Source organism: Lissotriton helveticus, chromosome 5_1 (assembly GCF_964261635.1).
Source record: "Lissotriton helveticus chromosome 5_1, aLisHel1.1, whole genome shotgun sequence".
In the NCBI taxonomy this organism is placed as follows: domain Eukaryota; kingdom Metazoa; phylum Chordata; class Amphibia; order Caudata; family Salamandridae; genus Lissotriton; species Lissotriton helveticus.
In genome coordinates, this window is record NC_136065.1 from 1506218128 (window position 1) to 1506290216 (window position 72089).

A 72089-nucleotide genomic window follows, 5' to 3' on the forward strand; every position below is an offset into this window, starting at 1 on the left:
GATACAATGAACCTCTTCAGACTCTAATATAACCTTAGATACACTCAGTGTAAACAGACACTCACAGACTGTCACTCATCCATGGAGTTACTCACACACCTAGTCAGTCTTGCAAAGAATCAATCACACCTCGATTTCCTCAACTATATAGTTATACACACCTTACTTATTGGAACATATAATAACACATATTTACTCTGTTATACAATCCCTGATACAAGTTCACAATAATCCATACAGCCACTCACACATTCACTGGCTCTTATGCACAGTTATTTATATATGTCAACTATCACATGTACTGTGTTTTACATATGTACTTACTTTGACATGTAGCACTGAGATATCCATTCACTCACCAATACACTCATGCACACAGTCAACCGCCCATACAGATGTTTCCACATGCACTTTTGAACCCATACATCTAGTGAATCAACTGCTCACACATCTATGCACAGAGTCATACACCTCCCAGACACCCACACACACACTCAGTCTCCCATAAAAATACTTGGGCAACTAATCAATAACCCATATAGTTAGTCATATAGCTAATGATCAACACATGCATCAGATTACAAAACAACAGACACAATGATGCACAATTTAAAACAGTTTAGTCACTAACCCATGCACTCAGTGAGACACATTTAATCACTCACTTATACAGTCAGTCATGCACCTACTAAATCCTTCATCCAGACACTTATACATCCACTCATTCTTCAATATGTAAGACATATTTTAACTTTACAGAAGCATACAGTCACTGGATGTTGTCATCAGTGATGTCATCAGTGATGTCATTTGAGATGTCATCAGTGATGTCATCAGTGATGTCACTGACCATGTCATGAATGATGTAATATGTGACATCATCAGCAGTGGATTGCAGGTGCGCGATATATAGTTAGTGCAACTAACTATATATGGAATTTCAATGGTTTTGTGTGAGTAAAATAAGGTTTTCTAAATGCTATTTCCTAACTATATATGGTCTATAACCTATGGTTTTTTCAGTGAATTTTCAAGGTTTTGTAAATGCTAATTCCTAACTATATATGGTCTATAACCTATGGTTTTTTCTGTGAATTTCATTGGTTTTTTAACAGCTAATATCTGTAGCTGTAAAATGTATTCTTCTTTAAATCCAAAAATATATTTTATATGTTTATGAATATTTTTTTTTTTAAAATATTTTTTTTTCTTCGTTCCCGCTTCGCGAATCAGGAAGCTTCCCGTTAGCTGACCTTGATGCCGCGAAATAGACCGCGAGCCGGTAAACGTTTCTTTACCGCAAGTGCCGCGTTAGAAAACAACATCGTGACGCCTCCCGTCCGCATGACGTTCCACGTTGTCGCTTGATACGTCATATGACGTGCTACGTTAGCGAACTGGTACGCGAAGCGAGTGCCAAAGCGCAGGTTTCTGGAAGCAAACAGGGAGGCCCTGCAAAGCGCTTAACGTAAACACAGCAAGTCATGTGACTTGGTAATAACACTTTTCATTGGTTCATTTCACTTTTGGTTTCCTAATGATGTAAGACTAGGTCATATAATCTAAAATGAACACTTTTGATTGGTTGAGAACTCTTGTTTTTCCCAAATGATGAAAATCCCTCCTTCTTTCCTCACTCTGACTTTCATCATTGTGAGAGAAAGACCCTTTGTGATCACTGAGCAATGGCTTCTTTAGTAGCTTCAGCTGGTGCTTCCCCACCACCTCCACCACATCCAAGGAAGAGTGGACCACCTGCTCAAGTTGTAATTCAACAAGAAGAAGAAGAAGAGGAACAGGAGGACGAGCACGAAGAGAGGCAGTTTTTGCCTGAGCAGCCCAAGACGTCTCACCGGAAAGAAAACTTCATTTGGCAATTTTTTAAAATTCCCAAAGGTCAGAAAAAAGTAAATGCAAGATACGTAACTTGCCTTATATGTCAAGATAGACTGTCCAGAGGGACCGACAAAAAATACAGTTTCGGAAACTACACAATGCATCGCCATATGACTAGGTGGCATCCTAACAACTACAGTGCTGCACAGTTTCGGAACGACCTAGATAATCTCCCTATTATGGCCAGAAGATCTGTTGTACCGGAAGTAACGGGACCAGAGGGCAGGGAGATGGTGCCAAATATACAAATGAGATTTGGTGAAGTAAAACACACCTGCGTATTTTGCGATGGATTCATTTCCTACGGAGAAAGAAGCATCACTCTGATCAACAGAGCTATTGACTATCATATGCAAGTTTGTCCGAAACGTCCAAAATAATAAATACTTCTTTTTTTTGTTTTGTTGCTCCTGTTGAGCCCTTTACAATGAATCGTTTTCATTGCCCCCTCCAAGAAAAACCCAAAAAATATAAAACTGTTCAGAAAAATTCAAAAACAGTAAAAAAATGTTCAGAAAAATAAAAAAAAAAGTTCTTTTCAGAACTACCTCCCCGTTATTAAAAAATTGGTACAATATTTGGAACTGTGCCAACCTCTATTTCTCTTAGTTCGCTTCCTAGTTCGCTCGCTGGTACGCGAACTGGAAGCGAACCAAAAACAGTAAGTATAAGGGAAGGAAACACACACTTATGTTAAAAGAAAGACAGCTATAGGGGAGTAAACTAGAGATACTATTACCCATAATCCACTACTGATGATGTCACATATTACATCATTCATGACATGCTCAGTGACATCATCAGCAGAGGATTGCGGGTTTTTTGGCAACATGCCTTATCCACGGTTTAATAACGCTGCCTTTTGCTTTATATAAGTTTTCAAATTGTATGAAATATATACCAATAGGTCTTTATGAACCTTTAGGTAGTGCTTTTGTTCATGAGGTCTGGTCGCTTCCATACACATACAGATGTTTCAAAGATGATCAAGAAGTTTATCTGAATGGAGAGGAATGCACTGAGACGCCAGATCATTCACTAATGTGTAGGCACATACAGTTACACGATTCATGCAACAAACACCGACCAAATATGGCTTGCGTGTTGCAAGGCACGCCAGTTCCTGCTATCATCCCCACGTTCAAGTTGTTGGAAAATGGTAGTTATTTGATGCTCAATAATGAAGATTGTTCTGAGTTAATTAAAAGTATTCCTTTTATCGTAACAGTAAGTGAACGGGTTATTTGCTGCAGAAATGTTCTATTTCCTCCCACACATGAACATAGGGAGTTTTCAATCTGGCCACAAATACCAACCTTGGGACACGTTTCAACGGCATGACAAGAATAAGAGCTCTTTTGTCTCAGAGAGAGGTGGCCTTGAGTTCGGCCCGTGAAACTTTCGTACTTCACATAGCGAACACCCGTACACAGGTTTGCCTTTCAATTTCAGCAACATGTTTCCGACTATCTTTAACGCATCCTCCACAAAATCCCTGGCACACTTTTTCAAAGTTGTTACCAGTGGTCTCGTGACTTCATTTGAGAAAATCTTTGGAGTCATCCCTGCTCCCTTTCATTCCATTTTCTCCACTCTGGTTCGTGGATTGCATTTTTACTTGCATTACCAGCGGACGCTCTTGTGCTTTTTTACATTTTTAAATATGGATGTCCCTCCTATGCAACCTCCGACCCTGCAGCTGCTGACACTGTTCCGCAATCGCATGCTAGAATATTATGGCACAATGCCGTTGGCGATATTAAGCACGGCATATGGATTATCTTTTCGGTTCTCCTACTTCACCTGTGTCCAGCCTGTATTTCACTGCCTGACCTGTGATTTCGATTGGGCCATTGATTTGTGTCTCTGCGGACCGGTTTCTCCTGACGTCGACTTTAATCAGCTGATGACTCCTATCATTACTCACGAGTTGATTTGTCCTGGCGAAAGGATTATGGCTGTGGCATTGATGCATGGACTACTTGGTCCCTGGAATTTACTGGCGGCAGCACAGTCTTTCTTGGAACACAGCTTTCTTGAAAACCCACCGAGCTGTCCTCTGATGGTGATAGAGGATCCGGTGCTGGGAGAGCACGTATGTTCTTTTCCGCTTTTAAATTGGATGGCTGAACTGTTTTCGGATGAAGACGGTGACTTCCTATTGGAGGCTGTTGCAGCTTATTTTGCATACACAGTTATGTCATAGACCTTTTTCATGTTTCATATGCTGAGTACTAGCATTTCATTGACAATTCATTGACTTATTTGTCAAGTTTTTATTATTTACCTTGCCTATTGGCTTAAGACTCGATAAAGTACTTGGCTGTTTTATTTTTCTTTAGCATTGAATTTTCCTAGTTTTTAATGCTTTACCTTGCGGACCGTCCACATATAAACTTGCAATCTGCTCTCATGAGATGGCACTTCTATTATCTTATTCAGTTCGTTTCCGGATCATGAGGAGGTGTCATCTAGGTCCTGGATATCTTTACACCGTGTTAAGTTAGCATGGGCTCATTACCGGTTTAAACGCCATTTTTCCTTTTTTGCAACTTCTGCACACGACACTTAGTTGTTGCTTTAGCTTTCCACCTAGTAGTTCATCGTGGTTTACATGAGAATAATATGTTATTGGTCTACTATCTGCTTTACTTGTTAAACTATATCTGTACAGCGAGTGCTAAAGTTTCAAGAACAACACGATACAGAATTGTTATGAGGTCTGATCTCCACGACTTCATACTCATAACATAAGTGCAACTTCTGCCAATTCTGGGCATGAGGCGGGTTTTATATTGCTTTGCCGAACACACATACACAACAGTTGATGCGGTTCACATGAAGAGAGAGCTGGTGTATGCTGATGTGATTCCTTCAAATCTAAGACACTAAAGTATGGGCACGCCCTAAACCAACACAAAGAGACCTTCTTAGCAAATAATATAATATGTGTATTAGGGAGGGTGAGATATAAGCAGCCGCGGGCCGTGGAGGGAGTTACGGTGAGGCAGGGAGGCGGGGAGGGGGAGAAGCAGGGTGGAGCCCTCTCTACCTTGCCCCTCCCCCTCCCCGCCTCCCTGCCCCACCGTAACTCCCTCCACGGCCCGCGGCTGCTTATAAGTGTTGCTAACTCTTATTCATTTACAGCATGTTAACATACTGTCACCATTCGCTTTTTATGTACTAGTAACTATGCTGGTAATTTTGCTACTGATAATATGTGTACTTGTATTCTCCACCCTGCTTCTCCCCCTCCCCGCCTCCCTGCCTCACCGTAACTCCCTCCACGGCCCGCGGCTGCTTATAAGTGTTGCTAACTCTTATTCATTTACAGCATGTTAACATACTATCACCATTCACTTTTTATGTACTAGTAACTATGCTGGTAATTTTGCTACTGATAATATGTGTACTTTTATTATCTAAGGTACTACGCCTGAGAAGACGGCATTAGTAAATAAACATTTCAAATACACATGTGTTCTTCTTAACTCCATGTTCTGGTTTCTAAGAAATATATAACGACCGACTGTTCATGAGTTCCACGTATCCTGAGGTACTATAAGTTCATATTCTGGATTGTCTAAACATTGAGAGTTTGTTATATCCAATGTGACACTGTACCTAGCTTGCTAAATAGTTTTTGATTACTAACGTGAGTTTTGGGACACCCTAATTCGCCGAGGTTCCAATCCTCTGTCCACAGTTCTGTGTGAGAACAGAAACCCTGCGACAGGGGCACCCCCGACCCTTGCTGGACCTTCATCACACTTGCGATACAACTCCAGCAATGCGCCACCTTTACGGCACAGATACATCACGCATCTGTGCTGTTTTTGCCCCATGATGCGCCGCATTGTAAATGCAGCACACCATAGGTGACGGAACAGCGGCACAGAATGACTAACACATCCCTGGTGATGCGCCAGTCATCATAAATCTATCCCTATGCTTCTTATCTTGTTAGAGATGAACCGCCATATGTATCATCAAAGTTATTTGCATTTCCTAAATAGCAAACTTTAAGGAATAAATAGCGATTCTTTACCATTCCTAGTTTGCGATGAGCTATTTGCTAATTAGCCGAATGTAGCCCAATGAAGCCCAATGTAGCCCAATGTAGCCCAAAGATGACCGCCAGACACACAAAAAAACAAATGTAGCCCAAATATCAGCCAGATGTAGCCCAACTATAGCCCAGTGACAGAATGACCAATCAGCTTCGCAAACCTCCGTTACGCGAAGCGGAGCGCTGTTACAGATATATATCTTTTTTTGAACGTTAATTTCTCAAAATCCACTGGAGCACATATATTGAGACCTAGCAAAGGCACATCGGGCTACCAGTCCCTAATATTTTGCCAAGTTTCGTGCAAATCCATTCAGCCGTTCAATTATTATTTTTATTATTTTTTTTTGCCCCGCGGGGCCCTTTTAAAACCTCCACATCAAACCTAGGGGGTCAGCGAGGATCTACTATGCCCCCTTATAGTTATTTCCCCCTTTGTTTTGACCTCCTCTTGTCTCTCGATCCTACCGAGAGACAAGATGGCGGCCGCTACGGACTGTTTGGAATGTTGACAGACGCCGGAGAACCAATCAGCTTCGCTTCACAAAGCTCCGTTGCGCGAAAAGTCCGCGAACCAGAGCGCTAACCGGTCCGCTGTTACAGATATATATCTTTTTTTAAACGTTAATTTCTCAAAATCCACTGGAGCACATATATTGAGACCTACAAAAGGCACATCGGGCTACCAGTCCCTACAATTTTGCCAAGTTTCGTGCAAATCCATTCAGCCGTTCGGGCTAAAAGTGAGGCCAACCGCCCTATGGAAAACTCAATGTTAAAAACACGTTTTGGGACCCCCCTTTTTTCTCGGCCCCCACTGGACGAACCCCCCCCAAATTTTCAAGGGCTGCTCAGAAACAAAATGTGCCATTTTCCTGAAAATTTCAGCCAATTCCGTTCACAAACGCCAAAGTTATTAGACATAGAATTTTCAAAAAACCCATAGAGAAAAAATCCTAACTATATATACCTACTGGCGACCGCCAGTAGGTAATATATATATATATATATCTGCAATACTTCGCAGATCAACCTCGCATGCATGCGAAATCACGAGCGTGGACCCGATTGTTTGTGCATTATTTTATTTCCTTTTTTGCAAAGGTCAAGACGCATTTCGGCCGTCCAAGCGGCCTTGATCACATAACCCACGCAGTCTGACAAGCCCCTTATAAAGTGCACATGCATGAAATTTTTGTCATAGACATAGAAAAAATACTATCATGTCTAAATACATATGTATTAAAAAGATGCTTTTGCATATATTATCTTTTGTATATAACCGTTTAAATACGTTACAACAAAAAAGAAGAATTGTGATAACCGCATAAATGCTTGGTATTTCATAACTGCAAACACAACAATGATGGACAGAATGTGGCTCAATGTCACACATTCACCCCAGTCCAAAGATCTGGGCCCAAATCCATCGTTTTTCCACTCCACACCACCCTGGGTTAGACAATGGCGATATGCAAATCAGCGCTGACCCTGTGCCCCATGGGAACAGTCCAGTCCGAACTACAAAAGCCATGTCCTTCCCAGAACGGAAACAAGCATCCGAGGACCGGCCCGGTTTCGAGGTAACACCTCTCTTCAGCCCGGCTAGCTTGATTCCAGTGGTGTGGAGTGCCTGGGACTCACGTCTGAGCATCCCCAGTACACTTAGAGCGGTAACTGCAAACACAACAATGATGGACAGAATGTGGATCAATGTCACACATTCACCCCAGTCCAAAGATCTGGGCCCAAATCCATCGTTTTTCCACTCCACACCACCCTGGGTTAGACAATGGCGATATGCAAATCAGCGCTGACCCTGTGCCCCATGGGAACAGTCTAGTCCGAACTACAAAAGCCATGTACTTCCCAGAACGGAAACAAGCATCTGAGGACCGGCCCGGTTTCAAGGTATCACCTCTCTTCAGCCCGGCTAGCTTGATTCCAGTGGTGTGGAGTGCCTGGGACTCACATCTGAGCATCCCCAGTACACTTAGAGCGGTAACTGCAAACACAACAATGATGGACAGAATGTGGATCAATGTCACACATTCACCCCAGTCCAATGATCTGGGCCCAAATCCATCGTTTTTCCACTCCACACCACCCTGGGTTAGACAATGGCGATATGCAAATCAGCGCTGACCCTGTGCCCCATGGGAACAGTCCAGTCCGAACTACAAAAGCCATGTCCTTCCCAGAACGGAAACAAGCATCCGAGGACCGGCCCGGTTTCGAGGTAACACCTCTCTTCAGCCCGGCTAGCTTGATTCCAGTGGTGTGGAGTGCCTGGGACTCACGTCTGAGCATCCCCAGTACACTTAGAGCGGTAACTGCAAACACAACAATGATGGACAGAATGTGGATCAATGTCACACATTCACCCCAGTCCAAAGATCTGGGCCCAAATCCATCGTTTTTCCACTCCACACCACCCTGGGTTAGACAATGGCGATATGCAAATCAGCGCTGACCCTGTGCCCCATGGGAACAGTCCAGTCCGAACTACAAAAGCCATGTCCTTCCCAGAACGGATACAAGCATCCGAGGACCGGCCCGGTTTCGAGGTAACACCTCTCTTCAGCCCGGCTAGCTTGATTCCAGTGGTGTGGAGTGCCTGGGACTCACGTCTGAGCATCCCCAGTACACTTAGAGCGGTAACTGCAAACACAATGATGGACAGAATGTGGATCAATGTCACACATTCACCCCAGTCCAAAGATCTGGGCCCAAATCCATTGTTTTTCCACTCCACACCACCCTGGGTTAGACAATGGCGATATGCAAATCAGCGCTGACCCTGTGCCCCATGGGAACAGTCCAGTCCGAACTACAAAAGCCATGTCCTTCCCAGAACGGAAACAAGCATCCGAGGACCGGCCCGGTTTCAAGGTAACACCTCTCTTCAGCCCGGCTAGCTTGATTCCAGTGGTGTGGAGTGCCAGGGACTCACGTCTGAGCATCCCCAGTACACTTAGAGCGGTAACTGCAAACACAACAATGATGGACAGAATGTGGATCAATGTCACACATTCACCCCAGTCCAAAGATCTGGGCCCAAATCCATCGTTTTTCCACTCCACACCACCATGGGTTAGACAATGGCGATATGCAAATCAGCGCTGACCCTGTGCCCCATGGGAACAGTCCAGTCCGAACTACAAAAGCCATGTCCTTCCCAGAACGGAAACAAGCATCCGAGGACCGGCCCGGTTTTGAGGTAACACCTCTCTTCAGCCCGGCTAGCTTGATTCCAGTGGTGTGGAGTGCCTGGGACTCACGTCTGAGCATCCCCAGTACACTTAGAGCGGTAACTGCAAACACAACAATGATGGACAGAATGTGGATCAATGTCACACATTCACCCCAGTCCAAAGATCTGGGCCCAAATCCATCGTTTTTCCACTCCACACCACCCTGGGTTAGACACTGGCGATATGCAAAACAGCGCTGACCCTGTGCCCCATGGGAACAGTCCAGTCCGAACTACAAAAGCCATGTCCTTCCCAGAACGGAAACAAGCATCCGAGGACCGGCCCGGTTTCGAGGTAACACCTCTCTTCAGCCCGGCTAGCTTGATTCCAGTGGTGTGGAGTGCCTGGGACTCACGTCTGAGCATCCCCAGTACACTTAGAGCGGTAACTGCAAACACAACAATGATGGACAGAATGTGGATCAATGTCACACATTCACCCCAGTCCAAAGATCTGGGCCCAAATCCATCGTTTTTCCACTCCACACCACCCTGGGTTAGACAATGGCGATATGCAAATCAGCGCTGACCCTGTGCCCCATGGGAACAGTCCAGTCCGAACTACAAAAGCCATGTCCTTCCCAGAACGGAAACAAGCATCCGAGGACCAGCCCGGTTTCGAGGTAACACCTCTCTTCAGCCCGGCTAGCTTGATTCCAGTGGTGTGGAGTGCCTGGGACTCACGTCTGAGCATCCCCAGTACACTTAGAGCGGTAATTGCAAACACAACAATGATGGACAGAATGTGGATCAATGTCACACATTCACCCCAGTCCAAAGATCTGGGCCCAAATCCATAGTTTTTCCACTCCACACCACCCTGGGTTAGACAATGGCGATATGCAAATCAGCGCTGACCCTGTGCCCCATGGGAACAGTCCAGTCCGAACTACACAAGCCATGTCCTTCCCAGAACGGAAACAAGCATCCGAGGACCGGCCCGGTTTTGAGGTAACACCTCTCTTCAGCCCGGCTAGCTTGATTCCAGTGGTGTGGAGTGCCTGGGGCTCACATCTGAGCATCCCCAGTACACTTAGAGCGGTAACTGCAAACACAACAATAATGGACAGAATGCGGATCAATGTCACACATTCACCCCAGTCCAAAAATCTGGGCCCAAATCCATCGTTTTTCCACTCCACACCACCCTGGGTTAGACAATGGCGATATGCAAATCAGCACTGACCCTGTGCCCCATGGGAACAGTCCAGTCCGAACTACAAAAGCCATGTCCTTCCCAGAACGGAAACAAGCATCCGAGGACCGGCCCGGTTTCGAGGTAACACCTCTCTTCAGCCCGGCTAGCTTGATTCCAGTGGTGTGGAGTGCCTGGGACTCACGTCTGAGCATCCCCAGTACACTTAGAGCGGTAACTGCAAACACAACAATGATGGACAGAATGTGGATCAATGTCACACATTCACCCCAGTTCAAAGATCTGGGCCCAAATCCATCGTTTTTCCACTCCACACCACCCTGGGTTAGACAATGGCTATATGCAAATCAGCGCTGACCCTGTGCCCCATGGGAACAGTCCAGTCCGAACTACAAAAGCCATGTCCTTCCCAGAACGGAAACAAGCATCCGAGGACCGGCCCGGTTTCGAGGTAACACCTCTCTTCAGCCCAGCTAGCTTGATTCCAGTGGTGTGGAGTGCCTGGGACTCACGTCTGAGCATCCCCAGTACACTTAGAGCGGTAACTGCAAACACAACAATGATGGACAGAATGTGGATCAATGTCACACATTCACCCAAGTCCAAAGATCTGGGCCCAAATCCATCGTTTTTCCACTCCACACCACCCTGGGTTAGACAATGGCGATATGCAAATCAGCGCTGACCCTGTGCCCCATGGGAACAGTCCAGTCCGAACTACAAAAGCCATGTCCTTCCCAGAACGGAAACAAGCATCCGAGGACCGGCCCGGTTTCGAGGTAACACCTCTCTTCAGCCCGGCTAGCTTGATTCCAGTGGTGTGGAGTGCCTGGGACTCACGTCTGAGCATCCCCAGTACACTTAGAGCGGTAACTGCAAACACAACAATGATGGACAGAATGTGGATCAATGTCACACATTCACCCCAGTCCAAAGATCTGGGCCCAAATCCATCGTTTTTCCACTCCACACCACCCTGGGTTAGACAATGGCGATATGCAAATCAGCGCTGACCCTGTGCCCCATGGGAACAGTCCAGTCCGAACTACAAAAGCCATGTCCTTCCCAGAACGGAAACAAGCATCCAAGGACCGGCCCGGTTTCGAGGTAACACCTCTCTTCAGCCCGGCTAGCTTGATTCCAGTGGTGTGGAGTGCCTGGGACTCACGTCTGAGCATCCCCAGTACACTTAGAGCGGTAACTGCAAACACAACAATGATGGACAGAATGTGGATCAATGTCACACATTCACCCCAGTCCGAAGATCTGGGCCCAAATCCATCGTTTTTCCACTCCACACCACCCTGGGTTAGACAATGGCGATATGCAAATCAGCGCTGACCCTGTGCCCCATGGGAACAGTCCAGTCCGAACTACAAAAGCCATGTCCTTCCCAGAACGGAAACAAGCATCCGAGGACCGGCCCGGTTTCGAGGTAACACCTCTCTTCAGCCCGGCTAGCTTGATTCCAGTGGTGTGGAGTGCCTGGGACTCACGTCTGAGCATCCCCAGTACACTTAGAGCGGTAACTGCAAACACAACAATGATGGACAGAATGTGGATCAATGTCACACATTCACCCCAGTCCAAAGATCTGGGCCCAAATCCATCGTTTTTCCACTCCACACCACCATGGGTTAGACAATGGCGATATGCAAATCAGCGCTGACCCTGTGCCCCATGGGAACAGTCCAGTCCGAACTACAAAAGCCATGTCCTTCCCAGAACGGAAACAAGCATCCGAGGACCAGCCCGGTTTCGAGGTAACACCTCTCTTCAGCCCGGCTAGCTTGATTCCAGTGGTGTGGAGTGCCTGGGACTCACGTCTGAGCATCCCCAGTACACTTAGAGCGGTAACTGCAAACACAACAATGATGGACAGAATGTGGATCAATGTCACACATTCACCCCAGTTCAAAGATCTGGGCCCAAATCCATCGTTTTTCCACTCCACACCACCCTGGGTTAGACAATGGCTATATGCAAATCAGCGCTGACCCTGTGCCCCATGGGAACAGTCCAGTCCGAACTACAAAAGCCATGTCCTTCCCAGAACGGAAACAAGCATCCGAGGACCGGCCCGGTTTCGAGGTAACACCTCTCTTCAGCCCAGCTAGCTTGATTCCAGTGGTGTGGAGTGCCTGGGACTCACGTCTGAGCATCCCCAGTACACTTAGAGCGGTAACTGCAAACACAACAATGATGGACAGAATGTGGATCAATGTCACACATTCACCCAAGTCCAAAGATCTGGGCCCAAATCCATCGTTTTTCCACTCCACACCACCCTGTGTTAGACAATGGCGATATGCAAATTAGCGCTGACCCTGTGCCCCATGGGAACAGTCCAGTCCGAACTACAAAAGCCATGTCCTTCCCAGAACGGAAACAAGCATCCGAGGACCGGCCCGGTTTCGAGGTAACACCTCTCTTCAGCCCGGCTAGCTTGATTCCAGTGGTGTGGAGTGCCTGGGACTCACGTCTGAGCATCCCCAGTACACTTAGAGCGGTAACTGCAAACACAACAATGATGGACAGAATGTGGATCAATGTCACACATTCACCCCAGTCCAAAGATCTGGGCCCAAATCCATCGTTTTTCCACTCCACACCACCCTGGGTTAGACAATGGCGATATGCAAATCAGCGCTGACCCTGTGCCCCATGGGAACAGTCCAGTCCGAACTACAAAAGCCATGTCCTTCCCAGAACGGAAACAAGCATCCGAGGACCGGCCCGGTTTCGAGGTAACACCTCTCTTCAGCCCGGCTAGCTTGATTCCAGTGGTGTGGAGTGCCTGGGACTCACGTCTGAGCATCCCCAGTACACTTAGAGCGGTAACTGCAAACACAACAATGATGGACAGAATGTGGATCAATGTCACACATTCACCCCAGTCCAAAGATCTGGGCCCAAATCCATCGTTTTTCCACTCCACACCACCCTGGGTTAGACAATGGCGATATGCAAATCAGCGCTGACCCTGTGCCCCATGGGAACAGTCCAGTCCGAACTACAAAAGCCATGTCCTTCCCAGAACGGAAACAAGCATCCGAGGACCGGACCGGTTTCGAGGTAACACCTCTCTTCAGCCCGGCTAGCTTGATTCCAGTGGTGTGGAGTGCCTGGGACTCACGTCTGAGCATCCCCAGTACACTTAGAGCGGTAACTGCAAACACAACAATGATGGACAGAATGTGGATCAATGTCACACATTCACCCCAGTCCAAAGATCTGGGCCCAAATCCATCGTTTTTCCACTCCACACCACCCTGGGTTAGACACTGGCGATATGCAAATCAGCGCTGACCCTGTGCCCCATGGGAACAGTCCAGTCCGAACTACAAAAGCCATGTCCTTCCCAGAACGGAAAAAAGCATCCGAGGACCGGCCCGGTTTCGAGGTAACACCTCTCTTCAGCCCGGCTAGCTTGATTCCAGTGGTGTGGAGTGCCTGGGACTCACGTCTGAGCATCCCCAGTACACTTAGAGCGGTAACTGCAAACACAACAATGATGGACAGAATGTGGATCAATGTCACACATTCACCCCAGTCCAAAGATCTGGGCCCAAATCCATCGTTTTTCCACTCCACACCACCCTGGGTTAGACAATGGCGATATGCAAATCAGCGCTGACCCTGTGCCCCATGGGAACAGTCCAGTCCGAACTACAAAAGCCATGTCCTTCCCAGAACGGAAACAAGCATCCGAGGACCGGCCCGGTTTCGAGGTAACACCTCTCTTCAGCCCGGCTAGCTTGATTCCAGTGGTGTGGAGTGCCTGGGACTCACGTCTGAGCATCCCCAGTACACTTAGAGCGGTAACTGCAAACACAACAATGATGGACAGAATGTGGATCAATGTCACACATTCACCCCAGTCCAAAGATCTGGGCCCAAATCCATCGTTTTTCCACTCCACACCACCCTGGGTTAGACAATGGCGATATGCAAATCAGCGCTGACCCTGTGCCCCATGGGAACAGTCCAGTCCGAACTACAAAAGCCATGTCCTTCCCAGAACGGAAACAAGCATCCGAGGACCGGCCCGGTTTCGAGGTAACACCTCTCTTCAGCCCGGCTAGCTTGATTCCAGTGGTGTGGAGTGCCTGGGACTCACGTCTGAGCATCCCCAGTACACTTAGAGCGGTAACTGCAAACACAACAATGATGGACAGAATGTGGATCAATGTCACACATTCACCCCAGTCCAAAGATCTGGGCCCAAATCCATCGTTTTTCCACTCCACACCACCCTGGGTTAGACAATGGCGATATGCAAATCAGCGCTGACCCTGTGCCCCATGGGAACAGTCCAGTCCGAACTACAAAAGCCATGTCCTTCCCAGAACGGAAACAAGCATCCGAGGACCAGCCCGGTTTCGAGGTAACACCTCTCTTCAGCCCGGCTAGCTTGATTCCAGTGGTGTGGAGTGCCTGGGACTCACGTCTGAGCATCCCCAGTACACTTAGAGCGGTAACTGCAAACACAACAATGATGGACAGAATGTGGATCAATGTCACACATTCACCCCAGTCCAAAGATCTGGGCCCAAATCCATCGTTTTTTCACTCCACACCACCCTGGGTTAGACAATGGCGATATGCAAATCAGCGCTGACCCTGTGCCCCATGGGAACAGTCCAGTCTGAACTACAAAAGCCATGTCCTTCCCAGAACGGAAACAAGCATCCGAGGACCGGCCCGGTTTCGAGGTAACACCTCTCTTCAGCCCGCCTAGCTTGATTCCAGTGGTGTGGAGTGCCTGGGACTCACATCTGAGCATCCCCAGTACACTTAGAGCGGTAACTGCAAATACAACAATGATGGACAGAATGCGGATCAATGTCACACATTCACCCCAGTCCAAAAATCTGGGCCCAAATCCATCGTTTTTCCACTCCACACCACCCTGGGTTAGACAATGGCGATATGCAAATCAGCACTGACCCTGTGCCCCATGGGAACAGTCCAGTCCGAACTACAAAAGCCATGTCCTTCCCAGAACGGAAACAAGCATCCGAGGACCGACCCGGTTTCGAGGTAACACCTCTCTTCAGCCCGGCTAGCTTGATTCCAGTGGTGTGGAGTGCCTGGGACTCACGTCTGAGCATCCCCAGTACACTTAGAGCGGTAACTGCAAACACAACAATGATGGACAGAATGTGGATCAATGTCACACATTTACCCCAGTTCAAAGATCTGGGCCCAAATCCATCGTTTTTCCACTCCACACCACCCTGGGTTAGACAATGGCTATATGCAAATCAGCGCTGACCCTGTGCCCCATGGGAACAGTCCAGTCCGAACTACAAAAGCCATGTCCTTCCCAGAACGGAAACAAGCATCCGAGGACCGGCCCGGTTTCGAGGTAACACCTCTCTTCAGCCCAGCTAGCTTGATTCCAGTGGTGTGGAGTGCCTGGGACTCACGTCTGAGCATCCCCAGTACACTTAGAGCGGTAACTGCAAACACAACAATGATGGACAGAATGTGGATCAATGTCACACATTCACCCAAGTCCAAAGATCTGGGCCCAAATCCATCGTTTTTCCACTCCACACCACCCTGGGTTAGACAATGGCGATATGCAAATCAGCGCTGACCCTGTGCCCCATGGGAACAGTCCAGTCCGAACTACAAAAGCCATGTCCTTCCCAGAACGGAAACAAGCATCCGAGGACCGGCCCGGTTTCGAGGTAACACCTCTCTTCAGCCCGGCTAGCTTGATTCCAGTGGTGTGGAGTGCCTGGGACTCACGTCTGAGCATCCCCAGTACACTTAGAGCGGTAACTGCAAACACAACAATGAAGGACAGAATGTGGATCAATGTCACACATTCACCCCAGTCCAAAGATCTGGGCCCAAATCCATCGTTTTTCCACTCCACACCACCCTGGGTTAGACAATGGCGATAGGCAAATCAGCGCTGACCCTGTGCCCCATGGGAACAGTCCAGTCCGAACTACAAAAGCCATGTCCTTCCCAGAACGGAAACAAGCATCCGAGGACCGGCCCGGTTTCGAGGTAACACCTCTCTTCAGCCCGGCTAGCTTGATTCCAGTGGTGTGGAGTGCCTGGGACTCACGTCTGAGCATCCCCAGCACACTTAGAGCGGTAACTGCAAACACAACAATGATGGACAGAATGTGGATCAATGTCACACATTCACCCCAGTCCAAAGATCTGGGCCCAAATCCATCGTTTTTCCACTCCACACCACCCTGGGTTAGACAATGGCGATATGCAAATCAGCGCTGACCCTGTGCCCCATGGGAACAGTCCAGTCCGAACTACAAAAGCCATGTCCTTCCCAGAACGGAAACAAGCATCCGAGGACCGGCCCGGTTTCGAGGTAACACCTCTCTTCAGCCCGGCTAGCTTGATTCCAGTGGTGTGGAGTGCCTGGGACTCACGTCTGAGCATCCCCAGTACACTTAGAGCGGTAACTGCAAACACAACAATGATGGACAGAATGTGGATCAATGTCACACATTCACCCCAGTCCAAAGATCTGGGCCCAAATCCATCGTTTTTCCACTCCACACCACCCTGGGTTAGACAATGGCGATATGCAAATCAGCGCTGACCCTGTGCCCCATGGGAACAGTCCAGTCCGAACTACAAAAGCCATGTCCTTCCCAGTACGGAAACAAGCATCCGAGGACCAGCCCGGTTTCGAGGTAACACCTCTCTTCAGCCCGGCTAGCTTGATTCCAGTGGTGTGGAGTGCCTGGGACTCACGTCTGAGCATCCCCAGTACACTTAGAGCGGTAACTGCAAACACAACAATGATGGACAGAATGTGGATCAATGTCACACATTCACCCCAGTCCAAAGATCTGGGCCCAAATCCATCGTTTTTCCACTCCACACCACCCTGGGTTAGACAATGGCGATATGCAAATCAGCGCTGACCCTGTGCCCCATGGGAACAGTCCAGTCCGAACTACAAAAGCCATGTCCTTCCCAGAACGGAAACAAGCATCCGAGGACCGGCCCGGTTTCGAGGTAACACCTCTCTTCAGCCCGGCTAGCTTGATTCCAGTTGTGTGGAGTGCCTGGGACTCACGTCTGAGCATCCCCAGTACACTTAGAGCGGTAACTGCAAACACAACAATGATGGACAGAATGTGGATCAATGTCACACATTCACCCCAGTCCAAAGATCTGGGCCCAAATCCATCGTTTTTCCACTCCACACCACCCTGGGTTAGACAATGGCGATATGCAAATCAGCGCTGACCCTGTGCCCCATGGGAACAGTCCAGTCCGAACTACAAAAGCCATGTCCTTCCCAGAACGGAAACAAGCATCCGAGGACCAGCCCGGTTTCGAGGTAACACCTCTCTTCAGCCCGGCTAGCTTGATTCCAGTGGTGTGGAGTGCCTGGGACTCACGTCTGAGCATCCCCAGTACACTTAGATCGGTAACTGCAAACACAACAATGATGGACAGAATGTGGATCAATGTCACACATTCACCCCAGTCCAAAGATCTGGGCCCAAATCCATCGTTTTTCCACTCCACACCACCCTGGGTTAGACAATGGCGATATGCAAATCAGCGCTGACCCTGTGCCCCATGGGAACAGTCCAGTCCGAACTACAAAAGCCATGTCCTTCCCAGAACGGAAACAAGCATCCGAGGACCGGCCCGGTTTCGAGGTAACACCTCTCTTCAGCCCGGCTAGCTTGATTCCAGTGGTGTGGAGTGCCTGGGACTCACATCTGAGCATCCCCAGTACACTTAGAGCGGTAACTGCAAACACAACAATGATGGACAGAATGCGGATCAATGTCACACATTCACCCCAGTCCAAAAATCTGGGCCCAAATCCATCGTTTTTCCACTCCACACCACCCTGGGTTAGACAATGGCAATATGCAAATCAGCACTGACCCTGTGCCCCATGGGAACAGTCCAGTCCGAACTACAAAAGCCATGTCCTTCCCAGAACGGAAACAAGCATCCGAGGACCGGCCCGGTTTCGAGGTAACACCTCTCTTCAGCCCGGCTAGCTTGATTCCAGTGGTGTGGAGTGCCTGGGACTCACGTCTGAGCATCCCCAGTACACTTAGAGCGGTAACTGCAAACACAACAATGATGGACAGAATGTGGATCAATGTCACACATTCACCCCAGTTCAAAGATCTGGGCCCAAATCCATCGTTTTTCCACTCCACACCACCCTGGGTTAGACAATGGCTATATGCAAATCAGCGCTGACCCTGTGCCCCATGGGAACAGTCCAGTCCGAACTACAAAAGCCATGTCCTTCCCAGAACGGAAACAAGCATCTGAGGACCGGCCCGGTTTCGAGGTAACACCTCTCTTCAGCCCAGCTAGCTTGATTCCAGTGGTGTGGAGTGCCTGGGACTCACGTCTGAGCATCCCCAGTACACTTAGAGCGGTAACTGCAAACACAACAATGATGGACAGAATGTGGATCAATGTCACACATTCACCCAAGTCCAAAGATCTGGGCCCAAATCCATCGTTTTTCCACTCCACACCACCCTGGGTTAGACAATGGCAATATGCAAATCAGCGCTGACCCTGTGCCCCTTGGGAACAGTCCAGTCCGAACTACAAAAGCCATGTCCTTCCCAGAACGGAAACAAGCATCCGAGGACCGGCCCGGTTTCGAGGTAACACCTCTCTTCAGCCCGGCTAGCTTGATTCCAGTGGTGTGGAGTGCCTGGGACTCACGTCTGAGCATCCCCAGTACACTTAGAGCGGTAACTGCAAACACAACAATGATGGACAGAATGTGGATCAATGTCACACATTCACCCCAGTCCAAAGATCTGGGCCCAAATCCATCGTTTTTCCACTCCACACCACCCTGGGTTAGACAATGGCGATATGCAAATCAGCGCTGACCCTGTGCCCCATGGGAACAGTCCAGTCCGAACTACAAAAGCCATGTCCTTCCCAGAACGGAAACAAGCATCCGAGGACCGGCCCGGTTTCGAGGTAACACCTCTCTTCAGCCCGGCTAGCTTGATTCCAGTGGTGTGGGGTGCCTGGGACTCACATCTGAGCATCCCCAGTACACTTAGAGCGGTAACTGCAAACACAACAATGATGGACAGAATGTGGATCAATGTCACACATTCACCCCAGTCCAAAGATCTGGGCCCAAATCCATCGTTTTTCCACTCCACACCACCCTGGGTTAGACAATGGCGATATGCAAATCAGCGCTGACCCTGTGCCCCATGGGAACAGTCCAGTCCGAACTACAAAAGCCATGTCCTTCCCAGAACGGAAACAAGCATCCGAGGACCGGCCCGGTTTCGAGGTAACACCTCTCTTCAGCCCGGCTAGCTTGATTCCAGTGGTGTGGAGTGCCTGGGACTCACGTCTGAGCATCCCCAGTACACTTAGAGCGGTAACTGCAAACACAACAATGATGGACAGAATGTGGATCAATGTCACACATTCACCCCAGTCCAAAGATCTGGGCCCAAATCCATCGTTTTTCCACTCCACACCACCCTGGGTTAGACAATGGCGATATGCAAATCAGCGCTGACCCTGTGCCCCATGGGAACAGTCCAGTCCGAACTACAAAAGCCATGTCCTTCCCAGAACGGAAACAAGCATCCGAGGACCAGCCCGGTTTCGAGGTAACACCTCTCTTCAGCCCGGCTAGCTTGATTCCAGTGGTGTGGAGTGCCTGGGACTCACGTCTGAGCATCCCCAGTACACTTAGAGCGGTAACTGCAAACACAACAATGATGGACAGAATGTGGATCAATGTCACACATTCACCCCAGTCCAAAGATCTGGGCCCAAATCCATCGTTTTTCCACTCCACACCACCCTGGGTTAGACAATGGCGATATGCAAATCAGCGCTGACCCTGTGCCCCATGGGAACAGTCCAGTCCGAACTACAAAAGCCATGTCCTTCCCAGAACGGAAACAAGCATCCGAGGACCGGCCCGGTTTCGAGGTAACACCTCTCTTCAGCCCGGCTAGCTTGATTCCAGTGGTGTGGAGTGCCTGGGACTCACATCTGAGCATCCCCAGTACACTTAGAGCGGTAACTGCAAACACAACAATGATGGACAGAATGTGGATCAATGTCACACATTCACCCCAGTCCAAAGATCTGGGCCCAAATCCATCATTTTTCCACTCCACACCACCCTGGGTTAGACAATGGCGATATGCAAATCAGCGCTGACCCTGTGCCCCATGGGAACAGTCCAGTCCGAACTACAAAAGCCATGTCCTTCCCAGAACGGAAACAAGCATCCGAGGACCGGCCCGGTTTCGAGGTAACACCTCTCTTCAGCCCGGCTAGCTTGATTCCAGTGGTGTGGAGTTCCTGGGACTCACGTCTGAGCATCCCCAGTACACTTAGAGCGGTAACTGCAAACACAACAATGATGGACAGAATGTGGATCAATGTCACACATTCACCCCAGTCCAAAGATCTGGGCCCAAATCCATTGTTTTTCCACTCCACACCACCCTGGGTTAGACAATGGCGATATGCAAATCAGCGCTGACCCTGTGCCCCATGGGAACAGTCCAGTCCGAACTACAAAAGCCATGTCCTTCCCAGAACGGAAACAAGCATCCGAGGACCGGCCCGGTTTCAAGGTAACACCTCTCTTCAGCCCGGCTAGCTTGATTCCAGTGGTTTGGAGTGCCTGGGACTCACGTCTGAGCATCCCCAGTACACTTAGAGCGGTAACTGCAAACACAACAATGATGGACAGAATGTGGATCAATGTCACACATTCACCCCAGTCCAAAGATCTGGGCCCAAATACATCGTTTTTCCACTCCACACCACCCTGGGTTAGACAATGGTGATATGCAAATCAGCGCTGACCCTGTGCCCCATGCGAACAGTCCAGTCCGAACTACAAAAGCCATGTCCTTCCCAGAACGGAAACAAGCATCCGAGGACCGGCCCGGTTTCGAGGTAACACCTCTCTTCAGCCCGGCTAGCTTGATTCCAGTGGTGTGGAGTGCCTGGGACTCACATCTGAGCATCCCCAGTACACTTAGAGCGGTAACTGCAAACACAACAATGATGGACAGAATGTGGATCAATGTCACACATTCACCCCAGTCCAAAGATCTGGGCCCAAATCCATCATTTTTCCACTCCACACCACCCTGGGTTAGACAATGGCGATATGCGATGTTTGCAGTTACCGCTCTAAGTGTACTGGGGATGCTCAGACATGAGTCCCAGGCACTCCACACCACTGGAATCAAGCTAGCCTGGCTGAAGAGAGGTGTTACCTCGAAACCGGGCCGGTCCTCGGATGCTTGTTTCCGTTCTGGGAAGGACATGGCTTTTGTAGTTCGGACTGGACTGTTCCCATGGGGCACAGGGTCAGCGCTGATTTGCATATCGCCATTGTCTAACCCAGGGTGGTGTGGAGTGGAAAAACGATGGATTTGGGCCCAGATCTTTGGACTGGGGTGAATGTGTGACATTGATCCACATTCTGTCCATCATTGTTGTGTTTGCAGTTACCGCTCTAAGTGTACTGGGGATGCTCAGATGTGAGTCCCAGGCACTCCACACCACTGGAATCAAGCTAGCCGGGCTGAAGAGAGGTGTTACCTCGAAACCGGGCCGGTCCTCGGATGCTTGTTTCCGTTCTGGGAAGGACATGGCTTTTGTAGTTCGGACTGGACTGTTCCCATGGGGCACAGGGTCAGCGCTGATTTGCATATCGCCATTGTCTAACCCAGGGTGGTGTGGAGTGGAAAAACGATGGATTTGGGCCCAGATCTTTGGACTGGGGTGAATGTGTGACATTGATCCACATTCTGTCCATCATTGTTGTGTTTGCTGGTATTTCATAACTAGCAAAAGCAAAAACACAACGGTGGTGGTTCTTGCATGTTACATATACTTTTTCTTGGTAACTGAAGTGCTATAGAACCTCAACAACCGTATAATCAAAGACCAATTTGATACACTTCTTAAATGTTTTCTCAAAATATAAGTGCTCACCACAAGGTGCAAGATTAAATTAATCTAGAGAATCACAGTTCTCAAAATAATAAACCAAAACTAAAATTCATCATATGTTAAAAAACATCCTTTTCATAAGCGAGGACATAATCATATTCACAATGTTGAATTGTCGATGCATATTGTTGTTTAACAGGTCTACCAATACTAATTCATCTAAAGTGACCTGTGCTTCAGTGCAACAACGCAAAAAGTGCTCTGAGTAAAGTGCAAAAGGAGTCAAGGTTACAGTTTTTTCGAGGGAATAGGGATGGATCTGGGGGGAAAGTGCAAAATGTCAGATGTGCAAAATTTCAGATGTGCAAAATACGCAATAGGTCATAACCAGCAGACATAATTTATAACTGTAAGACAAGTTTTAAAACAATTGATTTAAAAGACAAACAGATCAAACTACCCATTTTGCCTATAATCAATCATAAAAAATACTATATCACTATTCATGGAGGCTATACACATGTTTTTAACTGGGAACCCCACAGCTATTGCTAATTAATACCACATCTAGTCACATCTGATCTGGGAAATACTTCATAGGAATGTGTGCAAATCTTCTGTCGCATTCAGCCCACCTGGCCACTTGCAATCAAATTCTAGAATATATTGCGTCTCCAATCGCCTAAGGCTTCATTCTCTATCCCCTCCCCTCTTTGAAAATGGGATAGAGTCAACTGCATAGTATTTGAGGAATTTGGGGTTACTGTTGTGAACAGCCTCAAAGTGCCTGGCGACTGGATAATTCTTATCCTTGTTTGCAATGGCTCGCAGGTGTTGCAATATACGTTTATGCACCTGCAGTTTGGTGCTGCCTACATATTTGAGATGGCAGTCGCATTCCAGGACATAAACACAATACTCTGTCTTACAGGTCAGATGTTGTTTTATGGTTCTTTTAGCCCCTGAGAATGCTGTGGTATATTCCTTAGTGTTGATCCCAAACTGGCAGGCCTTGCATGTCAGACATCTAAAAAAGCCCCGTCTAGAGGGTACCCAAATATCCTTTTTAAAAGCTTCCTGACTGTTCCTGGATAGCATGTTACCCATACTTCTTCCTTTCCGAAAGGCTATCGATGGATTGGCTGGCATCTGATCCCCAATTATCGGATCAGACTGAATGAAATGCCAATTCGCCTTATAGAACTTTTCAACTCTTTCTCTTGTTTGGAGTAGGTGAGGATCACACGGACAGGGGTAGATTTAGATGCTCCCTCCTCTGGTATAGTCTTAGACTTGTACTGGAGGAGTTCCTGCCTTGGTTTCTGTTGGGATTTCCTCATGGCAGAAGCTACCACTTGGGGACTATAGCCTCTTTCCATGAATCTAGCGCAGCTCTCCAGCTGTTTTGGTTTGGCATCCTCCACATTGCTACATACGGTATGCTTTTAATTAAATGCGGAGGATGGGCACTAGTCGCATGGAGCAATGTATTGCCCGCAGTGGGTTTTCTAAAAAGGGTAGCGGTTAAGATATTCTCATTTATAAAAACCTGTACATCTAAAAAGGTTACTGAATGTCTGCTGATGTCTGAAGTAAATCCAAGATTAAGATTATTTACATTAATTTCATTTACAAATTTCCGCACACTCTCCTCTGACCCACGCCAAGCAATAAAAAGATCATCAATGTAACGCATCCAGGAAACTATGTTGTGATTGCATTCAAATTCATATTCGCGTTTGAGGACCAGTTCTTCCCACCAGCCCATAAATAAACAGGCATAACTGGGGGGAAAACTGGCCCCCATCGCTACACCCTGGATCTGTTGGTAAAATTAGCCATTAAAAAGAAAATAATTATTTTCTAAACAGAACAGCAGCATATCTAACAAAATTTTCGTGTGCTGAGTGAGTTCCAGTGGTTTAGTGCTCAAAAAATATTCACATGCACGTAGACAGTCCCTGTGTTTAATACACGTATATAGGGAACTCACATCTAATGTTACAAGTAGTAAGTCAGCGCTCCACACAATGTTTCCAATTTTGGAAAAAAAATCACTAGTGTCTTGTATATATGATACCTTATTTGGGCAGCTTATTTTGGTACGGGAGGTGCCTTTTACTTGCGGGATGCTTGCGGGGACATTGGCAATCCTTTTAATACTTTTTTGCATGTGAATGGCGGTGGCGACCCACTTGGGTTCTACTAAACCACCAGTACCAGAAAGCATTGCTTTAGGTGCTACACCTGCGTATAATTACTGGTGCTTGCCGCTTGCCGTCATGTCACATAATCTGCTACTGAAGAGGGCGTTGGCCCGAAACGCGTCTGGCAGGAAAAGGACTTTGTTCACAGCTCGCGACCTTGCGTTGGCATTAATTCCTACCTGTAAGCGCATCCCACCCAGGGGCAACTCTTTATATATATATATATATATATAAATATATATATATATATATATATTCACTGAAAAAACCATAGGTTATAGACCATATATAGTTAGGAATTAGCATTTAGAAAACCTTATTTTACTCACACAAAACCATTGAAATTCCATATATAGTTAGTTGCACTAACTATATATCGCGCACCCGCAATCCACTGCTGATGATGTCACATATTACATCATTCATGACATGGTCAGTGACATCACTGATGACAACACTGATGACATCTCAAATGACATCACTGATGACATCATCTAGTGTCTGTGTGTTTTTGTAAAGTTTAAATACGTTTTACATATTGAAGAATGAGTGGATGTATGGAAGACTGAGTGTGTGTGTGGCTGGCTTGGAGGTGTGTGACTCTGTGCATATCAATGTGTACTTGTATCAGTGATTGTATAAGAGAGTAAGTATGTGTTAGTATATGTGTGAAAAGTATGGTGTTCTGTGTTTAACTATAGATGAGGAAATCGAAGTGTGATTGATTCTTCACAGGACTGACTAGGTGTATGAGTGCATATGATAGTGTTGTAATAATGAGTGACTGTATGTATGAGTGATTGTATGGGTGAATGAGTGAATGTGTGTGTAGACGTAGGAATCAGTGAGTGCGTATGTAGTAACTGGTATTGGTGTGTCATGATGTCATCAGTGATGTCATTTGAGATGTCATCAGTGATGTCATTTGAGATGTCATCAGTGATGTCATCAGTGATGTCACTGAAGTATGGTGTTCTGTGTTTAACTGTATAGATGAGGAAATGGAAGTGTGATTGATTCTTTACAGGACTGACTTGGTGTGTGAGTAACTCCATGGATGAGTGGCAGTGTGTGACTGTCTGCATAGGGGTATGAGTGCATATGATAGTGTTGTAATAATGAGTGACTGTATGTATGAGTGATTGTATGGGTGAATGAGTGAATGTGTGTGTAGACGTAGGAATCAGTGAGTGCGTATGTAGTAACTGGTATTGGTGTGTCATGATGTCATCAGTGATGTCATTTGAGATGTCATCAGTGATGTCATCAGTGATGTCATTTGAGATGTCATCAGTGATGTCATCAGTGATGTCACTGACCATGTCATGAATGATGTAATATGTGACATCATCAGCAGTGGATTGCGGGTGCGCGATATATAGTTAGTGTAACTAACTATATATGGAATTTCAATGGTTTTGTGTGAGTAAAATAAGGTTTTCGAAATGCTAATTCCTAACTATATATGGTCTATAACCTATGGTTTTTTCAGTGAATTTTCAAGGTTTTGTAAATGCTAATTCCTAACTATATATGGTCTATAACCTATGGTTTTTTTCAGTGAATTTCATTGGTTTTTTAACAGCTAATATCTGTAGCTGTAAAATGTATTCTTCTTTAAATCCAAAAATATATTTTATATGTTTATTAATAATTTTTTTTTAAATATTTTTTTTTCTTCGTTCCCGCTTCGCGAATCGGGAAGCTTCTCGTTAGCTGGCCTTGATGCCGCGAAATAGACCGCGAGCCGGTAAACGTTCCTTTACCGCAACTGCCGCGTTAGAAAACAACATCGTGACGCCTCCCGTCCGCATGACGTTTCGCGTTGTCGCGTGATACGTCATATGACGTGCTACGTTAGCGAACTGGTACGCTTACCGAGGCGCAAAGCGCAGGTTTCAGGAAGCAAACCGGGAGGCGGTGCAAAGCGCGTAACGTAAACACAGCAGGTCATGGGACTTGGTAATAACACTTTTCATTGGTTCATTTCACTTTTGGTTTCCTAATGATGTAAGACTAGGTCATATAATCTAAAATGAACACTTTTCATTGGTTGAGAACTATTGTTTTTCCCAAATGATGAAAATCCCTCCTTCTTTCCTCACTCTGACTTTCATCATTGTGAGAGAAAGACCCTTTGTTACCAGTGAGCAATGGCTTCTTTAGTAGCTTCAGCTGGTGCTTCCCCACCACCTCCACCACATCCAAGGAAGAGTGGACCACCTGCTGAAGTTATAATTCAGCAAGAAGAGGAAGAAGAGGAACAGGAGGAAGAGCACGAAGAGAGGCAGTTTTTGCCTGAGGAGCCCAGGACGTCTCACCGGAAAGAAAACTTCATTTGGCAATTTTTTAAAATTCCCAAAGGTCAGAAAAAAGTAAATGCAAGATACGTAACTTGCCTTATATGTCAAGATAGACTGTCCAGAGGGACCGACAAAAAATACAGTTTCGGAAACTACACAATGCATCGCCATATGACTAGGTGGCATCCTAACAACTACAGTGCTGCACAGTTTCGTAACGACCTAGATAATCTCCCTATTATGGCCAGAAGATCTGTTGTACCGGAAGTAACGGGACCAGAGGGCAGGGAGATGGTGCCAAATATACAAATGAGATTTGGTGAAGTAAAACAAGTCTGCGTACATTGCAGTGGATTCATTTGCTACAGAGAAAGTAGCATCACTCTGATAAACAGAGCTATTGACAATCATATGCAAGTTTGTACGAAACGCCCCAAATAATACATTCTTTTTTTTTTTGTTGCTCCTGTTGAGCCCTTTACAATGAATCGTTTTCGTTGCCCCCTCCGAAAAAAAACCAAAAAAAATATAAAACTGTTCAGAAAAATTCAAAAAAAGTAAAAAAATGTTCAGAAAAATAATAAAAAAAATATAAAACAACAAAAACAATAAAAAAAAGTTCTTTTCAGAACTACCTCCCCGTTATTAAAAAATTGGTACAATATTTGGAACTGTGCCAACCTCTATTTCTCTTAGTTCGCTTCCCAGTTCGCTCGCCGGTACGCGAACCGGAAGCGAACCAAAACATTTTTTAAAAAAAAAGAACAGTAAGTATAAGGGAAGGAAACAGACAGTTATGTTAAAAGAAAGACAGCTATAGGGGAGTAAACTAGAGATACTATTACCCGTAATCCACTGCTGATGATGTCACATATTACATCATTCATGACATGCTCAGTGACATCATCAGCAGAGGATTGCGGGTAACAGTATCCCTAGTTTATTCCCTATAGCTGTCTTTCTTTTAACATAACTGTCTGTTTCCTTCCCTTATACTTACTGTTCTTTTTAAAAAAAAAATTTTAGATCAGTCAGAAACAGTGAAAGTAATGAAATATAAAAGACTACGTAGAATATGAGCACTGTATGCAACAACTTTGACACTTACAGAAGCCTCACCTTCTCCATGCCTCCTACACAGTTCTACATGTACATCATAAATGCAAACAGAACAGAATTAATTATACATGTTAAATGGTTTATTTTTGCTGTTCTCAGAATGTATCAAATTTCACTAAAACAGTGACTTGAAGGTATTCATCATATAACAGCGGGGAAAAAAAACCACAATCAAAATGATTGTGTTTAAAAAACCCATACAACATAACAAATCAGAATTCAGAACTCCTTAAAGTTAACTTACTTTCCATGACGGCCAAGGATGTCCTATGAACAGCTTACACTCTGTTGTGCTGTTATTACTTTCAACCCGCCACTTTCTGAAAGAAAACCTCCATCGTTTTCAAAAACATGTTACATACAATAAATGACTTCTCGCTCTCTACCACACGTTTCCACAAGGCCAAATCGTGTCTGAGCCATTTATAACTCTTAGAATTCTTTTAAGCCAATCCCGTCATGTTGTATTTCCGCAACTTTCACAATTAAAATGTTGAAGATCATTTTCACAATCCTGGACTAGTAATATCTTCCCCTTCTTGCTCAATCATGTTCTACATTTCCTATCACACTGATACTGCTTACTATGAAGCAGACTTACACTACCTTTATGACTAGTACAATTATTTAATTCTCTACATCACTTTTAATCACAAAGCAATGTAAAACAGTAGACAGCATTGCAGACTTACATTCCCTCTACTCCATGTTTTGATTGGCTGCTTCAATTAGCTTATAAAAAGAAACAGTTTTTCTGAACTCATTCAAAGTGCACGTATTTCTCCATGACGTCCAGTGTTATGGTAAGAAGTTATGTCTCTGTACTACACTTATCCTCAAGGTCAAATCGTGTAGGAGCCATTAGAACTTCTTGAAATTCCTCAGAGCACATCCCGAGATTCTTTCCCTAAAATTTTGGTTTTAAAAACACCAGGTAAGAGTTTTTAAGGTCATACGGCAATTTTTTTTTGAAAATTAAAACAGAATCATTGCAGAATGACCAGCCATTTCTACACTTTAAATAAGCTGTGTAATGTCCTGATGTTATTGAAGGACCATCATGATATATAATTGCTACAGTTACAAAAGTCCTTCCTGATATTGACAACTGTGAAGCCACAAAAATTGTAATTAAAGTTGTCAATTTTGTTCCATCAGGCCTACATCGTTGGAACATTAAAATGACATACTGGCCATATGTTCGTATAAATAATGTGGACATCATTTCAGATTTACATTGGCTACACTCCATGTTGTGATCAGCTGCTTTTACTAGCTTATTAAAAGAGACTGATTTACTGTCTGGCAAAGTTAAATATATAAATCTTTCTGAGTCTACACTAGTAGTACTTGATACCCTACAGTTCTCGCAGTCATGCTGCCATTGATAAGAAAGCCCAAACAGGTGATCTACATCTACACCTTCATCATGCAATACATCAAGCATATACATTAAAAACTCCTGACAATCTTGCTGACTATTTTGAGAGAATTGTGTTTGGCCTGAACATCTGTCTAACAGATTTCGAATTTCAGACACACTTTCTATGTTTGTTCTATCAGTGCTACATTTCTCTAACACAGAATTTAACAAACTGCAAAATCTTTGATCAGAATTGACCACAATCTCTTCTTTTACATTTTCTAGAGAAAACAAAACATTAACCACTACATTAGCATAGCAGTTGACACCAGAACTGTTTTCAAATTGAAAACCAACAACATCTTCAACAGAATCCTTTTTGTTTCTGCTTATAATTTCAGGTTCATCGACTTTTCGTCTTTTTGCTACAACCTCCCCAGTATTGGTCACATTTCTTCGTTTCCGGCCTACCACACGTTTCTCAAACAAAGGATACTGAGGCAAATGTGGCGCATACTCTCTTCTTAACCTATTGTATTCCTTAACACAATCTAGATCCGCACAAATGTTTGTGACATCACACTCAATCAAGTACAATCCCGATAAAGTTCTAACTCGTGACAATGCCACATATGCCATACCCTCCTTGAACACAGAACTGCCAATATTCACCAATGCACAGTCTACACTTAAACCTTGCGATTTATGGATTGTCACCGCATATGCCAAGCAAACAGGAAACTGCTTACGACGAACATATAAGTCTTTTACAAGCAAAAATCTAGCAGAACAACGACCAATTAGTTGTACTTCCTCAATGCCATCAAATTTAATTTTTAAAAATTCAATTCCATCTCTATTTCTGTATTTCACAAAATCAACAACATTACCCATTGATCCATTTACCAGACCTCTTTCAACATGTAAATTCCTTCTTAAAATTATACGGCAGTTCAAGCACACATTCAGAGTCTTTTCAAAACCTGCAGTTTTAGATATACTCTTCTCTAATGAATCCAATTTTGTTTTCAGATTCTCAGACAAAATAATTGTTGATCCCATATGCTCTACTCTGTCAATAGCTTCCAGTTTCACAATCTCTTGCTTTTCTAAATGCAACATTTTGTTGTTGAATTTGGCACATTCTGCAAGAGTTGGCATCAAACATATTCCAGATTTTTTCTCAGTAATTTTCTGAAAAATATTCTCAGGCACAACATCTTCGTCTGGATATAAATTTGTCAGTAATCGTGCATGTAAAGCTTCTTTCCCATGCTCGGTCACTTTTCCAATTCTAACATCTTGTAGAATAGTCTTGTAAACTTCATCCTTTGCCTGACGCATATTTTCATGCAGTTCAGCATAATTGAAGTTTAACCATATATTGACGTTGCCAATGCTCCCTAAGCACTTCCTGGTATCTTCATGCGTGAGCATTTTGAACACAGGTTGCCCTTTCACTGGTGTCAGCTGCAGAAGATCTCCGAAAACAATGATGTGTTTGCCTTCAAATAACACATCATACTCTGTTTTGAGAACTTCTTGCATTCTCAAATGCACAAAGGCAAGCATGACATTGGAAACCATGCTTACTTCGTCAATGATAAGAAGTTTCATTTTCCTCAAGACTCTTGAAACTTCAAAACAAGCATCTCCAGATAGCTTGTGATATTCTAATTTGTTGTCATGCTCCACTGGCAGCATCAGTAAACGATGTAAAGTAATCCCTTTAATGTTATGTGCTGCCAGTCCAGTTGGAGCGGTGACAACACAAGACAGCGATGACTCTGTCCTTTCCTGCAAATAACATGAAATTGCTTTAATAAGGAAACTTTTTCCAGTTCCCGCTTCTCCACTCACGTACAGTCGGACAGGCTTCAACGACGTACATGAGCACTTTTTCTTGTCATGACTTAATCCATGATCAATTTGCATGGTAAGTTCATCATATATTTTCCTCTGCTCAACGTTGAGTTGTCTTTCCAACTCTTCTAAGTTAACCGCATCCTCCTGAGCATGTGCCATGGCTCTTTCCACTTCATTCATAGCAGTGGCAGCTTCATTTTCGATAAGAGGTCCTCCTAGTGGATCCTGACTCAATGAAGCAGAACTCTGACTGTCCTGAGAACTGTCTCTGGCAATCTCGACTGCAATCGTTGCTTCCTGCTCAATTTCCACATTCAACATTTCTACATATTTGGGAAAAGCAGGACATTCTATGGTCTCCTTGGCAGCATTGAAAGAGTCTTCGTAACAAAGGAAATCTCCAAGCAGTTCCTCTTCTGCACGCCAAGGCTTAAAAAGTTGCAAAAGTGCTAAATAGAAAAACTCCTTTTTTTCAGGAGATTCGCCACTCAATTTTCGATGGTTTATCAAGTGGCATTTTCTTTGCTTGACCAGACATCCCTCACTTCCTATTACAGCATACACTCCTTTCTCAGTATCTTCTTTGATGTTCCTCTTGAATATGTAATTTTGCAGAACCTCATACAGACAAACATTCTCGAGGTGACTGCTTCGATTTGGATAATATGTATCCAACATGTTGGTCTTCAAAATGTCGGTACTGTTTGGCTCCTTTTCCGCCAAATACTCAATTTCCCGCACAGGTTTGAGAACTCGATTACGCGTTGCAGCAAGACCAACACTCGCCCAAACGATACTCCTGGACTTGGCATAGAGACTTGCTGAAGACAACCGGTCAGAACATTCGTAAGCTCCGATTTCTCGATGCGACAACATCTTCAGACTGAAACTGTACAACTTCTTGCTGAGGCTCTTTTCATGGGAAATGTCCTCCCACATATCCTTCAATTCTGTCTTCTCTTTTTTGGTGATGTAAGATGTCACATACCGAGCCACAGCCATACAGTTATCAGCCACAAACTGTATATCCATGTTAGCATTCCACATGGACAAAATCACCGGGTTGTAGTCGTTGATGTACTTAGACTCTTCGTTCCTCTTCAAATTGTATGTGTTTTTAGGTGATTTCTTCATCACATTATGTCGCAGCGAAGACATCAAACTGTTCACTCTTCCTTTAGAAATCACCGGTCGTGGAAAGCCGAAACGACATTTGGTGTAGAACTTGTCTTTGTTCCGGAATTTACGACGACAGTACTTTCCACATCGATGGCTTTGGAAACGTAGAACTTTTTCTCTTAGGCTTTTTTTCTCCTTTGCGTTTGGAACAGCACACGTAGAATACTGTTCTATGAAACTCATCACTGAGTCTTCTGCATCCGTTCCAAATTTAGGTGCATCCTTGATCCACAGCAACATATGTATATGAGGAGCACCTCTTGCTTGGTACTCCTTCCTCCAGAAGAAATCCAACACCTCTCCAAGAGGTGGATTCTTCTTATTCATGATGAAAGACATCATACCTTCAAATCTATGATTGAAGTACCTACATACATTGACTGGATCCAAAGAGCACAGTTCTCCGGGTGTCTTGAATTCGATGTTTTCTACGTTAGCATTTGCCTCTCGTAGAAATTCAAGTAAGTCTTCCCAGCCATACTCAGCACAGCTCAAAGTGAGGAACCATGTGGGAGTTCCTAAGTTTCTCAGCATACATTTTAAATCACCATGACGACGGTACCAGTACTCATTAGTACCACGCTGACACGCCATGAGATTAATCAGGTGAGAATCCAAAATACTGTCTTGGACATTGACTTTATCCATAAAGTCACTTGCCGAGATGTTTTGCATGTGTATACCACTTTTCAAGATGTGGTTCACTGGATATGACAGTCCAGACAGATCGCTTTCAAACAGGAGATGAAACAAATAAGGAATGCATTGTCGAAACCTAGGATCTCCTGCATACAATCGCAAAGTCCGGTATTCAGAAGCAGGAATTTGATGAGGTCGCTCATCATATCTTCCTCCCTGACATGTTGGAAAAAGCTGTGGGAAACACTGAGCTTCCAAACTTTCCTCCCAAACACTAATGGGACTCCCTTTCGCTTGTTTCATTTGAAACAACTCAATAGCATTCCCCATGACTTCCTTGGAATGCAAAGGATGAACACTATAATGTTCATATATTTCTTCACTAGTACAGGGTTCTACTTTCTCAATTTGACCAGCACACAAATCGCTATCCTCTTCCTCACTTACTTCCTCTTCTGCAACATATACATTTTTATAGTATTTATTATATTTTTTCAAATACAATGTTGCCCTTTTGACTTTCCTAACATCTACTAAATCTTGCCATATTTTCTTATTCTTTGTCGGAACCCCATTAACTAAGATAACAAGAGGTTCCTCTTCCACTTTTTCTACTCCAATTGTGTTAATGTTTTTCTTCAAATCTAGAGGCAAATAAACAACTCTTCCCTTTAATCCTCTCTGTAAATCTGATGGAGGCAATTTCCCTGTCTTTGGCTCCATTCTTACAATAGCCTGAAAGGGATGGATACTTTGAATCAAAATAGATTCATAAGTATTTAAATCCTTCAATTCAGAAGGAATCTCAACCAATTCCAGATTATTATGAACTGCTCTAGCAGGCATCTGGTTTTGATTTAATTTGTTACAACAATAAGTACACACACGTTGATCCAATCCCAAATCAAAACAATTTTCTACCATCAAGTATGTTGTAAAATCCTTCCATTCACTATTATTTTCCCTTTCACTTTTTCCATATAAATCCACTAACTTAGTCTGATTCTTATAATAAGTGCGTCGACAACACACACAAGTGAAATTTGGCCTCTCACTTGATTTCACCTCAAACATCGCAATTTCCCTCTGGAAATTATCTGTACTGGAAACCTGTACACTATCTTCCACATTACTCTCTTCTTCTTGGTCAATTTCAACATTCTCCTCTTTACTTCCAAAGTAACAAAACTCAATTTCTTCACATATATTCTTCACATCTATTTCAGAACCATGCAAAAGATCAGCGCATAATTGTTTAAGCATAATTGCTGGACTCTTAGCATAATACAACATTCTAACTAATTTCCTCACTTTATTATGATGCACTGCTAGCATCCTGAAATGATGAAAAACACTCTGGCATACTCTCCTGGAAAGACAAGCCAGTGAACGACCATGCAAACCTATCACTTCTCTCACTCTGCAAGGATCTAATTCTTGCAACAACTTCATTTTCTGCTTCAAACTTTTCTTATTAAATGACCGTATAAAATCACAAAGCAAATTGATGGAATCCTGTCGTACACTGCAAATACTACTACACTTCCAGGTGTACACAGGACCCTTAGGACGTCTCCCTAAAACCTCATTACCTAACACCTCTTCTATCTCTGTTGCCACAAGTTTTTCTTTTTCAACTGGACAACCATCTTTCACTTCATAAGCTCGACCACTGGTGTCAACTGCATGCACCAAATCATTATCCTGGAAATAACTCTCCTCATTAAAAAATGCCTCAGAGCTTGAACTATGCATCCATTCTCCAGAAAAAACTTCACAAAAATTACTACGATTAACTATTCTCTTCCATCTACTATTTCTTTTGAAATCATAAATTGCCTTGTTTAGCTTCCTAATTCTATTGATTGTCAAAATAAATAACTTACGTTTAATTTCAAATGCCTGATCAATAACTTTCTCAACTATTTTTTTTCTCTTATAAAAAAACACTTTCTGTTGACCTTTCTTAATATTTTTTAACAAATTGCCAATTATCCTGTTGCGGAACATTCGTTTACGAATGTCCCTAAACTGTTGTTTCCTTCTACTTTCATGCATAGAGTTATCTCTTACTCTAGCAGTAACATTTTTCATTGGCCTTTCCTTACCGTTTGAATTGCTTCTCCTTTTCTGGACTGAAACATTTTCTGTAGTAATATTTTTTTTACTACAGATATTTCTTATGAATGTTTTTGTACTCTTACCCGGTGCTTTCTTGGTGACTTGACAAATCTTTTTGTTAGAGGACTGCTGCTTTTTTTCATTCACCTGCTGTCTTTGACGTTTTGCAGCCTTTCTCACTCTTTCTTTGGTTGGCATGCTGAAATCTTGAAATGATCTGCAGTTGAATCTGTGGTAAAATATAATAAAAAATGTTATTAACCACTATTACCCAACAGTAAATTAATAACAGTCATCAAAAACTTAACACATTACTTAACATTTTTACATAGAACATTTTTTTGTACATGGCAAATTTAGAATACAGAAAAAGCAGAAAAGAAATGGAATTTATATTCATTTTACCTGTGCTGTTTTATATATGAATCTGATCTAATTTTATGACCATATTTTAATATTTTATTGAAGACACTACACATAACCTGTTTTTGAAGGTGTCTTTATTTTTAAATTAAACGGTTTAAATATTTACTTTTTATTTATTATAAATTTATAAAATAAATGTTTATAGTTCCATAGGCTCAAGCACGTCAGCTTCCCATCCTATGTCATACAATTCTGACAAATCTGCATCCTCATCACGTTCTTCTTCATCCTCAGGATTGAAATCATCCAAGGGATCAACATCCACTGATGTTTCAATTACGAGTTCAATGATGAGGTCGAAATCAACTGATTGCTGATTGTCGCTCATGTTGATGTTGTCTTTATCTTTAAAGAAAGATAACAACAATGAGATGTTGCAGAGTAAGAGACAAATCTCAGAGATTATAATAGTAAAATTGTTTAACAAGAGTAACATTTTGCAGCTATTATTTAACCATGTGCAACGATGCTGAGGAGGCAGCCGCGGGCCGTGGAGGGAGTTACGGTGGAGCAGGGAGGCGGGTAGGGGGAGGGGCAGGGTGGAGGGACCTAAAAACTGGCATATGAATAATTGCAGGTAAGTACACAATTTAATTATTCAAACGAATTTCGTAGCGCGCACAGCATTGCAAAATGCGATGCTGTGCGCGCTACGAATTTCGTTTAAATAATTAAATTGTGTACTTACCTGCAATTATCCATATGCCAGTTTTTAGGTCCCTCCACCCTGCCCCTCCCCCTCCCCGCCTCCCTGCCCCACCGTAACTCCCTCCACGGCCCGCAGCTGTGAGGAGGTGAAGCCTATCTCCAATTTTTCACTGAACAGGACTCATCTCTTCTTAACCTTGGATAAACCTCACCGACTCTGTGTCCCCTGCACATAATTAAATGTAAAGGGGCAGATTTATATTAACTAGCACATCCCCAGGGATGCACCAGTTAACGTGCACCGCTGCTCTGCCACCCACGGTGTGCCGCATTTACAATCAGATAGGACAAAGCTGCATCAAAACCCTGCGCCTGCTTGAAGCAGGCATAGATCTTGACGCAGGTAGGCTGAAAGCTAAAGCAACAAATAAGTGTCGTGTGCAGAAGTTGCAAAAAAGGAAAAATGGCGTTTAAACCAGTAATGAGCCCATGCTAACTTAACACAGTGTAAAGATATCCAGGATCTACATCAGTTTGGGGTTCACGAACCTGGCAGGTACAAGGCACTGAGGCTTTGCACCGTGCATGTCTCATCCCAAATCATATGTTGTTTGTGAATGAAACAATTTCCCAGACCAAATGCTTTGGATTGGCTACTTCTAAAAAATTAAACACCCCTACTATCCCGGAGTTAGAGGAATATGATGGTTGGAGTAATTTTACTTGGTTGTCCATTAAAGATTTACAGGCCCTACTCCGTAATTCTTCCTTTAACATTTCCAGTATAAATCCAAAAGGTTGGCTGCTTTGGCAACGTGCCTTATCCACGGTTTAATAACGCTGCCTTTTGCTTTATATAAGTTTTCAAATTGTATGAAATATATACCAATAGGTCGTTATGAACCTTTAGGTAGTGGTTTTCTTCATGAGGTCTGGTCGCTTCCATACACATACAGATGTTTCAAAGATGATCAAGAAGTTTATCTGAATGGAGAGGAATGCACTGAGACGCCAGATCATTCACTAATATGTAGGCACATACAGTTACACGGTTCATGCAACAAACACCGACCAAATATGGCTTGCGTGTTGCAAGGCACGCCAGTTCCTGCTATCATCCCCACGTTCAAGTTGTTGGAAAATGGTAGTTATTTGATGCTCAATAATGAAGATTGTTCTGGGTTAATTAAAAGTATTCCTTTTATCGTAACAGTAAGTGAACGGGTTATTTGCTGCAGAAATGTTCTATTTCCTCCCACACATGAACATAGGGAGTTTTCAATCTGGCCACAAATACCAACCTTGGGAGCAGATTTCAACGGCATGGCAAGAATAAGAGCTCTTTTGTCTCAGAGAGAGGTGGCCTTGAGTTCGGCCCGTGAAACTTTCGTGCTTCACATAGCGAACACCCGTACAGAGGTGCAGACCCTTTTAAATACTGATTCGCCTTTCCATTTCAGCAAGATGGTTCGGACTATCTTTAACGCGTCCTCCACAAAGGGCCTGGCGCACTTTTTTAAAGTTGTTACCAGTGGTCTCGTGACTTCATTTGAGAAAATCTTTGGAGTCATCTCTGCTTTCTTTCATTCTATTTTTTCCACTGTGCTTGGTGGATTCCCATTTTTAGTTGCATTAGCAGCGGACGCTCTTGTGCTTTTTTACATTTTTAAATATGGATGTCCCTCCTGTGCAAGCTCCCGCCCTGCAGCTGCTGACGCTGTTCCGCAATCGCATGCTTGAATATTATGGCACAATGCCGTTGGCGATATTAAGCACGGCATATGGATTATCTTTTCGATTCTCCTACTTCACCTGTGTCCAGCCTGTATTTCACTGCCTGACCTGTGATTTCGATTGGGCCATTGATTTGTGTCTCTGCGGACCGGTTTCTCCTGACGTCGACTTTAATCAGCTGATGAGTCCTATCATTACTCACGAGTTGGTTTGTCCTGGCGAAAGGATTATGGCTGTGGCATTGATGCATGGACTAATTGGTCCCTGGAATTTACTGGCGGCAACACAGTCTTTCTTGGAACAGAGCTTTCTTGAAAACCCACCGAGCTGTCCTCTGATGGTGATAGAGGATCCGGTGCTGGGAGAGCACGTATGTTCTTTTCCGCTTTTAAATTGGATGGCTGAACTCTTTTCGGATGAAGACGGTGACTTCCTATTGGAGGCTGTTGCAGCTTATTTTGCATACACAGTTATGTCATAGACCTTTTTCATGTTTGATATGCTGAGTACTAGCATTTCATTGACAATTCATTGACTTATTTGTCAAGTTTTTATTATTTAGCTTGCCTATTGGCTTAAGCCTCGATAAAGTAGTTGGCTGTTTTATTTTTCTTTAGCATTAAATTTTCCTAGTTTTTAATGTTTTACCTTGCGGACCGTCCACATATACAGTTGCAATCTGCTCTCATGAGATGGCACTTCTATTATCTTATTCAGTTCGTTTCCGGATCATGGGGAGGTGTCATCTAGATCCTGGATATCTTTACACCGTGTTAAGTTAGCATGGGCTCATTACCGGTTTAAAAACCATTTTTCCTTTTTTGCAACTTCTGCACACGACACTTAGTTGTTGCTTTAGCTTTCAACCTAGTAGTTCATCGTGGTTTACATGAGAATAATATGTTATTGCTCTACTATCTGCTTTGCTTGTTAAACTATATCTGTACAGCGAGTGCTGAAGTTTCAAGAACAACACGATACAGAATTGTTATGAGGTCTGATCTCCACGACTTCATACTCATAACATAAGTGCAGCTTCTGCCAATTCTGGGCATGAGGCGGGTTTTATATTGCTTTGCCGAACACACATACACAACACTTGATGCGGTTCACATGAAGAGAGAGCTGGTGTATGCTGATGTGATTCCTTCAAATCTAAGACACTAAAGTATGGGCACGCCCTAAACCAACACAAAGAGACCTTCTTAGCAAATAATATAATATGTGTATTAGGGAGGGTGAGATATAAGCAGCCGCGGGCCGTGGAGGGAGTTACGGTGGGGCAGGGAGGCGGGGAGGGGGAGGGGCAGGGTGGAGCCCTCTCCACCCTGCCCCTCCCCCTCCCCGCCTCCCTGCCCCACCGTAACTCCCTCCACGGCCCGCGGCTGCTTATAAGTGTTGCTAACTCTTATTCATTTACAGCATGTTAACATACTGTCACCATTCGCTTTTTATGTACTAGTAACTATGCTGGTAATTTTGCTACTGATAATATGTGTACTTGTATTATCTAAGATACTACGCCTGAGAAGACGGCATTAGTAAATAAACATTTCAAATACACATGTGTTCTTCTTAACTCCATGTTCTGGTTTCTAAGAAATATATAACGACCGAGTGTTCATGAGTTCCACGTATCCTGAGGTACTATAAGTTCATATTCTGGATTGTCTAAACATTGAGAGTTTGTTATATCCAATGTGACACTGTACCTAGCTTGCTAAGGGGTTTTTGATTACTAAGGTGAGTTTTGGGGCACCCTAATTCGCCAAGGTTCCAATCCTCTGTGCACAGTTCTGTGTGAGAACAGAAACCCTGCGACAGGGGCACCCCTGAGCCTTGCTGGAGCTTCATCACACTTGCGATACAACTCCAGCAATGCGCCACCTTTACGGCACAGATACGTCACGCATCTGTGCTGTTTTTGCCCCATGATGCGCCGCATTGTAAATGCAGCACACCATAGGTGGCGGAACAGCGGCACAGGATGACTAACACATCCCTGGTGATGCGCCAGTCATCATAAATCTATCCCTATGCTTCTTATCTTGTTAGAGATGAACCGCCATATGTATCATCAAAGTTTTTTGCATTTCCTAAATAGCGAACTTTAAGGAATAAATAGCGATTCTTTACCATTCCTAGTTTGCGATGAGCTATTTGCTAATTACAAATTACCCATTCATTTCCATGGAGCAGGAGGCCCATACGAATGAAGGTGCAATTTGCGATTAGCAATTACCTCATCGCAAATTACGAATTTTTCCGAGGGTGCAGGGGTGTCTCAAGAACATCCTGCTGCACCCCTGAAAAAGAAATTTGGGGGCATATGGCGCACATAAATTTTGAAAACATTCCTTTACCTCAAAAACGATTTTCAACTCATAATTTGAAAACACTGCCCACGGGGAAATGACTTAAAATGGCCTCAAGACACATGAAAGTCTTTTTTTAAAGCCTTTGCAACTTTTTTGGGTCACTTTTAACATGACTATGTAACTCAAACAGTCAAAATCTAAATTTACCATGCACAGGTGGGAGCATATTTACAAGGAATTTGCTCCACGGGGAAAGGTCTTTTAATTTAATATTGGAAAAATAACATCAGAGACACTGAAATGCCTTATAAAGAAGCATACACCATTATGTCCTTGTCATAAATTTTAAAAGCCTTCATTTTCCCCAAAAACGATTTTCAAGTCATAATTTAAAAACACTCCACATGGGGAAATGACTTAAAATGTCCTTAAGACACATGAATGCGTTTTTGATTGCCTTTGCAGCATGTTTCGGTCACCTTTAACATGTCTATGTAACGCAAACATTCAAAATCTAAATTTGCCATGCACAGGTGGGAGCATATTTACAAGCAATTTGCTCCACAGAGAAACTTCTTACATTGAAATGGGAAAAATAACATCAGAGACTCTCAATTACCTTATAAAGAAGCATACACCATTATGTCCTTGTCATACATATTAAAACCATTGCTTTTCCTCAAAAACAATTTACAAGTCATAATTTGAAAACACTCCACAGCTCCTATGCACATAAAAACCCTGTCAGTACTAATACTTCACATTTTCTCCAATTACAATTTCTCAAAGAAACAAAATCTATTTGTAAAACACTTCAGACAAACCAACATTTGAAAAACACTACTTTCTTCAAAATTTTCTCCTTAAAGCACACTATTTTCTATCTAAATTAAAGAAATCTTTTCTCACCTTAGCAAATACTTTGAGTTTCAAAACAGTCTCAGAAACACACCAATTTGTCTTCAGCAGAGCAAAAGGTATGCACTCCAGAGTCTGCAGCTATCAAAAGCACAGAAATGCTGTAATTCTTCACACATATCTCTCATGTCACCCAATCAAAACTCTTCCCTCACTTTTTTTCAAATCAAAACCCTTCCCCCCTCTGCCCCCTCTCTGCTTTTTCTGCATAGCAACCACCTCTTGCAAGACCTCTGGTGTTTCCAAGTTCACACAACAATGTTGCAATTGAACTCTGAACTCTCAGTGCACCTGCATATCCAGTGCATACTTTCATTTAATGATTTTTTCTTCGCCACTCAAAATACATCTTTCAACGAACTCATCCATGCACCCTAACTTTCTGTTTTCAGCAATCAAAATCCACCAATCACTCTTACTGCTTCATTAACACAGAAACTCCTCAGTTTTTTTCATTTTACACTCTCATTTTTTCAACTGCCATTTCATTGCCACACTTCATCTGACTGCAGGAGAACCTCCTCTCGCCATGTTTTCTGTCTGGATTGTTGGACATAGTTACATCTATTGGGCTCAGAGGTACGCTGAAAACAGGAATTTACCTAACCTCAATCTACAAGATGTGGAAATTAAGTGGTTTGGCCACAGAGGATTAAAATGTCACCAATTGATACCATTGGTGAAAACCTTTATGCATTTGCCAAAACCTGACCTGTTAATTGTGCACTGTGGAGGTAATGATTTGGGCACTTTGACTGGGGTAGGTCTGGAAATGCTTTTAAAGGACACCTTTGAGCAATTGATGGCACTTTTTCCTCAAACTGCCTTGGTATATTCAAATATATGCCAAAGACAGAAATGGAGGTGGTCGAACCAATTTTGTCCACAAATTGAGAAATCGAGGAAGCATGTAAACAAATCTGTTTCAGCTTACATGAGAGACCATGGAATGGGCTCCCTGTACAACAATAACTTGCGTTACTACATGCAAGATATCTACAGAGGAGATGGAGTTCACTTCTCAGATGAGGGCAACAGAATTTTCACTCTGAATTTAAGACTGTGCATTGGTACCTACTTATAAGTACCTAAATGTACCATAAACCCAAAAGCTCTTCTCAGAGCTACCCTACATCTGATCACTCACAATTATTATTTTAGTCTAACTTTTTTCACTAATTTTCAAGAAAGTACGCTCCCCACAACGCTTCCCGGTTCGCGAACCGGTCGCACTCCACGCAAAAAAACTTAAAAAACGATATTTTTTTTTTTTGCCCTGCGCGACCCTTTTAAAGCCTCCACATCAAACCTAGGGGGTCAGGGAGGATTTACTATGCCCCCTTATGGTCATTTTCCCCTTCGCTTTGGCCTCCTCTTGTCTCTCGATCCTACCGAGAGACAAGATGGCGGCCGCTACGGATTGTTTGGAATGTTTACAGACGCCGAAGAACCAATCAGCTTCGCAAAGCTCCGTAACGCGAAAAGTACGCGAAGCGGAGCGCTGTTACAGATATATATCTTTTTTTGAACATTAATTTCTCAAAATCCACTGGAGCACATATATTGAGACCTAGCAAAGGCACATCGGGCTACCAGTCCCTACAATTTTGCCAATTTCGTGCAAATCCATTCAGCCGTTCCATTATTATTATTTTTATTTTTTTTTGCCCCGCGGGGCCCTTTCAAAACCTCCACATCAAACCTAGAGGGTCAGGGAGGATCTACTATGCCCCCTTATGGTCATTTGCCCCTTCGCTTTGGCCTCCGCTTGTCTCTCGATCCTACCGAGAGACAAGATGGCGGCCGCTACGGACTGTTTAGAATGTTGACAGACGCCGGAGAACCAATCAGCTTCGCTTCACAAAGCTCCGTAACGCGAGAAGTACGCGAACTGGAGCGCTGCCCGGTCCGCTGTTACAAATATATATCTTTTTTTGAACGTTAATTTCTCAAAATCCACTGGAGCACATATATTGAGACCTACAAAAGGCACATCGGGCTACCAAATCCATTCATCCGTTCGGGCTAAAAGTGAGGCCAACCGCCCTATGGAAAACTCAATGTTAAAAACACGTTTTGGGACCCCCCTTTTTTCTCTGACCCCCCTTGACGAACCCCCCCAAATTTTCAGGGGCTGCTCAGAAACAAAATGTTCCATTTTCCTGAAAATTTCAGCCAATTCCGTCCACAAACGCCAAAGTTATTAGACATAGAATTTTCAAAAATCCCATAGAGAAAAAATCCTAACTATATATACCTACTGGCGACCGCCAGTAGGTAATATATATATATATATATATATATATATATATATATATATATATATATATATATATATATATATATATATATATATATATATATATATATATATATATATATATTCCTCACTTGGAATTTATTAGTACACACAGCAAACGCGTTTCAGTGGGTCGCCTTTCTCAATGTCAGTGGCCGCCGCATCCTTACTTCTTTTATGTCAGTTCTTCCTGCTTAGACATCAAAAACAGGCTTTTTCAACAACAATAATGTAGCGCCATATTGGAACATCGATCGCTCTCTTGTTATTTATAGATTTTGTTCTTAGTATTTCATACTATTTTTGCTAATATCAAAATCATAATAATCAAATCAAATTTTGTAGTATGAAATAACACATTTGTAAAAAATTAAGGATAGATATGGGAGACATCTTATTTGAAACATTTTCTATAGCACTACATTATTTCATTTCATGACCACATAATTATGCACTGGATGGGCCACATGGTAATTACTAATAAGTTCATCTCCACCATCCCCTCTAAACTATATATAAGACCTAGCATCTGATCCTTAACGTTCTTTTATCTGATCTTCCAATTAATTCCAATGCTCATTCTTGACGTATCCTGTCTGCAAGTGCACCCCTAACTCATCTCCACTATTGAGCCCTAATGGTGATTCCAATCTCCTTCATTTTTACTCCCTATCACCACCTCTAAAGTCTTGTGGTACATGATCCACGCAAAATAATTTTAACAAGTTCCTATTGCTTTGGTGGTGAGTTTCAAGCTGCTGTGCAATTGGATAGCTTGAATCTCTATTGCTGATACAATAGAAACTGGCACATTTTAAAGCACAATGAACATTTGAAAGATGTAATAAGTCAATATCCTGAGATCACTTATCAGAAGGCACTATCATTTGAAGATATGCTTTTAATAGGAGCCCGGGCTTTAGAAGATGTGCCACCTGTAAGGCCTGCAAATTTGGAATTAACTGTACTGAGTAGGAGTGCAGGATATGTAAGATCATTTAAGTGTTTGTGGTTGCTGAGCTTTGCTCTTACTACTCGTATTGGATGCTAGACATTTTTGCGTTTTTGCACACATTGCTGCTCTGTTAGATACTTTGTCTAACTTATATGATAACTTTAAATCATTGAGATACATTGTTTTTACAGATTTACCTTGTTGCTACCACTCCGCGTTCACATTTGCTACACTTTCCGTTCGGCCCTGGCGGTACCTGGATGTAAGGCGGCACCGCACTGCACCAGGGTTGACGCACTAGTTGTTGCTCTTCAGACACTATTTAAGGCACACTGGGGCATCCGCACACTGTGTAAGTGTTTGTGGTTTCTGAGCTTTCCTTTTACTACTCTTATTTGCTGCTAGACATCTTTGCGTTTTTGCACACATTGCTGCTCTGTTAGATACTTCGTCTAATTTATCTAATAAATTTAAATCATTGAGATAAATTGGTTTTAAAGATTTACCTTGTTGCTCCCACTCCATGTTTACATTTGCTACAATTCCCGCTCGGCCCTGGCGGTACCCGGATGTTAGGCGGGTCCGCACTGCACCAGGGTTGAAGCGCTAGTTGTTGCTCTTAAGGCACTATTTAAGGCACACTGGGGCATCCGCGCACTGTGTAAGTGTTTGTGATTGCTGAGATTTCCTCTTACTACTCGTATTTGCTGCTAGACATCTTTGTGTTTTTGCGCACATTGATGCACTTTTAGATACTTCGTGTATCTTATATGATGATTTTAAATCATTGAGATAAATTGGTTTTAAAGATTTACCTTGTTGCTCCCACTCCGCGATTACATTTGCTACACTTCCCGCTCGGCCTTAGTGGTACCCGGATGTTAGGCGGGTCCGCACTGCAAAAGGGTTGACGCGCTAGTTGATGATCTTCAGACACTATTTAAGGCACACTGGGGCATCCGCGCACTGTGTAAGTGTTTGTGGTTGCTGAGCATTCCTCTTACTATTCGTATTTGCTGATAGACATCTTTGCGTTTTTGCACACATTGCTGGTCTGTTAGATACTTCGTCTAACTTATATGATCATTTTAAATCATTGAGATGAATTGGTTTCAAAGATTTACCTTGTTGCTCCACTCCACGTTTACATTTGCTGCACTTCCCGCTCTGCCCTGGCGGTACCCGGATGTTATGCTGGTCCGCACTGCACCAGGGTTGACTCACTAGTTATTGCTTTTCAGACACTATTTAAGGCACACTGGGGCGTCCTCGCACTGTGTAAGTATTTGTGGTTGCTGAGCTTTCTTCTTACTACTCCCATTTGCTGCTAGACATGTTTGCATTTTTGCACACATAGCTGATCTGTTAGATACTTTGTCTAACTTATATGATCATTTGAAACCATTGAGATGAATTGTTTTTAAAGATTTACCTTGTTGCTCCCACTCCGCGTTTACATTTGCTACACTTGCCGCTCGTGCTAGCGGTACCCGGATGTTAAGCGGGTCCACACTGCAGCAGGGTTGACTCGCTAGTTGTTGCTCTTCAGACACTATTTAAGACACACTGGGGCGTCCTCGCACTGTGTAAGTATTTGTGGTTGCTGAGCTTTCCTCTTACTACTCTTATTTGCTGCTAGACATCTTTGTGTTTTTGCACACATTGCTGCTCTGTTAGATACATCGTCTAACTTATATGATAATTTTAAATCATTGAGATGAATTGTTTTTAAAGATTTACCTTGTTGCTACCACTCCACGTTTACATTTGCTACACTTCCCGCTCTGCCCTAGCGGTACACGGATGTTAGGCGGATCTGCACTGCACCAGTGTTGACGCGCTAGTTGATGCTCTTCAGATACTAGTTAAGGCACACTGGGGCACCCGCGTGCAGTTGGCGCGCCATTGGCGTGCCAAAGACAAGCCCGTCTGCGCCCTTCTACTCCCGGAGTGTGAGCAGCGCCAGAACCCCTGGCTGTTTAAAATCAGGAACATATAGCAGACAGCAGTTGTTGGACCTAGATTCAGGCTAATGCAGACTGCACGATATGGTTCCGCAAGACAAGAACAGATAATGCCTTGGGTCCAGTCTGGAATATAGTGCTACGGAAGGGCTATGCAGTCACCTCACAAGACAGGGAGGAAGGTATTGGAAGGGGCATAGCGATAATATACCGTGACCATTGAAAGTTGCGAGTAGAAGCCATCTCTGACTTACCCAGCGGAAGAGCTGTATTTTACCATAAACTTAAATAACCTCTTTAATTATCAGGGACTTCTGATTTATCACCCACCTGGACCTAGGGCCCCTTTTTCACAGGCACTAATGACCATCTGGAGTATTATACAGACTCCCATCCCTTTATATTTCTCGGAGATTTTAACTATCACCTGGAATTAATCAACAATTCAGACACAGGTAGACTACTAGATAATCTGGTGGCTTTTGGCCTTAGCCAGCTAGTTAAGGAACATACCCATCAGGTAGGCCACACTGTAGATGGTATCTTTTCTAATAACACAGATATTAATCTGACCAGAGTGACCGCCCTCCCATGGTCAGACCACAAAGCGGTCTATTTTAACATCAGGGTCATTCTGCCGAATTATCAAACTCAAACTAAAACAGTGAAGGTAAAAAACAAACTCTGGAACAAAGTTCAAGCAGACGATCTAGAAACGACCCTGGGCCAACTCCCCCTTTTGCTGGCTAAGGACAATAATGAGGCAGCGTCTGTGTTTAATGAATGGCTCTTGACTGCAGCTGACTGTGTGGCACCTGAAAAATCGGTGACAGTCAAGAGACTAAACCTTCGTCATCCTGGTACAGCTCTGAGCTGAAAGGTTTAAAAGTAATTTGCAGGAAAGCAGAGCGTCTTTGGAGACAAGATTATAATAAAGACAAGAAAACAATCTATAATCTTGCTCTCCAACAGTATAAGGATGCAATCATTGCCGCAAAAAGACTATTCTATACTACCAAGATTAAGGAAGATCTCAATTCCACTAAGGAACTTTTTAAAACGGTCACTCTGCTGTCTCAATCACAGCAGGCAAATGTGTTCCAACCAGACCAAGGTATGTGCAATAAACTGGACACATATTTTCAGAACAAGGTCCAAGTAATTTATGATGAACTCTTAAACACCCGAATGGGCCAAGACAAGCCATATCAACCACTGAGTGAGGCGGGAGCAACACACTCTAGGTTAGTAAGCTTCCCAGCAATCACAAACGAGGAGGTATGTAAACTTCTCGTCTCTACAAAATCGGGCTCACCCAAAGACCCTTGTCCCTTCACGATTATGCATCTGGCCGCAAGGAAAATTGGAGATGAACTGACTCCTTTAATCAATCAAGTGTTGGATTCAGGCAGCTACCCAGTCTGTTGGAAGAAAGCAATGATTAGGCCATTCCTGAAAAAACCCACCCTAGTTCCCTCGGAGCCCAAGAACTATCGCCCGATAGCTGGTCTGCCCATAGCAGCTAAAATCTTGGAGAAGTCGGTGAATAAGGTAATGACTGAGTACCTGGACACCAACAATCTGCTGGACTCGACTCACCATGGCTTTCGATCATACCACTCTACAGAATCTGCTGTGATTGTAGTAGCCGAGGAGATCCACAGAATAGTGGATAAATGGGGCAAAGCAGTCCTCGTACTATTAGATCTGTCACCAGCTTTCGACACTGAATCACACGGTGTTAGTGCAGCGGCTGCAAGAAGTAGGGATCGAGGGGTCAGCTTTGTCCCTCCTCTCATCGTTTTTGGAGGGGAGGGAGCAGAGCCTGTACTGGGAGGGCATGCAGTCAGACATCTTCCATCTTCCCTATGGGGTTCCACAGGGATCAGCCTTATCACCAACGATGTTTAACATCTATGTCACTCCCCTGGCCAGACTTATCAGGAAGCATGGTTTTGCCCTGGTATCATATGTTGATGATTCTCAACTTATAATCTCAGTAGCTAAACAGCCTGAAGACACAGCTGTCAAGTTTCATGTGTGCCTTACTGAGGTCATGACTTGATGAACCATAGCTTCCTGAAAATCAATACTGATAAGACGGAAGTTATTGAGTTTGGTCAGGGGCGGTCCCTGTGGAACGACTCCTGGTGGCCAGTGAGAGCTGGAGAATGCCCCAGCCCTGTGCCCAAGGTCAGAAACCTAGGAGTCATCTTTGATAGCCAGCTAAACTTCTCCGCTGAGGTAACTAGTCTTACCTCTTCCTGCATCTTCCTAATAAAATCATTGGGACAGATTTTCCCTTTCATTGCGCAGGAATTACAAAAGACAGTGGTGGTGGCTTTCCTACTATCTAAGCTTGATAATTGCAATGCTTTGCTGTTGGGGACTAACAACACCCAGATGAGTAGGCTGCAGTCATTGCAGAATGCTGCTGTGAGGCTGCTTCTAAATATACCTAGGGGCCAATTCACAAAACTAACTGAAGACAAAATCCTAAACTTACTACTTTTGGTATTCACAGAAAGCATTTAGTAGTAGTAAAGTTAGGATTTTGTCTTAAGTTTGACTTACCTCAGGTGCGGTGTTCATTGGCACCTCAGGTGAGATTAATTAGCTATGCCTTCTGGGTCATGCAGTCCATAACCCATGAGTGCCAGCCACAAGGGTTCTTTCTTTTTTCAAAATATTATGTGGCTACCACCCGGCCACGGCATAGCACCGCTGCAGTATCCAAGCAGAACCGCCCCTGCAACACATGGCAAGAGCGTGGTACGGGTGGCCTGGAGGCTGCCTTGTTGACGGTTGGTGCGGTATTCATTGGCTCCTTCTACAAAAGAACTTGTATCAAAGATTCTGCGGTAGACACCCCACTTGGGCTTTATCAATTGTTATGGACTGCATGACCCAGAATGCATAGCTAATTAATCTCACCTGAGGCACACTTCCTGTTAAAAATAAAAGGTGGACACTTTGTTGCAGCCCATTTTGTTTGCCGCGTTGTTACTTGAGCGATCCATGAGGAAGGGATAATTCCCGAAATGAGTCGAATCAGTGGCATCGAGGGGGCGTGTGTGCTGAGTGCCGCTTACCTGACAAGAGCCTTTATCCTTTCTGTCCACAAGTGCCAGCCAAATGGGTTCTCTCTTTTTTCAAAATAATATGTGGCTGCAACCCGGCCAGGGCATGGCACCGCTGCAGGATGCAAGCAGAACCGCCCCTGTAACACGTGGCAGGAGCCCGGTACGCTGGCCTGGAGGCTGCCTTGTTGACGGTTGGTGCGGTGTTCATTGGCTCCTTCTGCAAAAGAACTTGTATCAAAGACTCTGCGGTAGACACCTCACTTGGGTTTTATCAATTGTTATGGGCTGCATGACCCAGAATGCATAGCTAATTAATCTCACCTGAGGCACACTTCCTGTTAAAAATAAAAGGTGGCCACTTTACTGCAGTCCATTTTGTTTGCCGCATTGTTACTTGAGCGATCCATGAGGAATGCATAATTCCCGAAATGAGTCGGATCAGTGGCATCGAGGGGGCGTGTGTGTTGAGTTCCGCTTACCTGACAAAAGCCTTTATCCTTTCTGTCTGTGAGTGCCAGCCACGTGGGTTCTCTCTTTTTTTTCTCTCTCTCTCTCTCTCTCTCTCTCTATATATATATATATATATATATATATATATACATATATATTACCTACTGGCGGTCGCCAGTAGGTATATATAGTTAGGATTTTTTCTCTGTGGGATTTTTGAAAATTCTATGTCTAATAACTTTGGCGTTTGTGGACGGAATTGGCTGAAATTTTCAGGAAAATGGAACATTATGTTTCTGAGCAGCCACTGAAAATTTGGGGGGGGTTTGTCAAGGGGGGGCCGAGAAAAAAGGGGGGTCCCAAAACGCGTTTTTCCCATGTTAATTTCCATAGGGCGGTTGGCCTCACTTTTAGCCCAAACGGCTGAATGGATTTGCACGAAACTTGGCAAAATTGTAGGGACCGGTAGCCCGATGTGCCTTTGCTAGGTCTCAATATATGTGCTCCAGTGGATTTTGATAAATTAACCTTCAAACATATATATATATCTGTAAGCGCGCTCCGGGCAGTGCCCCGGTTCGCGTACCTGACGCGTAACGGAACTTCGCGAAGCGAAGCTGATTGGCTCTCTGGTGTCTGTCAACATTCTAAACAGTCCGGAGAGGCCGCCATCTTGTCTCTCGGTAGGATCGAGAGACAAGAGGAGGCCAAAACAAAGGGGGAAATGACCATAAGGGGGCATAGTAGATCCTCCCTGACCCCCTAGGTTTGATGTGGAGGCTTTAAAAGGGCGGTCCGGGGAGTGTACTATAAGGAAAAAAGAATGATAGACTATGATATTTTGAAATATTGTATGCTTATTGATTGTTCTTTTTGTTGTTTTTTTATTTTTGTTATTTAAGTAGCAGTATTAATGATTATTAAATATAAATGTATTTTTGGAATTGTGCACAGTATACTATAAGTCTGACTTTACATTATAATCAATTTGGTACTAGTTTATGAATTACATATAAAAATGATTAAAGACTCAAACAATTTTTTAATATTAAATATAATTTTATTTTTCTGATTATTTTTCAAAATTTAATAGAACGTCTAACATTTGACTGTCCGATATGTCCTCTTGTTGAGTGAACATAACTTCCCACATTTGACCGTCATCATAATGAAGTAAATAATCCACAGATTCTACACATTGTAGAAGTTCATGGTCTCGTGATTCATCCATGAATTCCAAGTCAATGGGTTCAATGATTTCCTCATTGTTCATGTCTAGGACAATTTCAAAGGAAACGTTCTGTTCTCCTTGCATTTTTGTGCTGAAATTTGAATAAAAAATAAATATATCAGTAGAGATAGGGCACTGTTGGGTTTAAGTTCTGACAGGTACTTTTGAGGCATGAAGTAGTACTATTAAAAAGTGCCTGTGAAAAAGCCTATGTAAATTCATAATTATACCACAGAAACCTAAATCAATCCATAATTATAATAAACAAGCCTTTCTCAATGTCTAACTCTTACAGAGGGATAGTATATAACTATCTGAAAATGTTTTCAAATTTATAAAATAACATCTTACCTTTTAAAAACAAGTTTAAGTTGTGAGTGAAAATGATTTTGCAATGTAGTTCAGGAAGTAGTACTCAAAATGGCTGTGTTTCTCTCTCTTTCTTTATATATATTCAGGTACATAACCAATCAAATGTCAGGTAAAAAAAGTAGAAAATGAAAGTAACATTTTAATTGGTTGTCAATTCCAACACTTCAGATGTGTTTTGTGAAGTAATTTACCTCAGGGTATTTAGAGAGGTCTACAGGCTAAATGGCTAAATGGAATTTCAATCAAATTTGTGAAAATGGTAGGGATTGGTATGTAGTATGAGCTAATCTATATTTGGTGAAAGTGTCTCCAGTGGTTTTTCTGTATATTACTTTCCCAACTTTTTTGGAGCGAGCGCTTCCCGGTGCGCACCCCGGTACGCGAACCGGCAGCGTTACGGGAGTCCTCCATTTTGTGTTTCGGTATAATTGAGATACAAGATGGAGGGCAAATAATGATCAGAATGGGTAGAAGGGGGCAAGGTACACGTATCCTTACCCCCTAGGTTTTCCGAGGGTGGTTGAGGAGGCCCATATGTGCAAAAAAACCCCTTTTTTTAAAAAAAATTCGCGTGGTTAGTGTCCGGTGCGCGTACCGGGTAGCGCTCCGGGGAGCGTACTTTGGTGAAAATTAGTGAAAAAAGTTAGAGTAAAATAATAATTGTGAGTGATCAGATGTAGGGTAGCTCTGAAAAGAGCTGTTGGGTCCTGTGGCTGATTTAGGTACCTACAAGTAGGTACCAATGCACAGTCTTAAATTCAGGATGAAAATTCTGTTCCCCTCATCTGAGAAGTGAACTCCATCTGCTCTGTAGATATCTTGCATGTAGTAACGCAAGTTATTGTTGTACATGGAGCCCATTCCATGGTCTCTCATGTAAGCTGAAACAGACTTATTTACATGCTTCCTCGATTTCTCAATTTGTGGACAAAATTGGTTCGACCACCTCCATTTCTGTCTTTGGCATATATTTGAATATACCAAGGCAGTTTGAGGAAAAAGTGCCATCAATTGGTCAAAGGTGTCCTTTAAAAGCATTTCCAGACCTACCCCAGTCAAAGTGCCCAAGTCATTTCCTCCACAGTGCACAATTAACAGGTCAGGTTTTGGCAAATGCATAAAGGTTTTCACCAATGGTATCAATTGGTGACATTTTAATCCTCTGTGGCTAATCCACTTAATTTCCACATTTTGTAAAGTGAGGTTAGGTAAATTTCTGTTATAAGTATACCTTTGAGCCCAGTAGATGTAACTATGTCCAACAATCCAGACAGAAAACATGGTGAGAGGAGGTTCTGCTGCAGTCAGATGAAGTGTGGCAATGAAATGGCAGTTGAAAAAATAAGAGTTTAAAATGGAAAAAACTGTGGAGTTTCTGTGTTAATGAAGCAGTAGCAGTGATTGGTGGATTTTGATTGCTGAAAACAGAAAGTTAGGGTGCATGGATGAGTTCTTTGAAAGATGTAATTTCAATGGTCAAGAAAAAATCATTTTATAAAAGATTGCACTGGATATGCAGGTGTATTGAGAGTTCAGAGTTCAATTGAAACATTGTTGTGTGAACTTGCAAACATCAGAGGTCTTTCAGGAGGTGGTTGCTATGCAAAAAAGGCAGAAAGGGCAGAGGGGGGAAGGGTGTTGATTTGAAAAAAGTGAGGGAAGAGTTTTGATTGGGTGACATGAGAGATATGTGTGATGAATTACAGCTTTTCTGTGCTTTTTATGGCTGCAGACTCTGGAGTGCATACCTTTTGCTCTGCTAAAGACAAATTGGTGTGTTTCTGAGACTGTTTTGAAACTCATAAAGTATTTGCTAAGGTGAGAAAAGATTCATTTAATTTAGATAGAGAATAGTATGGTTTAGGGAGAAAATTATGAAGAAAGTTGTGTATTTAAAATGTTGCTTTGTGTCAAGTGTTTTACAAATAGATTTTGTTTCTTTGTGTTACATAGCCATGTTAAAAGTGACGCAAAAATAGTGCAAGGGTCTTACAAAAATGCTTTCATGTGTCTTAGGGTATTTTAACTCACTTCCCCATGAATGTATGAATATAATTTCTTTACAAGATGTCTTTAAAAACGTTTTTTGAAATCAATTAGGTTTCTTGATATGTACTGCTAGAGTTTCATAGGTTGCTTGGGGCATATTTTCAAGGCTTTTGAGTTCCTTTGATGTAATCTTCCCATTTTAATTTAAGACCTTTCCCCGTGGTGCAAGGTCCTTGTAAATATGCTCCCATCTGTGCTTGGCAAATTTAGATTTTAATTCTTTGACTAACATAGCCATGTTAAAAGTGACCCAAAAATGTTGCAAGGGCCTTAAAAAACGCTTTCATGTGTCTTAGGCCATTTTAAGTCATTTCCCCTTGAATGTAGGTATATAATTGATTTAGATGATGTGTTTAAAAACGATTTTTGAAAACAATTAGGTTTCTTGATATGTACTGCTAGAGCTTCATAGGTTGCTTGGGGCATATTTATAAGGTCTTTGAGTCTCTCTGATGTTATTTTTCCCATTTTAATTTAAGAGCTTTCCCCGTGGTGCAAGGTCCTTGTAAATACGCCCCCATCTGTGCTTGGCAAATTTAGATCTTGATTATTTGACTTACATAGCTATGTTAAAAGTGATCCAAAAATGGAGCAAGGGTCTTACAAAAATGCTTTCATGTGTCTTAGGGTATTTTAACTCACTTCCCCATGAATGTATGAATATAATTGCTTTACAAGATGTGTTTAAAAACGTTTTTTGAAATCAATTAGGTTTCTTGATATGTACTGCTAGAGTTTCATAGGTTGCTTGGGGCATATTTTCAAGGCTTTTGAGTTCCTTTGATGTAATTTTTCCCATTTTAATTTAAGACCTTTCCCCGTGGTGCAAGGTCCTTGTAAATATGCCCCCATCTGTGCTTGGCAAATTTAGATTTTAATTCTTTGACTAACATAGCCATGTTAAAAGTGACCCAAAAATGTTGCAAGGGCCTTAAAAAAACGCTTTTTATGTGTCTTAGGCCATTTTAAGTCATTTTCCCCTTGAATGTAGGTATATAATTGATTTAGATGATGTGTTTAAAAACGATTTTTGAAATCAATTAGGTTTCTTGATATGTAGTGCTAGAGTTTCATAGGTTGCTTGGGGTATATTTAAAAGGCATTTGAGTCCCTTTGATGTTATTTTTCCCATTTTAATTAAAGACATTTCCCCGTGGTGGAAGGTCCTTGTAAATACACCCCCATGTGTGCTTGGCAAATTTAGATTTTGATTATTTGACTTACATAGCCATGTTCCATACAGTTCTCACCTTCTGCGTAGTCTTTGATATGCTACACTCCATCTGCACAATGAGATACGTAAGCAAAGGAAACACAGGTGATGTGATTGTGAACTGAGGAAAAGAAATTCCACATTTTTCAATTACATCACCTGTGTTTCCTAAGTTTACGAATGACATTGTGCAGATGAGGTTTAGGCCTGTCCACGGACACAGAAGAGGTCTGGCCTTTGTTCAAGAGTGAAGTGGACATGACTTACTTCATTGGTAGGCCTTCACATGTATTATCTCCTCTGTACTCTTCAACAAGCGTAAATTTCATCTGCAACCCTGAGTAGGCCTCACCTTAAACAAACCTCTGGATAGGCCACACCTTATCGTCATCCTGAATCAATCATTTAAAATGTTAGGGACAGATTTATGATAGGTGTATGCCTCTTTTGCGTCACTGTGCGTCACTTTTGTGACGCAGCGGCGGTGCAAAAGATTTGCTATGTGGTGACATATTTACAACTTGATGCATCTAGGCAGATGTGTCATGCTGTAAAGTCCCGTGCCACATGAAACCGATGCAGCAGTGATGCAAAAGATGCACCATGTTGCAAGACAGGCCTCACTTCATCTCCAACAAGATAAGAAGCTGAATCTTCTGTAAATGTCAAAATTGTTGTATACACTGCTGAACTTCTGTGTACTCTTTGATATGCTAGACTCCATCTGCACTATGAGATACCTAAGCAAAGGAAACACAGGTGATGTGATTGTGAAATGAGGAAAAGAAACTCCACATTTTTCAATTACATCACCTGTGTTTCCTAAGTTTACGAATGACATTGTGCAGATGAGGTTTAAAAAGTATACATATTAAATACTCTTAATTTGAAGGCTTTCTTTTGAGGGTGTCTAAATGAGAAAGTAACAACATTATTTTGACATATACTTGCTAATAAAAACAAAAATAAGAAAACGAAAAGTATTTGAGAAAAAACACCATTCAATAATGGCCGCCATCACCGCGATCATGTGACTAAAATAGTATGCAAGACGGAATCGGTATAAACAATATCGTATTTTTTAAAATCACCTCTCCGTTCCCCCTAAGAAAAATGAATTAAATACTCAATAGTAGGAGTATAACCTAGCCATATATTTTGACAATTAAATTTATAATTTAGAGAAACACCACTTAACAATGGCTGCCATAATGGCGATCACGTGACTGAATACTTTGGCGCCAAACAACTCGTATTTAAAAAGAGACGCGATGCAAAGGATTTCAGGCCCACGCAACGAGACGAGGAGATGCCGGCAGAATTAAGATAACGCGCATCTTTGAGAAAGAACTAGTAAGTAAGACTCATTTTAATCCGTGTAATCTAGTTTGATATGTAGAGCGCAGTAAATATATTTTTTCTCAAAGGGGGTTCTATTAGGACCCTTTGCAACTGAGTAGAGTATACTTATTAATAGGAAAGTTAGAGTCTGACTCTCATTTTTATCAACTAAACGGCTATATCATACTTCATGAAGAGCCATCAATTCAACTCTTTAGCAGTCTTTTGATTATTAGTGTTCTTTGTTTTCAGCTAATGTAAAACAAATTAAAACATATGCTGAAAAATCGCTGAAAAATCGCAGAAGTGAGACTCCCGAATAAAACAAAGCGCAAGAAAAGGTCTTTTTTCTTTGGGGATACAAGTGCGTTAAGAAGGTCAGTAGTAGCGCATTATACTTAATACAATCGTAGTGATCACAACAGCCATATTCCTTAGATTAAGAACTACCATTGGTTTCTTTCAGAAAACCTTGATTCGCCGTAAGAAGACATAAAATTCAAGATAACTCTGGATATTGTAAATGATTGAGAAATAGATGGTTTCAGTGCTTGGTAAGCGTTGATAAATATATTGGATAGAGATCTCTACCACATTTTAGTCAACAGGCATTGATACAAAGTGTTTTTTGACTTAATATAGGAACATCTAAGAACGATATATCCTTGTGTTATGATCTTGTGACCGAAGCAGGGGTCCACCTTAGTGAAATTTCCGGGTAAGAACATGTAAAAACTTTAGTAGTTATAACCTCTTAGTTCAGCATCCCTTAAGTGAATTAGAGCCATGTAACAACTGTATCCAATAATACGCTGGAGGAGATCTAGCATCTATGTGAAAAAAGTTTCTAAATTAAAAAGTTAAGTTCCAAAACTTTAGGAATTCTTCCTTTTTCTTACTTTTCCTAACCTTTTTTTAAACATAATTAATTTCTTTTTCTGGGACATGAAGGCAGGTACTTTTATACTGGATTTGTATCAACTGTGTAAGATATAAAGTATAAAAACTAGATACATGAAATGTTAGTCTTTGATGGAAACACAGGGCAACTTAAACTTTAGGACCCATATATATCAATTTGAAGAAATTTGTGAGGTTCAGAATACAAATGTATATTTTTTATTGTTACAGATACCATACCGTGCAGTGGTTATTATTGGTTTATGAATACCTGTCTATTCTGCCAGAAGGTCCTGAGGAAGGTGGTTTTATACCGCCGAAACGCGTCGACCTCGCGTAATAATATCGCGCCTCTATCTGCGATCCCTCAGACGCAGAATAAGGAGTGAATGGAGTATGAATGAGAGAGTCTGTTTGTTGTGAAACTGATAGAATTGTTTAATCTTATATGTTTTTTCTGCATGGAATGATAAAGTATTTTTATTGTCCTAAATGAATCACTATATGTCCTATCAAATGAATCATGAAAAATGTATATGTTATAATGATAAATTGACGAATGATATTTTGTACTTACAATAATATAAAAAAATAAAAATAAAAAATACAAATGGAAAAAAGTTGATGTTGCCATACTGTGTGAAATAATAATTGCCAAAGTATAGAAGTTGTTATTACTATAATTGTGTAGGTCGTGAGGGAATATTGTTATTTCTTTGCTTTTGCTGTTCCTCTCTTTCCCTGACCTTTAAAGTAGACATAGAGGGGGTCCCATACATATGTTAGCAGATGAGGTTTAGGCCTGTCCACGGACACAGAAGAGGTCTGGCCTTTGTTCAAGAGTGAAGTGGACATGACTTACTTCATTGGTAGGCCTTCACATGTATTATCTCCTCTGTACTCTTCAACAAGCGTAAATTTCATCTGCAACCCTGAGTAGGCCTCACCTTAAGAAAACCTCTGGATAGGCCACACCTTATCGTCATCCTGAATCAATCATTTAAAATGTTAGGGACAGATTTATGATAGGTGTGTGCCTCTTTTGCGTCACTGTGCGTCACTTTTGTGACACAGCGGCGGTGCAAAAGATTTGCTATGTGGTGACATATTTACAACTTGATGCATCTAGGCAGATGTGTCATGCTGTAAAGTCCCGTGCCACATGAAACCGATGCAGCAGTGATGCAAAAGATGCACCATGTTGCAAGACAGGCCTCACTTCATCTCCAACAAGATAAGAAGCTGAATCTTCTGTAAATGTCAAAATTGTTGTATACACTGCTGAACTTCTGTGTACTCTTTGATATGCTAGACTCCATCTGCACTATGAGATACCTAAGCAAAGGAAACACAGGTGATGTGATTGTGAAATGAGGAAAAGAAACTCCACATTTTTCAATTACATCACCTGTGTTTCCTAAGTTTACGAATGACATTGTGCAGATGAGGTTTAGGCCTGTCCACGGACACAGAAGAGGTCTGGCCTTTGTTCAAGAGTGAAGTGGACATGACTTACTTCATTGGTAGGCCTTCACATGTATTATCTCCTCTGTACTCTTCAACAAGCGTAAATTTCATCTGCAACCCTGAGTAGGCCTCACCTTAAACAAACCTCTGGATAGGCCACACCTTATCGTCATCCTGAATCAATCATTTAAAATGTTAGGGACAGATTTATGATAGGTGTGTGCCTCTTTTGCGTCACTGTGCGTCACTTTTGTGACGCAGCGGCGGTGCAAAAGATTTGCTATGTGGTGACATATTTACAACTTGATGCATCTAGGCAGATGTGTCATGCTGTAAAGTCCCGTGCCACATGAAACCGATGCAGCAGTGATGCAAAAGATGCACCATGTTGCAAGACAGCCCTCACTTCATCTCCAACAAGATAAGAAGCTGAATCTTCTGTAAATGTCAAAATTGTTGTATACACTGCTGAACTTCTGTGTACTCTTTGATATGCTATTTATTTATTTATTTATTTATTTGATTTGTATCGCGCGTTATAGCCACCGGGGCCTCTAAGCGCTGGTTGTCCAAATTAACCAGTGGGGCTGAGCATCTTACTTGATCTTGGTGGGCGCTTAGTGGCTGCTCCATGCCTGTTTGAATAAAACAGTTTTTAGCTTTTTCCTAAAAGTCATCAAATTGCGCTCCTTCCTTAGATCTGGGGTCAATTTATTCCACAGAGCCGGGAGTGTTTTAGAAAAAGCACGTCCCCCCACCGTGGCCAGTCTAAATCGGGGTTGGGATAGAAGAGAAGCATCCGAAGAGCGTAAAGTCCTGCTCGGAGTATAGAGTGAAATTCTGGACTTAAGATATTTTGGTGCATTTCCGTACAGCGTCTTATGCACTATGCACAGTCCCTTGAAAACTACTCTCTGCCGAATTGGGAGCCAATGAAGCTCCTGCATCAGCGGGGATGAATGGGTCATCCTGGGTTTCTTATAGATCAACCTGGCCGCGTCGTTCATAACCCCCTGTAGCTTATCCAGCAACCGCTGGGGTAGCCCTATGTACAGGGAGTTACCATAGTCCAATCTGGCCAAGATGGTCGCTGAAACCACCTGTTTCAGGGTAGAGAACGATAGCAGTGCCGATATTTTCCTCAGTTGCCGCATTAAACCAATGCAGGTACCTACTACAGACGTAACCTGTTTTTCCATGGATAGTTTCCCATCCAGGTGCAGACCCAAACTTTTGACTGCTACCGCTGGTTTCGGTGGTACACCCAGCTCTACCGGCCAGAAACTCTCGTTCCAGGGGTTGCCCGTGATGGAAATGGGCAACACTTCCGTCTTCTCCGGGTTAATTTTTAGGGAGTTTTTAGACATCCAATTAACCGTGGCCTTAAGTATGTCCTGTAGCCTGGTAGACGCTCCTGGCCCTTCCTCAAGCCGGATAATGATCTGGGTGTCATCAGCGTAGTTATAGACTAGACAGTCCATCCTATTCAGGAGGGCAATCAAAGGCTGCAGATAGATGTTAAAGAGCAGGGGCGACAAAGCAGAACCCTGTGGGACCCCGCAGGTAATAGGCGCGGAGGTGGAAAGCATGTCCCCCAGTTGGACTCTTTGTGTCCTGCCCTGCAGGAATGATGCAAGCCAAGCCAGGGCTGTACCTCTGATACCAAAAGACCTCAACCGCGACAAAAGTTGTACATGACACACGGTGTCAAACGCCGCGGAGAGATCTAATAGTACCAGGGCGCTAGGTGTTTTAGTATCAGCCCGACTCCTCAATTCATCCAGAATCGATAGCATGACTAGTTCCGTGCTATGATTAGCACGGAACCCTGCCTGATTAGCTTCCAACAGGTTATTACTGTCAAGATGTTTGGAGAGCGATATCAGCACATGCTGCTCGATTACTTTAGCCAGAAAAGGCAACTGGGAAATAGGACGGAAGTTCTTTAGACACTTAGTGTCCGAACCAGGTTTCTTCAACAAAGGGATCAATCGCGCCTCCTTAAATGCTAAAGGGACCTGTCCTGTGTGGAGAGAAGTATTCAGTAAATGCAAAACTTCTTCTTCCATGCCCGGGAGAGCTAGCTTAAATACTTCCGGCGGGCATGGATCCACCAATGAACCGGATTTAACTCGGTCCGTGATCTTGGTCAGTTCCTTCTGCATAATAAAAGGGAACTCAGCTAGCGGAGTGAGAACTAGCGGAGCAATATAACCAGGTGGGCTAGGACAATCGAGGGTTGTAGTTGCAGCGATTTCTCCCAGAATGTCGGAGATCTTACTCACAAAGAAGTCCTGGAACTTCTGGCAATCTTGTTGGGTGAACTCAGTGCTTTGCTCCTTGTTTGTCCTGAGTTCTGACAAAACCCGAAAGATTTCCTTCTGTGGATTCCTAGCTGCCACTATTCTCTCCTCGAAAAAGACCGCCTTTCTGGTTTGAATTGCAGATTTGTAGGACGCCAGGGAGGACGTGTAATCTTTCCTAGCAGTGGCGTCATATTGCTTCCGCCACGCACGTTCTTTCCTCCTCACCCCACGTTTCATATCACGTAGGGAGTCATTATACCAAGGGGCCCCCTGCATGCTAGACTCCATCTGCACTATGAGATACCTAAGCAAAGGAAACACAGGTGATGTGATTGTGAAATGAGGAAAAGAAACTCCACATTTTTCAATTACATCACCTGTGTTTCCTAAATTTACGAATGACATTGTGCAGATGAGGTTTAGGCCTGCCCACGGACACAGAAGAGGTCTGGCCTTTGTTCAAGAGTGAAGTGGACATGACTTACTTTATTGGTAGGCCTTCACATGTATTATCTCCTCTGTACTCTTCAACAAGCGTAAATTTCATCTGCAACCCTGAGTAGGCCTCACCTTAAGAAAACCTCTGGATAGGCCACACCTTATCGTCATCCTGAATCAATCATTTAAAATGTTAGGGACAGATTAATGATAGGTGTATGCCTCTTTTGCGTCACTGTGCATCACTTTTGTGACGCAGCGGCGGTGCAAAAGATTTGCTATGTGGTGACATATTTACAACTTGATGCATCTAGGCAGATGTGTCATGCTGTAAAGTCCCGTGCCACATGAAACCGATGCAGCAGTGATGCAAAAGATGCACCATGTTGCAAGACAAGCCTCACTTCATCTCCAACAAGATAAGAAGCTGAATCTTCTGTAAATGTCAAAATTGTTGTATACACTGCTGAACTTCTGTGTACTCTTTGATATGCTAGACTCCATCTGCACTATGAGATACCTAAGCAAAGGAAACACAGGTGATGTGATTGTGAAATGAGGAAAAGAAACTCCACATTTTTCAATTACATCACCTGTGTTTTCTAACTTTACGAATGACATTGTGCAGATGAGCTTTAGGCCTGTCCACAGACACAGAAGAGGTCTGGCCTTTGTTCAAGAGTGAAGTGGACATGACTCACTTCATTGGTAGGCCTGGACATGTATTATCTCCTCTGTATTCTTCAACAAGCCTAAATTTCATCTGCAACCCTGAGTAGGCCTCACCTCAAACAAACCTCTGGATAGGCCACACCTTATCGTCATACTAATCATTTAAAATGTTAGGGACAGATTTATGATAGGTGTGTGCCTCTTTTGCGCCACTGTGCGTCACTTTTGTGATGCAGCGGCGGTGCAAAAGATTTGCTATGTTGTGACATATTTACAACTTGATGCATCTAGGCAGATGTGTCATGCTGTAACGTCTTGTGCCACATGAAACCTGCGTCAGGTTTCATATAGGTGTTTTGTTGCAGGGTGGGCATTCATTTGCATGAAAGCCCTGTAAAACTAACACAGTGAAATTTAGAAGATTTCACTTAGTCAGCTTTATAGCATTGCTGAATCAAATCCTTACGCCTGTTTGAAACAGGCATAAGGAGTGATGCACCATGCAATGTGAGGCTTCCTCCTGTGCATTGCAGTAGACATGTCGCGCTTACGACGTGATTCCTGCAATGTGCTGCTTTTGCGGCACAGATGCGTGACGCATCTGTGCTGTTTTTGCTCAATGGTGCTCCACATTGTAAATGCGGCACATCATGGGTGGCAGAGCAGCGGTGCACGTTAACTGGATGTGCCAGTTAACATAAATCTGCCCCTTTACATTTAAGTATGAGCAGGGTAAAAAGAGTTGGTGAGGCTTATCGAAGGTTAAGAAGAGATGAGTCCTGTTCACTGAAAACTTGGACATAGGCCTCACCTCCTCAGCATCGCTGGACATGGCTAAATAATAATTGCAAAATGTTACTCTTGTTAAACAATTTTAATATTATAGTCTCTGAGATTTATCTCTTACTCTGCAACATCTCATTGTTGTTCTCTTTCTTTAAAGATAACGACAACATCAACCATTAGTGATAATGAGCAATCCGTTGATCTCGATATTATCATTGAAATTGTGATTGAAACGTCAGTGGAAGTAGATCCCTTGGATGATTTAAATCCTGAGGATGATGAAGAACATGATGAGGATGCCGATTTGTCAGAATTGTATGACATAGGGTGGGAAGCTGACCTGCTTGAGCCTATGGAACTATAAACATTTATTTTTAAAAGTTACTGGAAATGAAAAATGAAAAATAAAAATGTAAACCGTTTCATTTAAAATTAAACAAAAGTTCAAAAATAGGTTGTGTGTAGTGTCTTTAATAAAATATTCAAATATGCTCATAAAATTAGTTCAGATTCACATATAAAACAGCACAGGTCAAATGTAGAAGCATTCAATTTCTTTGCTACTATTGTGAATACTAAATTTGCCAATGCACTAAAAATGACAAGTAGTGTGTTAAATTTTTGATGACTGTTATTGATTTACTGTTTGCTAATAGTGGTTAATAACATTTTTTATTATATTTTACCACAGATTCAACTGCAGATCATTTCAAAATTAAAGAATGCCTTCGAAGGACAGAAGGCGAAAGGCTACCAAACATCAAAGACAGCAGCTTAAAAAATTATTGCAGCAGACCTCTACAATAAAAACTCGTCAAGTCACCAAGAAAGGTCCGGGTAAGATAAAGAAATCATTCATAGGAAATATTTGAGAAAAAAAAGTAGTACTACAGAAAATGTTTTAGTCCAGAAAAAGAGAAGCAATTTAAACGGAAAGGGAAGGCCAATCAAAAATGTTACTGCTAGAGCAGGAGATAACTCTGTGCATGGTAGTAGAAGGAAAAATCAGTTTAGGGACATTCGTAGACGAATGTTCCGCAACAGGATAATTGGCAATTTGTTAAAAAATATTAAGAAAGGTCAGCAGAAAGTGGTTTTTTATAAGAGAAAAAAAAAATTGAGAAAGTTATTGATCAGGCATTTGAAATTAAGCGAAAGTTATTTATTTTGATAATCAATAGAATTAGGAAGCTAAACAAGGCAATTTATGATTTCAAAAGAAATAGTAGATGGAAGAGAACAGTTAATCGTAGTAATTTTTGTGAAGTTTTTTCAGGAGAATGGATGCATAGTTCAAGTTGTGAGGCATTTTTTAATGAGGAGAGTTATTTCCAGGATAATGATTTGGTGCATGCAGTTGACATCAGTGGTCGAGCTTATGAGGTGAAAGATGGTTGTCCAGTTGAAAAAGAAAAACTTGTGACAACAGAGGCAGAAGAGGTGTTAGGTAATGAGGTTTTAGGAAGACGTCCTAAGGGACCTGTGTACACCTGGAAGTGTAGTAGTATTTGCAGTGTGCGACAGGATTCCATCAATTTGCTTTGTGATTTTGTACGGACATTTAATAAGAAAAGTTTGAAGCAGAAAATGAAGTTGTTGCAAGAATTAGATCCTTGCAGAGTGAGAGAAGTGACAGGTTTGCATGGTCATTCACTGGCTTGTCCTTCCAGGAGAGTATGCCAGAGTGTTTTTCATCATTTCAGGATGCTAGCAGTGCATCATAATAAAGTGAGGAAATTATTTAGAATGTTGTATTATGCTAAGAGTCCAGCAGTTATGCTTAAACAATTATGCACTGCTCTTTTGCATGGTTCTGAAATAGATGTGAAGAATATTTGAGAAGAAATTGAGTTTTGTTACTTTGGAAGTAAAGAGGAGAATGTTGAAATCGATCCAGAAGAAGAGGGTAATGTGGAAGATAGTGTACAGGTTTCCAGTACAGATAATTTTCAGAAGGAAATTGCCACGTTTCAGGTGAAATCAAGTGAGAGGCCTAATTTCACTTGTGTGTGTTGTCGACGCACTTATTATAAGAATCAGACTAAGTTAGTGGATTTATATGCAAAAAGTGAAAGGGAAAATAATAGTGAATGGAAGGATTTTGCAACATACTTGATGGTAGAAAATTGTTTTGATTTGGGATTGGATCAACGTGTGTGTACTTATTGTTGTAACAAATTAAATCAAAACCAGATGCCTGCTAGAGCGGTTCATAATAATCTGGAATTGGTTGAGATTCCTTCTGAATTGAAGGATTTAAATACTTATGAATCTATTTTGATTCAAAGTATCCATCCCTTTCAGGCTATTGTAAGAATGGAGCCAAAGACAGGGAAATTGCCTCCATCAGATTTACAGAGAGGATTAAAGGGAAGAGTTGTTTATTTGCCTCTAGATTTGAAGAAAAACATTAATACAATTGGAGTAGAAAAAGTGGAAGAGGAACCTCTGGTTATCTTAGTTAATGGGGTTCCGACAAAGAGTAAGAAAATATGGCAAGATTTAGTGGATGTTAGGAAAGTCAAAAAGGCAACATTGTATTTGAAAAAAAACAGTAAGTACTATAAGAATGTATATGTTGCAGAAGAGGAAGTAAGTGAAGAAGAGGATAGCGATTTGTGTGCTGGTCAAATTGAGAAAGTAGAACCCTCTAAAAGTGAAGAAATATATGAACATTATAGTGTTCATCCTTTGCATTCCAAGGAAGTCATGGGGAATGCTATTGAGTTGTTTCAAATGAAACAAGCCAAAGGGAATCCCATTAGTGTTTGGGAGGAAAGTTTGGAAGGTCGGTGTTTCCCACAGCTATTTCCAACAGGTCAAGGAGGAAGATATGATGAGCGAACTCATCAAATTCCTGCTTCTGAATACCGGACTTTACGATTGTATGCAGAAGATCCTAGGTTTCGACAATGCATTCCCTATTTGTTTCATCTCCTGTTTGAAAGCGATCTGTCTGGACTGTCATATGCAGTGAACCACATCTTGAAAAGTGGTGTACAGCTGCAAAATATCTCGGCAAGTGACTTTATGGATAAAGTCAATGTGCAAGACAGTATTTTGGATTCTCACCTGATTAATCTCATGGCGTGTCAGCGTGGTACTAATGAGTACCGTCGTCATGGTGATTTAAAATGTATGCTGAGGAACTTAGGAACTCCCACATGGTTCCTCACTCTCAGCTGTGCCGAGTATGGCTGGGAAGACTTACTTGAATTTCTACGAGAGGCAAATGGAAACATTGAAAATATCGAATTCAAGACACCCGGAGAACTGTGCTCTTTGGATCCAGTGAATGTATGCAGGTACTTCAATCATAGATTTGAAGCTATGATGTCTTTCATCATGAACAAGAGAAATCCACCTCTTGGAGAGGTGTTGGATTTCTTCTGGAGAAAGGAGTACCAAGCAAGAGGTGCTCCTCATATACATATGCTGCTGTGGATCAAGGATGCACCTAAATTTGGAACAGATCCAGAAGACTTAGTGATGAGTTTCATAGAACAGTATTCTACATGTGCTGTTCCAAACGCAAAGGAGGACAAAAGCCTAAGAGAACAAGTTCTACGCTTCCAAAGCCATAGTTGCGGAAAGTACTGTCGTCGTAAATTCAGAAACAAGGACAAGTTCTACACCAAGTGTCGTTTCGCCTTTCCACGACCGGTGATTTCTAAAGGAAGAGTGAACAGTTTGATGTCTTCGCTGCGACATAATGTGATGAAGAAATCACCTAAAACACATACAATTTGAAAAGGAACGAAGAGTCCAAGTATATCAACGACTACAACCCAGTGATTTTGTCCATGTGGAATGCTAACATGGATATACAGTTCGTGGCTGATAACTGTATGGCTGTGGCTCGGTATGTGACATCTTACATCACCAAAAAAGAGAAGACAGAATTGAAGGATATGTGGGAGGACATTTCCCATGAAAAGAGCCTCAGTAAGAAGTTGTACAGTTTCAGTCTGAAGACGTTGTCACATCGAGAAAACAGAGCTTACGAATGTTCTGACCGGTTGTCTTCAGCAAGGTCTATGCCAAATCCAGGAGTATCGTTTGGGCGAGTCTTGGTCTTGCTGCAACGCGTAATCGAGTTCTGAAACCTGTGCGGGAAATTGAGTATTTGGCGGAAAAGGAGCCAAACAGTACTGATATTTTGAAGACCAACATGTTGGATACATATTATCCAAATAGAAGCAGAAACCTCAAGAATGTTTGTCTGTATGAGGTTCTACAAAATTACATATTCAAGAGGAACATCAAAGAAGATATTGATAAAGGAGTGTATGCTGTAATTGGAAGTGAGGGATGTCTCGTCAAGCAAAGAAAATGCCACTTGGTAAACCATCGAAAATTGAGTGGCGAATCTACTGAAAAAAAAGAGTTTTTCTATTTAGCACTTTTGCAACTTTTCAAGCCTTGGCGTGCAGAAGAGGAACTGCTTGGAGATTTCCTCTGTTACGAAGACTCTTTCAATGCCGCCAAGGAGACCATAGAATGTCCTGTTTTTCTCAAATATCTAGAAATGTTGAATGCGGAAATCGAGCAGGAAGCAACGATTGCAGCCGAGATTGCTAGAGACAGTTCTCAGGACAGTCAGAGTTCTGTTTCATTGAGTCAGGATCCACTAGGAGGACCAGTTATCGAAAATGAAGCTGCCACTGCCATGATTGAAGTGGAAAGAGCCATGGCACATGCTCAGGAGGATGCGGTTAACTTAGAAGACTTGGAAAGAAAACTCAACGTTGAGCAGAGGAAAATATATGACGAAGTTACCAACCAAATTAATCATGGATTAAGTCATGAGAAGAAAGAGTGCTCATGTACGTCGTTGAAACCTGTCCGACTGTACGTGAGTGGAGAAGCGGGAACTGGAAAAAGTTTCCTCATTAAAGCAATTTCATGTTATTTGCAGAAAAGGACTGAGTCATCGCTGTCTTGTGTTGTCACCGCTCCAACTGGACTGGCAGCACATAACATTAAAGGTATTACTTTGCATCGTCTACTGATGCTGCCAGTGGAGCATGATAACAAATTACAATACCACAAGTTATCTGGAGATGCTTGTTGTGAAGTTTCAAGAGTCTTGAAGAAAATGAAACTTCTTATCATTGACGAAGTAAGCATGGTTTCCAATGTCATGCTTGCCTTTGTGCATTTGAGAATGCAAGAAGTTCTCAAAACAGAGTATGATGTGTTATTTGGTGGCAAACACATCATTGTTTTCGGTGATCTTCTGCAGCTGACACCAGTGAAAGGACAACCTGTGTTCAAAATGCTCACGCATGAAGATACCAGGAAGTGCCTAGGGAGCATTGGCAACGTTAATATATGGTTAAACTTCAATTATGCTGAACTGCATGAAAATATGCGTCAGGCGAAGGATGAAGATTACAAGAATATTCTACAAGATGTTAGAATCGGAAAAGTGACCGAGCATGGGAAAGAAGCTTTACATGCACGATTACTGTCAAATTTGTATCCAGAACAAGACGTTGTGCCTGAGAATATTTTTCAGAAAATTACTGAGAAGAAATCTGGAATTTGTTTTTTGCCAACTCTTGCAGAATGTGCCATCTTCAACAACAAAATGTTGTATTTAGAAAACCAAGATATTGTGAAACTGGAAGCTATTGACAGAGTAGAGCATATGGGATCAACAATTATTTTGTCTGAGAATTTGAAATCAAAATTGGATTCATTAGAGAAGAGTATATCTAAAATTGCGGGTTTTGAAAAGACTCTGAATGTGTGCTTAAATTGCCGTATAATTTTAAGAAGGAATTTACATGTTGAAAGAGGTCTGGTAAATGGATCAATGGGTAATGTTGTTGATTTTGTGAAATACAGAAATAGGGATGAAATTGAATTTTTAAAAATTAAATTTGATGGCATTGACGAAGTACAGCTAATTGGTTGTTGCTCTGCTAGGTTTTTGCTTGTGAAAGACTTATATGTTCGCCGTAAGCAGTTTCCTGTTTGCTTGGCATATGCGGTGACAATCCATAAATCGCAAGGTTTAAGTGTAGACAGTGCATTGGTGAATATTGGCAGTTCTGTGTTCAAGGAGGGTATGGCATATGTGGCATTGTCACGAGTCAGAACTTTATCGGGATTGTACTTGATTGAGTGTGATGTCACAAACATTTGTGCGGATCTAGACTGTGTTAAGGAATACAATAGCTTAAGAAGAGAGTATGCACCACATTTGCCTCAATATCCTTTGTTTGAGAAACGTGTGGTAGGCCGGAAACAAAGAAATGTGACCAATAGTAGGGAGGTTGTAGCAAAAAGACGAAAAGTCGATGAACCAGAAATTATAAGCAGAAAGGAAAAGGATTTTGTTGAAGATGTTGTTGGTTTTCAATTTGAAAACAGTTCTGGTGTCAACTGCTATGCTAATGTAGTGGTTAATGTTTTGTTTTCTCTAGAAACTTTAAAACAAGAGATTGTGGTCAATTCGGATCAGAGATTTTGCAGTTTGTTGAATTCTGTGTTAGAGAAATGTAGCACTGATAGAACAAAAATAGAAAGTATGTCTGAAATTCGAAATCTGTTAGACAGATGTTCAGGTCAAACACAATTCTCCCAAAATATTCAGCAAGATTGTCAGGAGTTTTTAATGTATATGCTTGATGTATTGCATGATGAAGGTGTAGATGTAGATCACCTGTTTGGGCTTTCTTATCAATGGCAGCATGACTGCGAGAACTGTAGGGTATCAAGTACTACTAGTGTAGACTCAGAAAAATTTATATATTTAACTTTGCCAGAGAGTAAATCAGTGTCCTTTAATAAGCTAGTAAAAGCAGCTGATCACAACATGGAGTGTAGCCAATGTAAGTCTGAAATGTTGTCAACATTATTTATACGAACATATGGCCAGTATGTTATTTTAATGTTCCAACGATGTAGGCCTGATGGAACAAAATTGACAACTTTGATTAAAAATGTTGTGGCTTCACAGTTGTCAATATCAGGAAGGACTTTTGTAACTGCAGCAATTATATATCATGACGGTCCTTCAATAACATCAGGACATTACACAGCTTATTTAAAGTCTAGAAATGGCTGGTCATTCTGCAATGATTCTGTTGTAACTTTTAAAAAAAAATTGCCTTTTGACCTTAAAAATTCTTACCTGCTGTTTTTAAAACCAAAATTTTAGGGAAGGAATCTCAGGATTTGCTCTGAGGAATTTCAAGAGGTTCTAATGGCTCCTACACAATTTGGCCTTGAGGATAAGTGTAGTACAGAGTCAAAAGTTATTTTTGAGTTTTAAATAGTTCCTGGAAAAAAAGAAGGTTTTCTTACAGAAAGTGGTGGGCACGGATTAGTTAAAGGACAACAGAGTATTTCCCAAAGCAAACTGTGTTCTTACCATAACACTTGACGTCATGGAAAAATAGCTGCACTTTGAATGAGTTCAGAAAAACTGTTTCTTTTTATAAGCTAATTCAAGCAGCCAATAAAAACATGGAGTAGAGGTAATGTAAGTCTGCAATGCTGTCTAGATTATTTGACCAAACTTTTGGTTATAATGTCATTTTAAAATTCCAACTATATAAACCTGATGAAAGTAAGTCTTCAACTTTAATTACAAATGTTGTGGCTACACATCCGTTTATTTTAGGAAGAACATTTTTAACTGCAGCTATTATATAACATGATGGTCCTTTGACAAGATCCGCTTATTACACAGCTTATTGAAAATGTAAAAAAAGCTGCTGTTTCGTAAATGATTCCTATTTGACTACGATACAATGTTGCCTTTTTACTTCAAAATATTCTTACTTTCTGTTTTCAGAAAAGAGAATTTATGGTAGGTAACTGGTCTATAATGATTCTAGGGGTTGATATAATTTTATCCACTGTTTTAAATTGCTTTGTGATTAAAAGTGATGTAGAGAATTAAATAATTGTAGTAGTGATAGAGGTAGTGTTAGTCTGCTTCATAGTAAGCAGTATCAGTGTCATAGGAAATGTGGAACATGAGTGAGCAAGAAGGGTAAGATATTACTAGTCCAGGATTGTGAAAGTGATCTTGAACGTTTTCTTTCTCAAAGTTGCGGAAATACAAAATGACAGGATTTGCTTAGAAGAATTCCAAGAGTTATAAATGGCTCTTACACGATTTGGCCTTGTGGAAACGTGTGGTAGAGAGCGAGAAGTCATTTATTGTATGTAATATATTTTTCAAAACGATGGAGGTTTTCTTTCAGAAAGTGGCGGGCTGAAAATAATAGCAGCACAACAGAGTGTAAGCTGTTCATAGGACATCATTCGACGTCATGGAAAGTAAGTTAATTTTAAGGAGTTCTGATTTCTGATTTGTCATGTTGTATGGGTTTTTTAAACACAATCATTTTGATTGTGGTTTTTTTCCCCGCTGTTATATGATGAATACCTTCAAGTCACTGTTTTAAGTGAAATTTGATAAATTCTGAGAACAGCAAAAATAAACCATTTAACATGTATAATTAATTCTGTACTTTTTGTATTTATGATATACATTTAGAAATGTGTAGTAGACATGAAGAAGCTGAGGCTTCTGTAAGTGTCAAAGTTGTTGCATACAGTGCTCACATTCTATGTAGTCTTTCATATGATAGACTACATTTCCACAATGAGATACCTAAGCAAAGGAAACACAGGTGATGTGATTGTGAAATGAGGAAAAGAAACTCCACATTTTTCAATTACATTACCTGTGTTTCCTAACATTACGAATCACATTGTGCAGATGAGGTTTAGGCCTGTCCAGAGAGATAGAGGAGGTCTGGCCTTTGTTCAAGAGTGCTCACTTCGTTGGTAGGCCTGCACATGTATTATCTCCTCTGTACTTTTCAAGAAGCTAAATTTCATCTGCAAAACTGAGTAGGACTCACCTGAAAGAAATCTGTGGATAGGCTACACCTTATCAGCATCTAGAAACAATCATTTAAAATGTTAAGGGCAGTTTTATGAAGGCTGTGTGCCTCTTTTGCGCCGCTGTTCCGTCACTTTTGTGTAAAAGATGCACCATGTTGCAAGATAGGCCTCAGTTCATTTCCAGCAAGATACCGTCACTTTAAAATGTATATATTTAGTACTGTGTAGGGGGCATGCAGAAGCTGAGGCTTCAGTAAGTGTCAAAGTTGTTGCATGCAGTGCGTACTCTTTCATATGCTGGACTACATCTGCACAATGAGATACCTAACCAAAGGAAACACAAGTGATGTGATTGTGAAATGAGCAAAAGAAATTGCACGTTTTTCAAATACATTACCTGTGTTTCCTAACATTACGAATCACATTGTGCAGATGAAGTTTAGGCTTGTCCAGGGAAACAGAGGAGGTCTGAACTTTATTGGTAGGCCTGCACATGTATTATCTCCTCTGTACTCTTCA